At 41.5% G+C, this 72,089-nt stretch overlaps 1 protein-coding gene across 3 annotated transcripts; it reads left to right on the top strand.

The window, feature by feature from the left end:
- The first annotated feature begins 14,498 nt into the window (after window positions 1-14,498).
- On the top strand, window positions 14,499-48,383 carry LOC115205165 (complexin-1). Of its 3 annotated transcripts, none has more exons than XM_029770868.1 (4): window positions 14,499-14,692; window positions 15,830-15,934; window positions 45,360-45,538; window positions 47,697-48,383. In XM_029770868.1, the coding sequence occupies exons 2-4, from the start codon at window positions 15,904-15,906 to the stop codon at window positions 47,892-47,894; spliced, it is 408 nt and encodes a 135-aa protein (XP_029626728.1). In that variant the 5' UTR covers window positions 14,499-14,692; window positions 15,830-15,903; the 3' UTR covers window positions 47,895-48,383. The 3 variants fall into 3 exon arrangements, with proteins under 3 accessions (XP_029626728.1, XP_029626726.1, XP_029626727.1); XM_029770866.1 differs by lacking the exon at window positions 14,499-14,692 and adding an exon at window positions 14,699-14,907 and having other exon boundaries at window positions 47,697-48,382; XM_029770867.1 differs by lacking the exon at window positions 14,499-14,692 and adding an exon at window positions 14,940-15,049.
- The last annotated feature ends 23,706 nt before the right edge of the window (window positions 48,384-72,089 follow it).

The following is a 72,089-nucleotide window of genomic DNA, read 5'->3' as shown; positions in this document are numbered from 1 at the left end:
TTCTATGGGCTAGCATATGGTATAGGAAAGTGATATGGACCTTGTATTGTGTATGGGGGCATTGTCATGCTGAAACAGGAATGGGCCTTCTCCAAACCGTTGCCACAAAGTAGGAAGCACAGAATCGCCTAGAATGTCATTGTATGCTGTAGCATAAAAATTTCCCTTCACTGGAACTAAGAGGCCTAGCCCGAACCATGAAAAACAGATTTAGACCATTATTACTCCTCCACCAAACTTTACAGTTGGCACTATGCATTGGGGCAGGTAGCATTCTTCTGGCATCCGCCAAACCCAGATTTGTCCGTCGGACTGCCAGATGGTGAAGTGTGATTCATCACTCCAGAGAACGCATGTCCACTGCTCCAGAGTCCAATGGCGATGAGCTTTACACCATTTCAGCCACGCTTGGCATTGCGCATGGTGATCTTAGGCTTGTGTGCGGCTGATCGGCCATGGAAACCCATTTCATGAAGCTCCCGACAAACAGTTATTATGCTGATGTTGCTTCCAGAGGCAGTTTGGAGTGTGTTGCAACCTAGGACAGGCAATTTTTCTGCGCTACACGCTTCAGCACTTGCCGGTCCCATTCAGTGAGCTTGTGTGGCCTACCACTTCGCGGCTAAACCGTTGTTGCTCCTAGAAGTTTCCACTTCAAAAAACAGCATTTACAGTTTACCGGGGCAGTTCTAGCAGGGCAGACATTTGATGAACTGACTTGTTGGAAAGGTGGTATCGTATGACGGTGCCACATTGAAAGTCACTGAGCTCTTCAATAAATGTAACAATATTCGTCATCTGAAGAAGATGAATCATAGGACAAAAACGCAGCGGGTAAAGTGTTCATGCTTATTTTAATAATTGAACACTAAAACAAAAATAACAAAGACAATACTGAAACAGTTCCGTAAGGTGCAAAAGACTAAACAGAAATTAACTACCCACAAAAACCCTGTGGGAAAAGGCTACCTAATTATGGTTCCCAATCAGAGACAACGATAGACAACTGTCCCTGATTGAGAACCATACCCGGCCAAAACAAAGAAACACACAAAACATAGAAAAGGGCACATAGAATGCCCACCCTAGTCACACCCTGGCCTATCCAAAATAGAGAACAAAACCCTCTCTATGGTCAGGGCGTGACAGTACCCCCCCTCCCAAAGGTGCGGACTCCGGCCGCAAAACCTGACTCTAAAGGGGAGGGTCCGGGTGGGCCTTCTTTACGGCGGTGGCTCTGGTGCGGGACGTGGACCCCGCTCCACCTTAGGCTTGGCCCACTTAGGTGGCGCCTCTGAAGTGGGGACCCTCGCCGCCGACCCTGGACTGGGGACCCTCACAGCGGGCCCCGGACAGGCGGGCGACTCTGGCAGCTCCGGACAGGCAGGCAACTCTGGCAGCTCCGGACAAGCGGGCGACTCTGGCAGCTCCGGACAGGTGGGCGACTCTGGCAGCTCCGGACCGGCGGGCGACTCTGGCAGCTCCGGACCGGCGGGCGACTCTGGCAGCTCCGGACAGGGGTCAGGCACAGGACTCACCAGGCTGGGGAAACATGCAGGAGGCCTGGCTCTGGGAGCAGGCACAGGACTCACCAGGCTGGGGAGACATGCAGGAGGCCTGGCTTTGGGAGCAGGCACAGGACTCACCAGGCTGGGGAGACATGCAGGAGGCCTGGCTCTGGGAGCAGGCACAGGACTCACCAGGCTAGGGAGACATGCAGGAGGCCTGGCTCTGGGAGCAGGCACAGGACTCACCAGGCTGGGGAGACATGCAGGAGGCCTGGCTCTGGGAGCAGGCACAGGACTCACCAGGCTAGGGAGACATGCAGGAGGCCTGGCTCTGGGAGCAGGCACAGGACTCACCAGGCTGGGGAGACATGCAGGCGGCCTGGCTCTGGGAGCAGGCACAGGACTCACCAGGCTGGGGAGACCTACAGGAGGCCTGGTCCGTGGAGGAGGCACAGGATAGACCGGGCTGTGGGGGAGCACTGGAGATCTGATGCGTAGGCTTGACACCACTCTTCCAGGCTGAATGCCCACTTTCGCCCGGCACGGGCGGAGCGCAGGTTCTGTAACAATATTCGTTGTCTGAAGAAGATGAATCATCGGACCAAAATGCAGCGGGTAAAGTGTTCATGCTTATTTTAATAACTGAACACTAAAACAAAAATAACAAAGAGAATACTGAAACAGTTCCGTAAGGTGCAAAACACTAAACAGAAATTAACTACCCACAAAAACCCTGTGGGAAAAAGCTACCTAAGTATGGTTCCCAATCAGAGACAACGATAGACAGCTGTCCCTGATTGAGAACCATACCCGGCAAAAACAAAGAAATACACAAAACATAGAAAAGGGCACATAGAATGCCCACCCTAGTAACACCCTGGCCTAACCAAAATAGAGAACAAAACCCTCTCTATGGCCAGGGCGAAACAGTAAGGCCATTCTACACTCAATGTTTGTCTATGGAGATTGCATGGCTGAGAGCTCGATTTTAAACACCTGTCAGCAACACATGTGGCTGAAATAGCCGAATCCACTAATTTGAAGGGGTGTCCACATAATTTGTATATACAGTATAGTGCAGCTTATAGAATTCAACCAAGGTTTTATCATGCTGTAAATGTTTTTCTGTTGTAAATGCATCAAGTTGTCAGAAACATCTTCCAAAAATATCTTCTTACAATTTATGATGATACCACAGCACAGAATCTCTTAGTTGGCACATTCAGGGATAATTCTAGTCGCCAAGGGGATTAAAAGGACCTAGAAATAATGTGTAAGACAAAATGTCTCCCTTTAACATTAGAACAATACTGTCATGCAATCACAGGTGTGTTGAACACAGCCCACATGCAGCGAAAATACATTTGCAGTTCATCTGAACAACCTATTTCTCCCAGGGCATTATTTCACATGACTAACCATGCTATTTCCTTTCCCCCGTCATTAAGACCTCTGGTGCATGACCAAATAAAAAATATGATAAAGGAGAAAGTCTCCCGAATGTCTGCGTAATCATATCTGCTGACTCCACTCACAGAGGATCGTAAAATCCTAGAGTAAATCTATGAATGATGGGGAGAAATTGGTTGTGGAAAGGTTAAGGGGAAAGAATGACTCCATGTTTTGCGGTGTGACCCAGAAATTATAAGAGGAGACCCAGGAGGGACAGAGGAGTTGTGAATGGGAGCAGGAGCTAGGTGATGGTGTTTGTGGAGGCAGGGGGATCCTGAGCTATTGCTGTACTATGGTGTGTGTGGGAGCTAACTGATAATCCACAGTTTTCCCCTTGAACAATGTTTAACCACCTAGTTAGCTCAGATCTCAATTATAATGGAGTTAACTGTCACCGAATAAGGTTTCCAAATATCAGGCCAAACTGTAGTGTATTACGACCTAATTATTTGAAATGGTGAAATGATGGCTTCGGGGGTCATTTTATTTCCATAGCAATTTCCTACCGTCCATGCGAGCGCCTATTAACATCTAGTAGGCTTGCGACGAGTTAGGGCGCTGGAAATGGGGTTGAGGATGGGCTTACACCGCAAGCTACGGCTCAGAGGATCGTGGATTCAATTGTTATCATTTTTTTATTTTCTGTTTTAACCCTACCCCAAACTTTAACCCTTACCTTAACTACGCCGAATTAATACCTAAATGGTTAACTTTATCCCAGACCTTAACCATTAACTTAATAAGTGCACAATCCTCTCCTTTGTCTTGATCACGTTGAGGGAGAGGTTGTTATCCTGGCACCACACTACCAGGTCTTTGACCTCCTCCCTATAGGCTGTCTCATCGTTGTCGGTGATCAGGCCTTAGTGATGGTGTTGGAGTCGTGCTTGGCCATGGAGTCATGGGTGAACAGGGAGTACAGGAGGGGACTGAGCATTCACCCCTGAGGGGCCCCTGTGTTGAGGATCAGTGTGACGGATGTGTTGTTACCTACCCTTATCACCTGGGGTGGACCGTCAGGAAGTCCAGGATCCAGTTGCAGAGGGAGGTGTTTAGTCCCAGGGTCCTTAGCTGAGTAATGAGCTTTGAGGGCACAATGGTGTTTAACGCTTTAGTTGTAGTCAGTGAATAGCATTCTCACGTAGGTGGAAAAAAACACACAATAGCACAATTGGTTAGGAGCCCATAAAATGGCAGCCATCTCTTCCGGCGCCATCATTTATCCCCTACCAGCCTGAGGATCTACACTGGGTGGGCCTAATATGGGCGTAAAATAATAGCTTTACCTTGGTCGAAAAGAAGGGCTGGGAGTGCATGAGGTTATTCTCCCCTTTCTTCTCCTCCACGGGAGAGGAGGTGCTGGGGAAGTAGACAGTTTCAGATTCTGACCAAACTGCAGGGGTTCTCAGTGTGCTGTCACTTGAGAGGGAGGAGGAAGGCACCAGGAGAGGGAGGAGGAAGGCACCAGCCCCTGGGATGTCTCCTTCCAGGGTTCTGAACAAGAGGAATGGCACCAGTAGCATCAGCACCTCGGAGCTCTCCGCTCCCAGAAGAGGTTCTGCCAATAAGGAGGCACTTAGCCTACATGTAAATACTGTAAATAGTTCCTCAATAAAATGTCAAATTAATACACTTGATCAAAAACGGGTTATTGAGATGGGTATAAAAAAACATGAAATATATATTTTTTAAAGTGACGTTTTGGTGCAGTATATTGTATGTGAATGTGTTATGTGGTCTGACACATATCACTTAGCACAATGTGCTCCATTAGAAACATGTCAGAAATGATTCAGAAGTGGAATAATCATGGCAGCAAAGGTGTTTAAATAAAAGGTATGTAGTGACTCACTGTGTGTGTGTGTGTGTTGTGTGTTGTGTGTGTGTGTGTGTGTGTGTGTGTGTGTGTGTGTGTGTGTGTGTGTGTGTGTGTGTGTGGAGGAAAACACTCCCCAAGGGTGGCTAAGGAAAGTTCCTGGATAATTGCTCGTGATATTTTGAGTGTGTGGTCATCACTCACCCCACCTCAAGTCTTTCCCACAATACACTTCAGGTCTCAACTGTAACTCAAATCAAATAAAAAAATGGAATCAATCAAATGTTATTTGTCACAGGCTTCGTAGACTAACAGTGACATGCTTAGTTACTGGTCCTTTTCCAACAATGCGGAGATAAAGATAAGATAACAAATAAAAAATAGTGACACAGTGAATAACAAATAAAAAAGAATGAGTGAAAATAGTGTGGCTGTGCACAGGGAGTAGAAAATAACATGGCTACAGTAAATACAGTACATAGACTACCAGTACTGAGTAGATGTGCAGTGGTACGAGATAATTGAGGTAGCTATGTACTGTACATATAGGTAGGGATAAAGTGACTAGGCAACAGGATAGATAATAGACAGTAGAAGCAGCGTATGTGGTAATTGTGAAAGTGTGTGTGTGTGTGCGTATGTGTGTGTGTGTGGGAGTTTGTGTGGCGTCAGTATGCATGTGTGTGCATGTTATGTGTGTGTGGGAGTATGTAGTGTGTGTGTGTGTGTGTGTGTGTGTGTGTGTGTGTGTGTGTGTGTGTGACGTCCTGACCATAGTAAGATGTTATTTTCTATGGTAGAGTAGGTCAGGACGTGACACGGGGTGTTTTTGTGTTTTTCTATGTTTTCTATATCTATGTTTAGTTCTAGTTTTCTATTTCTATGTTGTTGTTTTTTGGGATTATCTCCAATTAGAGGCAGCTGGTCCTCGTTGTCTCTAATTGGAGAACTTACTTAAGTAGGGTTTTTTTTCCCCCCACCTGTGTTTGTGGGTAGTTATTTTCTGTTTAGTTATCTGTTACCTGACAGAACTGTTGGCCGTTGGGTTGTTATTTTGTCTTTATTGTTCTGAGTTCAAATAAATATTTGTTAAGAGCAATTAGCACGCTGCGCTTTGGTCCCCTCTCTACGACAGCCGTTACTGTGTATCAGTGTAAGTATGTGTGGGTAGAGTCCAGTGTGTGTGTGTGTGTGTGTGTGTGTGTGTGTGTGTGTGTGTGTGTGTGTGTGTGTGTGTGTGTGTGTGTGTGTGTGTGTGTGTGTGTGTGTGTGTGTGTGTGTGTGTGTGTGTGTGTGTATAGAGTCAGTGCGTGTGTGTGTGTAGAGTCAGTGCAAGAGTTAGTGCCAAACAGGGTCAATGCAGGCTTAATGACTCCTAATTAGTTGAAGTGTACTTGTTAATTACACATTTTCATATGCTAGCTAGCTGCTGACCGGAAGCTATTTGGATTTAGCATTACAATATGCGTCCTCTGCATCATAAAAAATGAATGGAAATGCAAACCATGTCCTTTAAGGCATATTATGTAAATAACTCATATGCTAATGACGCCAAGACAATGCCGACATATTTCAAGGAGTCATTTGGATGTCATATTATGACCTATTTGTACACGTTCCCTTATTAAATCGAGACCCCCACATCTCCCACGCAGTATGCTGCAAGGTATCATTCATTTAATAGTGCAACCTCAATAATGCAACTCCAATAATACGCAACAGCACCAAAGGGATTGACACGTTAGGGATTACTATTTAGTAACTGCCCACTGTAAAGTATCAGGTTGATATATTACTTGACTCAGGTTGACATTTACTCATTGCACCTTAATTGATTTCCTTATTCTTACCCACAAAACTATTATATTACACTATATTTAGGCAATAAGGCAGGAGAAGGTGTGGTATATGGGTAATATACCACGGCTAAGGGATGTTCTTATACACGTGTGCCTGGACATAGCCCTTAGCCATGGTACATTGGCCATATATCACAAACCCCAGAGGTGCCTTATTACTATTATAAACTGGCTACCAATGTAATTAGAGCAGTAAAAATGTTTTGTCATACCTGTGGTATACGGTCTGATATACCAAGGCTGTCATCCAATCAACATGCAGGGCTGGAGCCACCCAGTTTATAATTATTAGTATTGTTTTTTACTCCTTATGGATCTGGAATGGATGGGTGTAAGCAATACTGTATGGTTACAGTAGGTTACCTGTCGACCATATTTCTTACTCATATTCAGTCATTTCAGATCTGCAAGGTGTGCTCAACGAGGAACCCCAAGGATAGAAGCATAGGGTTTCCATTAGGAGGAAACCCAAATACCAGGATGTAATATGCCCACTATAATGTCCTCCATTGGTTGGAGATTAGGCCTTGATGATAGGATGATGGATACCAACTTCCTGGTTATTTACCCACCACCATCCTTCCAGTCATGGGTCAGCAAACAGCAAGCAAACATCCCTATCCTTTCCAGAGGTAACAGGAGAGCAGGGAGTAGACAGCTGAGTTGAGCCTCATTCCAACAGTACCCTATAGCATCCCTGTGTCCTCCACTAGGTGATCATATTAAACACACAATCTCCAGGGAAATTTCACACATCAAGTGGGATCATAGGCTCCAGAAGGCGGAACGGGCAACATAACACACGTCAACAGCGTCTGTGAATTACCCACCTTAATTTAGAGGCCAACTCACCATTTTAAGGCAAAGGTTAGCTTGGGCAGGGCATCCATTACGATGACCGTGTCTCTAGTCTTTTGTAATACACAGGAAACTGTAGCTGACTAAACTCAACTCCACGATTTATGATGGAGTTGAGTGGCGACTGGACAGACTGGCGCTTTGACTTCACATAAAATTAAGTTTTTATCAAAAACGGTCATGTGTAATTGCAAGCAATCCTTTGGGTGCTGGAATGAAATTAAGTTTTGACAAACGTAATCTTATGTGACGTTGGAGCTCCAGTCCGTCCACACTAGTCATTGCTCAACTGCATTGTAAATCGTGTATTTTAAGGTAGAATGTGAGCACACTCATTCGGTTCACCTAACCAAACTGAAGGATGGTGGTGCCTTAAGGAACCTGAAGTCGTATTACCAGGTCCAAACATTGCAACATTGGGAGTTGTATTTCCCTTAGTACCCTGTTAAACCAATTTTATATACAGTATGTAGATTGTATAAGTTTTACTGGAAGTGCTCTTTGAACAGTTGAGTGTTTCGTTTAAAATGAGAGACTTTCTAGAAACTGAAGATGGGTAACCAGGTAAACAAGATGATGATCGCAAATCCGGACAGGTGAATGGCTAGAAAGCCAAAAAACAGCAACCTACGTTCTTAAGAAGCAAGAATACCTTGGGATTTGGCTTACAATTGGGAATTTCACTGGTCTATATTGTCTACTGGTGCATAATTATCAAGAAAAGTATATGGCTGGTGTTCAAAAAAAGAAGTTGGAGAAATCATGTCAGTCATAGAATTGAGCCAATTTAAATCGCAAAGCAATATTATAATGAATGGCACAATCAATTAATCGGTAATCAATATCTGTTTGTGGTGAGATATTGAAGGGGATGCATGATAGTCTAGGACTGACCTGAGTTGGCCTCTGGATTGGTTGGAAACCTTCAATTATATTTATGAGCAGTTTTTTTCTTTGAGTTGGAATAAATTGACTTTGAATACCTAATAACCTGTTCGAATGTGTCTCCAAAGTGTGAACAATACAAATGCAACTGATAACACCTGTTAATTGTAATGATGAAAATAATTAATTTTCATCTAATATTCATTTTCATCTAATGTGTTAGTGGTTTTGACTGTGGAGCTATAACCTATTTCAGTCAATACAAAGCAATAATGCTGTTTGAGTTAACTCCGGTTTTATCTCCGCTTTTAAAATTGTGATGTTCGGGGAAAACCTCTGTGGGGAATTTCAGGGTAAGTCTAATTACCTGGTTTTGGCAAGCCTGTTCAATCCCAACCTCACTGTTATTGTGATTCTCAAAATGAAGCCAGTGAGAAAGATAAAAAAAGATAGTATTTAATTATCTACATGCACCATAATTTTAGGGAAAGTATCAATCTACTACGGTGTAACGCTGGAGGCCCCTCAAAAATAATCTAGGGTTTTTCTTTATTTTGTACATTGTAGAATAATAGTGAAAAGATTGAAACTATAAAATAACACATATGGAATCATGTAGAAAACACAAAAGTGTTAAACAAATCAAAATGTATTTTAGATTTCAGATTCTTCAAAGTAGCCACCCTTTGCCTTAAAACTTATTTGGGAATGGGGGGCAGTATTGTGTAGCTTGGATGAATAAGGTGCCCAGAGTAAATTGCTGGCTACTCAGGCTCAGAAGCTAGAATATGCATATAATTAGTAGATTTGGATAGAACACACTCTAAAGTTTCCAACACTGTTAAAATAATGTCTGTGAGTATAACATAACTCATATGGCAGGCAAAAACCTGAGAAAAATCCAACCAGGAAGTGGGAAATCTGAGGTTTGTAGTTTTTTTTAAGTGATTGCCTATCCAATATACTGTGTCTATGGGGTCAGATTGCACTTCCTAAGGCTTCCACTAGATGTCAACAGTCTTTAGAACGTTGTTTCAGGCTTCTACTGTGAAAGGGGAGTGAATAAGAGCTGTTTGAACCAGTGGTCTGCGCTGAAAGCCTTGAGTTGTTTACGCGCGCAGCCGTGAGCACGGGCTCCGTTCCCTTTCCTTTCTAAAGACAAAGGAATTGTCCGGTTGGAATATTATTGAAGATTTATGATAAAAAAACATCCTAAAGATTGATTATATACATCGTTTGACATGTTTCTACGAACTATAATGGAACTTTTTCGACTTTTCGTCTGGACTTTGTGAGTACGCCTTGTGCATTTGGATTACTGGACTAAACGCGCAAACAAAAAGGAGGTATTTGGACATAAAGATTAACTTTATCGAACAAAACGAACATTTATTGTCTAACATGGAGACCTGGGAGAACCATCAGATGAAGATCATCAAAGGTAAGTGATTAATTTTAACGCTATTTCTGTCTTTTGTGACACCTCTCCTTCTTTGGAAAATGGCTGTATGGTTTTCTGTGGCTAGGCGCTGACCTAACATAATCGCATGGTGTGCTTTTGCCGTAAAGCCTTTTTGAAATCAGACACTGTGGCTGGATTAACAAGAAGTGTATCTTTAAAATGGTGTATAATACTTGTATGTTTGAGGAATTGTAATTATGAGATTTCTGTTTGAATTTGGCGCCCTGCAATTTCACTGGCTAGAGAGGTTAATGACAGCTTGGCACACTTGGCATTCTCAACCAGCTTCATGAGGAATGCTTTTCCAACAGTCTAGAAGGAGTTCTCACAAACGCTGAGCACCCATCACTCTCCTTGGTCAAATAACCCTTAAAAAGCCTGGAGGTGTGTTTTGGGTCATTGTCTTGTTGAAAAACAAATGATAGTCCCACTAAGCGCAAACCAGATGCTCTGGTAGCCATGCTGGTTAAGTGTGCCTTGAATTCTAAATAAATCACAGACAGTGTCACCAGCAAAGCACCCCCACACCATCACACCTCCTCCTCCATGCTTCACGGCAGGAACAACACATGCGGAGATCATCAGTTCACCTACTCTGTGTCTCACAAAGACAAGGTGGTTGGAACCAAAAATCGCAAATTTGGACAGATTTACACCAGTCTAATGTCCATTGCTATTGTTTCTTGGCCCATGCACATCTCTTGTTCTTATTGGTGTCCTTTACTAGTGGTTTATTTGTAGCAATTCGACGATGAAGGCCCGATTCACGCAGACTCCTTTGAACAGTTTATGTTGAGATATGTCACTTACTTGAAGTCTGTTAAGCATTTATTTTGGACTGTTATCTGAGGTGCAGTTAACTCTAATGAACTTATCATCTGCAGCAGAGATAACTCTGGGTCTTCCTTTCCTGTGGCGGTCCTCATGAGAGCCGGTTTCATCATAGCGCTTGATAGTCTTTGCAACTGCACTTGAAGAAACTTTTAAAGTTCTTGAAATGTTCCGGATTGACTGACCTTCATGTCTTAAAGTAATGATGGACTGTTGTTTCTCTTTGCTTATTTGAGCTGTTCTTGCCATAATATGGACTTTGTCTTTTAGCAAATAAGGCTATCTTCTGTATACCACCCCTACCTTGTCACAACACAACTGATTGGCTCAAACGCATTAAGAAGGAAAGATATTCCACAAATGAACTTTTAACAAGGCACACCTGTTTATTGAAATGCGTTCCAGGTGACTACCTCATGAAGCTGGTTGAGAGAATGCCAAGAGTGTGCAAAACTGTCATCAAGGTAAAGGGTGGCTACTTTGAAGAATCCCAAATATAAAACATATTTGGATTAGTTTAACACTACTTTGGTTACAACATGACTTCATATGTGTTAGTTCATAGTTTTGATGTCTTCACTATTGTTCTACAATGTAGAAAATAGTAAAAATAATGAAAAACCCTTGAAAGAGTAGGTGTGTCCAAACTTTTGACTGGTACTGTATATGCACTTGTTCAAACTTCAATTGCATGTGAAAGGAGGCCTTAAATTCTGTAGATCTGTAGAGGTCCCTAATGATAATTAGCTTGCGAACTATAGTACAAATGATGAATGACATTACAGCTTATTGTGGTAGACTTACATGGTTAGCAATTCCAACCACACAGCCTTTGACCATGATTGGAATCAACAGGGTGGTGGTTTGTTTGACATTAAAAGCCAAAGTTTCAATGGGCTAATGCAATGCACAGAAATTGCACTTAGTACAGTACTGTATAGCAAATCCAAGGCACCCTGATGCTAATAAGTACAACAACGATGGTAACAATGATCAAGATAATACAGTACTAACAAAGCCCATCAATTAATCTGTTATCTGTTTGCATTGTCCATTACTCTGTGAGCCGATGTTTTACACGTGGGCAAGGGCTCACTAAAAGCAACAGATGATGCAGCGGTGCCCGTTCAGCACTCAATGGGTGGAGAAAGGAATATCTCCAAATGTCAGGTTTTGAATTTCATAGGAATCTGACACCCACGTTGATCTGTAATCCCGGCTATTACAGAGCTTTAGTTTCATCACTCAGGTTGCCATGCACACACAAACAGGTGGCTTTGAAACTAGTCTTGGGAGAGTACTGCAGCACCAGGGTACTTTATAGTCATGGCACCTTGTTGATTTGTCTGCGCACAAGCTGGCGGCATGTTGCTGTGTGTTCTCTCCTATGAATTATGTACTTTTAAAGACTATAGAGTGTCCACTGTGTACATACATTACCAGTCAGAAGTTTGGACACACCTACTCATTCAAGGGTTTTTCTTTATTTTTACTATTATCTACACTGTAGAATGCTAGTGGAGACATCAAAACTATGAAATAACACATATGGAATCATGTAGTTACCAAAAAAGTGTTAAACAAATCCAAATATATTTTATATTTGAGATTCTTCAAAGTGGCCACCCTTTGTCTTGATGACAGCTTTGCACACTCTTGGCATTCTCTCAACCAGCTTCATGAGGTAGTCATCTGGAATGCATTTCAATTAACAGGTGTGCCTTGTTAAATGTTAATTTGTGGAATTTCTTTCCTTCTTAGTGCGTTTGAGCCAATCAGTTGTGTTGTGACAAGGTAGGGTTGGTATACAGAAGATAGCCCTATTCGGTAAAAGACAGAGTCCATGTTATGGCAAGAACAGCTCAAATAAGCAAAGAGAAACAACAGTCCATCATTACTTTAAGACATGAAGGTCAGTCAATATGGAACATTTCAAGAACTTTTAAAGTTTCTTCAAGTGCAGTCGCAAAACCCATCAAGCGCTATGATGAAACCGGCTCTCATGAGGACCGCCACAGGAAAGGAAGACCCAGAGTTACCTCTGCTGCAGAGGAAAAGTTCATTAGAGTTAACTGCACCTCATACTGCAGCCCAAATAAATGGTTCACAGAGTTCAAGAAAGAGACATATCTCAAAATCAACTGTTCAGGGGGGACTGCATGAATCAGGCCTTTATCGTCGAATTGCTGCAAAGAAACAACCGCTAAAGGACACCAATAACAACAAGAGACTTGCTTGGGCCAAGAAACACGACCAATGGACATTAGACTGGTGGAAATCTGTCCTTTGGTCTGTTGCGTCCAAATTTGATATTTTTGGTTCCAACTGTCTTGTCTTTGTGAGACACAGAGTATGTGAACAGATGATCTCTGCATGTGTAGTTCCCACCGTAAAGCATGGAGGAGGAGGTGTGATGGTGTGGGGTGCTTTGCTTGTTACACTGTCTGTGATTTATTTAGGATTCAAGGCACACTTAAACAGCATGGCTACCATAGCATTCTGCAGCGATACGCCATCCCATCTTAATTTGTTTTTCAACAGTACAATGAAACAACACACCTCCAGACTGTGTAAGGGCTATTTGACCAATAAGGAGAGTGATGGAGTGCTGCATCAGATGACCTGGTCTCCACAATCACCTGACTTGAACCTAAATGAGATGGTTTGGGATGAGTTGGACCGCAGAGTGAAGGAAAAGCAGCCAACAAGTGCTCAGCATACGTGTGAACTCCTTCAAGAGTTTCCAACTCCTGTTGGAAAAACATTCCAGGTGAAGCTGGTTGAAGGAATTCCAAGAGTGTGCCAAGCTGTCATTAAGGCAAAGGGTGACTTCTTCGAAGAATCGAAAATCTAAAATATATTTTCATTTGTTGAACACTTTTTTGGTTACAACATGATTCCATATGTGTTAGTTCATAGTTTGATGTCTTCACTATTATTCTACAATGTAGAAAATAGTAAAAATAAAGAAAAACCCTTGAATGAGTAGGTGTGTACAAACTTTTGACTGGTACTGTATGTGTCTGCATAGCCGCAACTCAAGACCTGTACCTATGCCTTTTGCTAATTAAACTTTTAAACTGGGAAAGGTTTACTTTCAATGGGGGATGACTCAACCCTACCAATCTCTAATCTAAATGGAAGAAAGGTTATGTCAATGTAAATCTAACAAGACCAAGAAAATATTGCAAGACTCCAGATGAGCGCACATAGAATTCCATTCTCTAATCTGTCAGTCAAAGTTTAACAGGCGTCGAGGATCAGCTGAATTAACTATTAATTCCACCATTTTATCTGCTAATGGTGGCCAATATTCTGCTTTTCATTTTCAATTGCAGTAAAGTACATCACTGTCATGTTGAAAATATCGACACAAACCCATACAGGATGTTGCTACAGTATTAATACTGTACATGGCCAATACAATGTTGGAGGAAAGCCTTTCTAAGGTTTGAACTAGACCAACTGGTTGCCAGTGATGGGTTAATGTAATCTGAAACCGGTGCAATCTGGTTAAGTCTAATGTGTCAATGAGGTGATAACAGATGTACTCAAGAAATACCTGACAATGGATAAGTAGGTCTACACGTTATTCTTTGCTTCACAAACAGCACTGAAGAAAAATGCTATGTCTATGTGTAGCCTAACGCAAGGCTACCCTAGATGGATGTCACCGTAGATAAAAAAAAACATCTATGGATGTCACCTTCAAAACGATTCATTCAACCACACAAGTACAGAAAAACATATGCATGGCGAAATAGAATTTAGGTCAGAAATGGTATAAAGGCAGCAAGGCAGGTATATAGGTGGTCATAAAAGCTTAAACTTGGTAGCCTTTTCATGGTCGTGGGCTGAGGCTGGGTTGTCGGCTATATTCCGGTAAACTACTCAAGAAGACACTATTAGACCGAAAGGGGAAGGGTGCACAAAGACTCACTGGACCGCGTCAATAATAATCGCTCTCTTTCGGTCAGAACGTGGGACGTTTCAGAAGGGAGCTCTCCGTGTGATTGATTCAGTGAGTTTCTTCATCAGCGGCAGGCAAGGCAGCTGCAGTTCCCCTCATAAACACACTCATATAGCTAGTGTGCAAGAAGGAGCAAGGACGTCCCTTTTCGCAAGCAAACCGGAGATGCCAAGCGTGTGCACTTAATATAATAGTCTGCCATTGCAAGATAACTTCATTTCCTTGAGTCTTATTGTCGTTTTTGAAAGATTCCAATCGCCGGACAGGTAATTATGAGCACAGACGAAAACCCTGCTGCCGGGTTTACTATGTTGTAGGACGATAACGGGGCTCTCCACTAGAAATGGTGCTGAAACCTGCCTTTGATGAACAGGGAAGTGGTTCTGTATCACCGCGATCATTTCCATGGTGCGTTCACAAATGCAACGCCTTTATTAATCGGTTATATGTTGAAATTCATGGATAATCTAAATGCATATGCTATTCTTGCAATAGGCTACATACAATAAAAAGGCATGGTTATTGTGCATGAAAGAACACCGTAGGTTACAGGAACCGTACGAACATTGATGGTTGGTTGACAAAACATTTGGAATCGTAAAAAGATACATTCTGTCGGCTATTGGAAGATGGAAGTTTTCATATATAGTACCAGTGGCAGGTATATAGTTTCATAACCGAAGAATTATGAGGAGGATTATTGTGTATTTTGGTCATCATCCTTCACCTCTGTGCTACTCCAGAGACATTTGGAGACCTCAAAAAAATAGTTTTGGTTTTAAGTGTCGGTGAAACATTTTTTACTTTGAGTAGCCTACCAATAAGAACACACGTTGCTTCATAATTTGCATTATCCCTAAACAGAAATGATCACATTTTATGTTTTAGGCAAAAAAGATACATACTAATTGTGTACAGGACAAGTGTGACCATATTGTCATTTGTGCTCGTGACAAACGGTACATGCATGATTGTGCGTGCCTCTGTATTTATGTTCGAGGTCTGGTAGCCTATATTTTACTGGTCCTTGGTGTCCTTCATATTCAATTACTGATATCAATGGATTCTTATGGAAATATTGCTGAATCTTGTTTTTAACAGTTTCCTCAGTTTAACGTGTTTCGGTCAAGACAAGTTACAAGTTTCAGTGGGAAACTTAACACTGACCGCTTTTCTTTTTTACTTTAGATCTGGCAACAAAGGACTATTTATCCTGCTGGAGATCGCGAGGATAAAGAAGGCAGGAATTTAAAGCCATTATCATGGATTTTGTTATGAAGCAAGCTTTGGGAGGTAAGTGTACCTTACGCTACTATGGGGTCCGTTAAAACGACTGAAACAACTTTGTTGATATTGGTTAATGGAATTTTGGGGATAAACAGCTAGCACGCTATACTGTTACCTTTATCACCTGTATAATCTGGCAATGTGCACTTGGAATAATAGCTATGCCAGTTGATAATTGAAGGCGAGATATGTTTTTGGTGAAATTTGAGCATGGTAATTTATATATTTAGAATATTTGGATGTTTTATTGATAGATTATGTAAAATGGATCACAACATTTTGAATAAACACTGTTTTGGTTATGCGCAATTGCGCACTGCCACTCCAACAGTTAGTCCATTTTTTGCGCGCTCTTGCATTTCAGTATCTGAAGACGACGCATTGCACATGTTATAAAGCCCGAAACCTTAAAGAGCTATTTACTCTACCACGAAGGTGAGCTGGAGCATAATGGTAGAACAAGTTGTCTTTCCTATAAACGAATACAGTGGTGTCCTACCTGTAGCCTTCCAGTGAGCACCATAACAAAACACCAGTTTGGCGGTGTAACTGATTGTTGCCGATCATAATTAATGTGCAGTACAGTACATCTTGACTTTTTGCTCCACTGCTCCTCATCTTGACACGCTGACTACACATTTTCCAGCTGCAAAAGCCTAACCAACGCAAATTCAATCTTCAACAATTTCATTAGTGCACATTAAATATGCATGATTTTCTTTTGATAATTGTTTGATTAACATATAGAGTAATGCATTTTTCCATGAATGTAACAAATTGATCCCACTGTATCATCAATATGCTAATCAATCTAGTGGATGGTGAAGTAAGTGTCTTGTACGGAGAGGTGCTAAACCTAGAGATAGACTGTAATAGAGTAATCCCCTCACACACACACACCCTTGTCACTTGCCGCCCCCAAAAACGTGACTTACCATTTGCATCCCCATTACTCGTGTCATCAGTGGCTTTTTACAGCCGTGTGTTCTGAGTCACGATGATAGATATGCGGGAGAACCAACCCTGGCTGAGTCGGGACAGCAGGGGGCTCAAAGGAAGGATGGGATTCGTTTCATTTAACAGATAACACTAAAAACAAATGGTTCTTTATAGGCCCAAATAAGGGTTATTTGGCTTGTAACCATAGCGGGTCCCTTTTTGGTGCTCACAAGATTCTAAATGGAAACTGTGTGGTGCTATAAAGAACCATTTTCTAAGGTTCTATAAACAACCATTAAAGGGGCAGTGCAGTCAAAACCGTAATTTTCCTGTTTAAAAAAAAAAGAAGATATTTCCATACTATGAGGTCGAAATAACACCGAAATTGCTAAAATGATGATAATGCCCTTTTAGTTTAAGAGCTTTTTGAAGAAAAAAAAAAACGCCTGGAATTTCAGCCTGTTCAGGTGGAATGGAGTTTTTGGCCCACAGCATGACATCACAATCGGATTTTTCCTGACCAATGACCAGTCATCTTTTATTTGTATACGTTTCCTCTTACTTTGAAGGGGTAAGTGGGGTAGGCTCTAGATTCTAGATGATCCTAGCCAATAAAGGCTAAATATATTTACATTTGTATCAACACACCCAAATGATCAGACTGAGCATTTCAATGGCAAAAAGAGGCTCAGGGAAATAAATTATTAAAATGATGAAAAATATATTTTTATGAAATAAACACACTCAGTGATGATTTAAAAATAAAAATACTGCATGGGGGCTTCCGCTATGGTTCCAACCCTTTTTGGGGCTATATAGAACCCTTTTTATGGTTCTTTTAGAACCTTTATGGAGAATAGTTCTATAAAGAGCCTTTCTCAATCTCAAAGGTTCTACTCCCTATATACTGAGTGTACAAAACATTAGGAACACCTGCTCTTTCCACGACATAGACTGACCAGGAGAATCCAGGTCAAAGCTATAATCCCTTATTGATGTCACCTCAATTGATGTCACCACATCAATCAGTGTAGATGAAGGGGAGGAGACAGGTTAAAACATATATATTTTTAGTGACAATTGAGATATGGATTGTGTATACATAAAGCCATGTTATTTTTAATCATTCTTTTTATTTGTTATTCCCTGTGCCAAAATGTAAATGTTGTGTATATAAAACGACCCATAAGTAAGCATTTCATTGTTAGTCTACACCTGTTTTCTACGAAGAATGTGACAAATAACATTTGATTTGATCTTTATAGATTCTTTTGAAGAACCATACAGGTTTGTTTTATTCTGTAAGCCATATTATATTGTTAAATTTCCTTAAGCGTTATCATTGTGCTAATTGACAAGTTGAATCAAGTGAGCTACCTCTGGAATAGCTGGGGGTCCCTGAGGAGAGAATTGAGAACCACCGATTTAGTCAACCATTCTTTCACAAAACACAGTCACTGAACATAGTCATATATAACATGTAATGGCATATCACAACAGATTAGATAAACTGGAAGGACACTCTCACTCACGGTTGCACGAAAAGATGTGAGCAAACCACACCACAAAATATTTGAATGAGAAGCTGCTAAAAGAGCAATGAACCCTTTTGTGAACTGCAAAGAACCATTGAAGAGCTGAAAGGGTTCTTTGAGTCATTATGGTTCCACATAGAACCATCACCCTTCCCAAAGAAGCCTTGTTGGGGCCCCTGGTCCGGTACACAGCTACATCCATAAAGTAAAGTAGAATCCACTGTATGCAAAGGGATTTCACACTTGAGGAAATTGAGCAGTGGTGCCCTTTGGTTGATGAAGTTAGTCTTGTTTCCCCCTCATAATAGCCTTGTATTGTGTCTACCTGATTATTCTGAAGACACATGTTCATGTTTTTAAATGTATGTAAATAGTAAAATATTTTGTCTTCAATGTCTTTTTTATTATTTGTCGGACCCCAGTAAGACTATCTGTCGCCATGGGGAACCTAATAAATCAAATAAAAAATAAATCAAATAAATAGTGATGAGATTTTCAGCCTTTGTTCAAAATACAGGCGTTTACATCATCAGGCCTCCCAAGTAGACATTGATCAGTATTACTGTAGATAATACAGCTGGGACTGAGCTGATATGATGGCGAGGTGAGCCCTGGGGTGGGCAAAATATTTAGTGGCACAAGGTCACCTAGAAGGGGAGGGAGGACGCAAAGGGCCCCAATCCTGGAGTAGTCAGTGGGACGTGAGAGCGACCTCCTGCCCTTCACTGTCTGTAGTGTCAGCTGGAATCCACTAGGGAGTGTGGAGTGTACTCACACAACAGGGACACTTGAAAATATGCTAAATGTATTAAACACACACAGAGCTAGATTTCCACACGCATGCCATTTGTACGCTCTTAGAAACTCAACCACACACACACACACACACGCACACACACACACACACACACACACACACACACACACACACACACACACACACACACACACACACACACACACACACACACACACACACACACACACACACACACACACACACACACACACACACACACACACACACACACACCCCACCCAAAATATATATGTGGACCCACATGCGGTAAACCTCTTCCTCTCCAACATCAACCACAACATCAACCACACCCCAAGCAGCCCCTTTCCCCCTACCCTTACCCACCTTCTCCCTCTCCTCCCTTCCGTCTCTGGGTCTCTGGGTGCAGCCACGTGGAAATAGCCCAGTCCTGTCCCTCTCTTCTAATGAGGCTGACATGTGGCATGTCCTTGTGAGCGCCACGCATGGGCTCCACTGACTGCCATCCTTCACTAGAAGGCTAAGGGACACAGCGCAAGGCAGCTATGGTAGCCTAGCACCCATAGTATTGTCTGGCTAGAAAAGCAGGAAGGCGATCTAAACGCAAATTACTTATTGTATAGGCATCTGCCCTTTTGGGATCCACTGCTATCTAGGCTCAGTCTAAGGGATAGAGCGAGACATAGTCCCTATAAATCTATAGCTACAATAGTGTAGTATAGAATGTACTGGGTGGAAGAAAAACACAGCAATCTCTAAATGATTGATGCATTGGCATCTGCCCTCATCAATCCTGTGAGGCCTGTCCTTGGCATGTTCCGTTAAGCTCACTGTGTGTGTCCTTTGCTCATGAAATAATAATGACAGATTCCTTCCACCTGAGGGCTTTTCTCAGCTGTAGTGGGAGAGTGGGAGATTGACCAATGACCGCTGGAGGTAAATCCCCAAGAGGGGTGCACTGCGGACTGCTGTCAATCAAAGCTCCTAATCTGGATTCCTGGTGTGAAAAACTGGTTGTTTGGATTAGTTAGTGAATGAACCTTGAATTATACATCTAAGTAAATAAAATGAGGAAGTCATGCATTAATTAGATAATGGAGAAACACAATAGCTGTGGCATTATTATAATTGCAGTCAGTACAATCATCACCACCATTATCATTATTACAATAATCCCAACCCACGCTCAGCCGACCATGAAGTCAAATAAGGGTTTCTTACCATAACGACAGTACAATAGCAAAACTGCTTCCTTAGCTTCCGCGCGGCTAATTATCTTTCCCAAATGGGTTATTTTTCTTTTATCAGGGAGTGGGAATCAAAACAGTCTACCTGCGACTCCGGGGAGTCGATTGTGTGTGTGTGCTGCATAAGCGCTGCCGCTTATTGATTTATGTGCTGACCTAGAAACGGCTAATAGTGTGTGCTTAGCCGGCGCAATTTTTTACTATTTAATGAGACTGTTTGTCTGTAACCGGGAGGTGAGCAACAGTATCACAGGGGGGGTGGCAGAATCAATACAGCATCCATGACGAGCTAGCAAGGAGTGGATCCGCCTGCTGTGGGTTCAATGGAGAGATAAGATGGAGAGGTTGGGTTACTGGGAGATAATGGACTTAGGTAACGCTTTTATTGGGCACTAACAAGCAGGTGCCTCAGCAAATGGTGACATCATCCTTTAATAGTGAATGTGTCCCTTTTTAATGTGCATCCGCTTCTGTCAACAGGAGGCTTTCTGATGTAGCGCGTCTGCTCTCTATGAGGAGTGATACAGTGGAGGCTGCTGAGGGAACGACGGCTCATAATAATGGCTGGAACGGAGTGAATGGAATGGCATCAAACACATGGAAACCACGCATTTGAAGTATTTGATACCATTTCACCGATTCCGCTCCAGCCATTACCACGAGCCCGTTCTCCCCAATTAAGGTGCCACTAACCTCCTGTGGCAGCAGAATCAGGAAGAAATAGCTGCGGAAATGAAAGAGAGATACTGTGTGAAAAGGAAATGGATAAATGGTTTAATTTGCTCTGAATTTAATTTCTTTATGGCTCACAGAGTTTTACCTCCTCTCACTCACTCACTCACTCACTCACTCACTCACTCACTCACTCACTCACTCACTCACTCACACCATGTACACAACAGGCTGAGGCAGATGTGTTGGGTTCTTTAGGGGTCAGCAGCTGTACATTCTCCTCCTGGACAGCCCACTTGGCAGTGCCGGCCCTTTTTGGCTCTTGGCTCCTAATAGTAGCAATTACGATTGGGATTGTGCTGTGGTCCCCTCGTTCCATCCTGGGGCCCTGGTGCAGAGAGAAAACAACTGCCACAGCAGACCCGTATGGGTGCACGCACACACACACACACACACACACACACACACACACACACACACACACACACACACACACACACACACACACACACACACACACACACACACACACACTTAGAAAAAAGGGTTGCAAAATGGTTTTTCAGTTGTCCCCATAGGAAAACTATTTTGGGTTCCAGGTAGAACCCTTGTGGGTTCCATGGAGAACCCTCTGTGGGAAGGGTTCTACCTGGAACCCAAAAGCGTTCTTCTAAGGGTTCTCCTACGGGGACAGCGGAAGAATCCTTTTAGGTTCTAGATAGCAGAGTGTAGAGACAGAGACACAGAGAAACACACACACCCACACGCGCGCACACACACAACAAACCAAGAGAGGCACTATAACAATGCCATTTTTCACATGCACAGAAAAAGTTAAACATACACAAACCAATACCAGACACACATACACACATTACTCTGGTTCATATGCACGTCACAGATGGGCTTACTCTCCTCTGGTGTGTCTGAGTGTGCCGCGAGGGAGTGACTCATTTGTTTGGCCTGGATGTTTGCACCTATATTACACAGTAGCGCTTTGTCTACCATCTTTTTGCGTTTACGGCAATTTAACACAAAAAGCTCACACTTCAGTTTTGAATCTGTTTCAGTGAGAGAAACATCCAAACCTTTTTCACACAGTTACAACAGTTACAACAGGGTTAGGTATGGATTCACTGTTATCAACTGTTAGTCCTGATTTCATACAGTTACATATTTGGGGTTTTGGGAACCAGTTTACCAGTTCTTTCGAAGCTATAGTGTTTTTGTCTCATTTGAATCTGCTTGACATTTCATTAAGTTCACTTTATCATCATCAACAATTGCCTAACATTGCCCGTAAAAAAAATTCAATTTTGACGATGCTTTCATTGCTTTGAAATGCAAAGTTCAGAATCAACGAAGGGGAATGAATATAATTGTACCATTGGTTTACAGCAGTGCACTATTGTTGAAAATAACAGAACTGTCTTTTTTTTGTTACTAATCTTATCATTATTTATTTATTGGAATCAATTCATCTTCATTTTATCTCTGACAAAAATGTTCTTTATGGTCACATAGTATTTAAGTTCTGTTTATCCTCTTGGCGATTTAAATCATTTGACCTAATTGAGCAAAATTTCTTCCACAAAAATAGACACCCACAATGTTGGGCCTCGCTTCCGTTCCGAATATTGAAAGTTCACAGTTAAGCGAAAAGTGAAAAGTTCATTCAAGAGACTTCAAAAGCTAGTATCTGGTATGATTATATAAAGGAACCACTGCCGTCAAAAATAGGCCTGTGACGTTGGCTGTTAGATAACCTCACATTTTCAGTTCGGGTCTCCATACAGTATGCTACCCTGCACCACCCATTGAGACTATTGCGTTACTGGCAGGCAGTGTGCTAAGGTCTTCTGGCCAGAGCATCGATTATCCTTGCTGTGTCTCCTTGACCAGCTTCCAAAATGGCCACCTCTTTCGTATGTCATCTTGGCAGAAATCCCTATCTCCCCATAGCAGGCTTAAGCCTTCGAAATTGAAAATGTGAGACGTGGTTCCCTTAAGGTTATAGGACATTCAGGTCTCTCCATGCATTCACTTTCCCCTTACCTTCCTCCCTGCTCCTTTCCTGTACTTAACTCAAACATATAGGCTAATCAGTTATGTCAATCCAGACTCACTTGAAGGTCTATTAAACAGCCTGGCCCTGTTTGGTGTGCTAGGCCATTTATTATGTACACTTCTGGTGTCTGGTTCCCATTCCGTGTGTGTGTGTGTGCGTGTGCGTGTGTGCGTGCGTGCGTGCGTGTATATGAGAGAGAGTGAGAGAAGGAGGGACAGAAAAAGAGAGTGGGTTAGGGGGTGAATATGTGCAAGATGTAAGGTCAAGCAGAATGCTTTTGTGAATCCTTTGTGAATCCTTAGTCATAACAGTCCACCCACAGCTTGCAATGGATGACCAAGTGAAATTGGCAACTGCAATTGTGGTGTTACAGTCTAGCATGTGTTTGCTATAACCAAATAAAATTGCTGAAATCAAGATTTGCAATGGAGAGTTGGCCTCGCGGAACGATTTTCATCAGGATTTCCCTCAAATAATTTATTCAGTGGGGAACCCAAGGTTCAGATGAAGGTCAATGAGTCTATTAGCCAATTAATCGACTAATTACCAAAGCCTGTACAATTCAATCCACCAATTGCTCTGCTCAGGAGTCTTTATACAGTGCATTCTACATGTATCTCCATATGGTGCCCTGTGGGCGTTCTACTTCCAGCAATGTGCCTGGCTGGTCATTTGTGTGCTGAGCAGCTCTTTGGCCCCATAGCATTGAAGGCTTGGGGAGAGGGACATGTGGACTGGGCTCGGTTCCGCCGGTGGAGGCCAGAGTGGCCATAGCAATGCCCTGGTCTCTGCTGATAATGTCGGAGGCTGCGTCACGCGCCATCTGTCCAAGGGAGATTCCTCTCCTTCCTTGCTCCTGAAAAAGCAGAGGGAAAATGACCGGATAGCATTTTCATTGTGGATGGCTCAGTTGGCCATCAACTGTAGTGAATGGGAGGGTCTGTTTCGAATGACCTAGGAGTTAGTTGTATAGGGAGTGGGGATCATTGAGGAAATTGGATTTTGTTTTGGGGGATATGCTGACTTTAGCATTCATCCCTCCAGGGCTCAGTCACAGGTATGATTCATCCGTCTCGTTGTAGAAATCTGAGCAGATTAGGTGCTGTCTCTCGAGTCAAAACTCGCCCGTTTTCATAACCAGCTCCTCCCCGTCGCTTGAGAGACGTGCTGTTGGATTGGGCGTGATGGATGCATCCCGCAACCTGTTTATGTGCCAGCCAGTTCCTATCATGCATGGTAAACAATTTGGAGGCCCTACTGTGTTTCTTTAACGGAATGTGATGAAAATATGAAAATGAGCCCTTCTGCCTTCCACGCCTCAGACTCACTTGATCAAATATGCCCTTCAACGAATCTGCTCTCTGAGAATCATATGCTCTCAAAGAGGGGGAGAGAGCCCATTACTTACTCTTGGTGGTATTTATCAAAATGCCAGTCCACCTATGATCACCATCGACCGTGTGTGTGTGAACGACAGATTCATTCACAGGCGTTTGTTTGAAGTTGAGCTCAAATTCGAAAGGGATTACCTTTTGAATATTGAGACTGTGTTTTTATAGCATTTCAGAGCTGGAGCTATTAGTTGGATAGGATAAGAAATTGCTTGTGGCAACGTTGATGATAGCATTCCAAGAGAGTGGAATTGCTACGCTCCAAGGATGGAGGTGGCCGTCTTTCTATAGACTGCATTCTAATGTTTTTTTTTCCAGGGATGGATGTGGCTGTTGTTGTGTGGCCTGAATTGTGCGATAGCACAAAGCATGTTTATCCTAGGCGTCCAATTTAGAAATAGACTTCTTTATTGTTGTGTACAGCTTACTACTATTTGGCCATCACTACTATCTGTCCACCAGTATTCCGAGATTAATAGCGGTGCTACATCTTTGAGTTGAATGTCTTCCAGCTGCATTTGTGGCTTTTAACAAGTACCTTTATTACGGTGTACTCTCCAGAAATGTGGCCGAGTAAGAAAAGACTTGCCGTGGGCGAGTGTAGGGACCTCTGCTGACCTGCTGAAGCTTGATGGATTCTCTAAAGCTCTCTGGCTGAAAGCATTGCAGGGCATTGATATGTTGGATTCACATCTCCATCTCAACCAAAAATACAAGTTAATGAAATAAAAGAATAGGATTAAGCCAGTGGCACATATCTAGTATTCACACCCCTTGACTTCTTTCATATTTTGTTGTGCTACAGCCTCAATGTAAAATTGATTAAATGTAGTTTTTGTATCAGTGGCCTACACAGAATACCCCATAATGTCAAAGTGGAATTATATTTTTAGATATTTTTACAAATTAATTGAAAATTAAAACCTAAAATGTCTTGAGTCAATAAGTATTCAACCCATTTGTTATGGCACGCCTAAATAAGTTCAGGAGTAAAAATGTGCTTAACAAGTCATAATAAGTTGCATGGACTCACTCTGTGTGCAATAATAGTGTTAAACATGAATGACTACCTCATCTCTGTACCTTACACATAGAATTATCAGTAAGGTCCCTCGGTCGAGCAGTGAATTTCAAACACAGAGACCAAGGAGGTTTTCCAATGCCTTGCAAAGAAGTTTAGCTATTGGTCACTGCAAAGATACAGGTGTCCTTCCTAACTCAGTTACCGGAGAGGAAGGAAACCGCTCATGGATTTCAATATGAGGTCAATGGTGACTTTATAACAGTTAATGGCTGTGATAGGAGAAAACTGAGGATGGATCAACAACATTGTAGTTACTCCACAATACTGACCTAATTGACAGAGTGAAAAGAATGAAGCCTGTACAGAATACAAATATTCCAAAACATGCATCCTGTTTGCAACAAGGCACTAAAGTAATACTGCAATTAACTTCTTGTCCTGAATACAAAGTGTTATATTTTGGGAAAATCCAATATGACACATTACTGAGTACCACTTCATATTTTCAAGCATAGTGGTGGCTGCATCATGTTATGGGTATGCTTATATTCATTAAGGACTGGGGAGTTTTTTCAGGATAAAAAATAAATGGAATAGAGCTAATCACAGGAAAAAATCCTAGAGGAACACCTAGTTCAATCTTCTTTTCACCACACACTGGGAGATGAATTCACCTTTTAGCAGGACAATAACCTAAAACACAAGGCCAAATCTACACTGGAGACGCTTATCAAGAAGACCGTGCATGTTCCTGAGTTTTGACTTAAATCTATGGCAAGACCTGAAAATGGTTGTCTAGCAATGAGCAAACCAATTTGAGAGCTTGGAGAATTTTTAAAATAATAATGGGCAAATATTGCACAATCCAGGTGTGGAAAGCTCTTAGAGACTTTCCCAGAAAGACTCACAGCTGTAATCGCTGCCAAAGGTGCTTCTATGAAGTATTGATTCAGGGATGTGAATACTTACAGTATGCAACTTAGATATTTCTGTATTTCATTTATAATACATTTGCAAACATTTCTAAAAACATGTTTTTACTTTGCCATTATGGGGTATTGTGTGTAGATGGGTGAGAAAAAACTACTATTTTGCCCATTTAGATTTCAGGCTGTAACTCAACAAAATGTGGAATAAGTCAATTGGTGTGAATACTTTCTGAAGGCACTGTAACTATCCAAGCAGTAGAGATTTTGATATGTACATTTTGATATTTGTTTGCGTTGTTAACCAAACACAATTCAATATTACTTTTGTAAGACAATGTAATGTAATATGTACATTATTTATGTAATGTATTTATTCAACCTTAAAACGAGTAACACATCGATGGCCACATTTTGAGGTTACTGTAACAATAAATGCCTTCTTATGTAATCGTAGAAAGCGTGCATGTTCAGGTTTGCAGGACTGTAGAAATCTTACCAATTGCTGTAATAATCTGCACGGGATCTCAAACGGCATTGATGACTTGCACCATGAACTTTAATATATTCTCAACTGCAGTCCAGGTCATTTGGTTCTGCTATAAGATGAAGCACAGTGATAACACATTAAGTTGTTGCATTGATAAACAAAATATCTGACGTTGTATTCCCTTTTGAACGTTGTTATGCTTTTAGATGGTTGAAAGCGTAGTGATGATTCAACAAATCTTTGGCTGTCTTTTTGAGTGGGTGAAAATTGGTTGGAATCTCATTGATCAGCGTATCTACCAAATATTACCCAATTCTCCACGTTGAAATGACGTGGTGTACCCAGTAAGTTGTGATGCCGATCGGTTCATTTTCAAGGCTCAAAGGGTATTTGCTGCTGTTGTTGTGGCTTTCACTTCTGAAAATAGTTCAGCAAATCCCTCTCTAATGCAAATGAAGGGAAAGGGCTGTACGGTGTCATCTTTTGATGTACTGGCTTGAGGCCAAAGAAAATTAGATGCTTTTGAAGACAATGTTCTCAGCTTAACACTCACTGTATAGCATGTGAAAAACAAATAGGTTGACTAGGAAACCCTGCAGGATGATAAGGTGTAAACACTCTCTGGAAGAGTCTGTGCCATTACAAAGGGAGATACTCCTCAAAACCATACAGATGTGGGATCGTAATTTGATCACTCTTTTGTTGCTGAGAATTTTCCTGCATCGCAGGAAATGCAAACTTGTATTGTATTTTAGTTTTAAAAGCTTCTATTGTTTGTAATTTCCACTTTGAAATTTCAGACTTGATTTACCCTAATGAAAAAAATGTAGCAACCCTTATAAAAGTGTCCATTAATTATAATCCACATAATAATTCACATTTCCTGTTGCTGCAAGACTATTTTCCTGCTGTAGCAAACTGGCACAAATTAAGATCCTAAATCTATAAAATATTCACCATCGGACACAAAGGAACAATAATTAGTTAGCGGATGTGAATTGGAAGGCAAATGCTACCCTTGCTTCAATTTGGGAATGGTTAATTGTGTCAGTGACTTGGGATGCAAAGTCGATGGAATTGGCCACTTACATCCTGGCAATGAGTCACAGAAACCTGTCCAAAATTAGATCTGTTTTAGCACAGACTGGAGATAAAAATAACAAATCAGATCACTTCATCAATTGGATTGAAATTGCAGCCGCAAGTTGTTGACAGGTTATAAGTGGACCTACTTGTGACTGACAAGAATCGGTAGAGGATGAATGAACTGGGACGCTCACATGAAAGGAAAGGAGAGAGCACAAGTTGAATGAGATTGTTTTGCCACATCAAGCCAAATCAAAGACGGCGTTCTTGTCCGATTGATCACAGGCCTTTGTCAAATGTATCTGTGGGACATGATAGAAGGGATGGCAGACAGCGGTGCACACAGAGATGCTCTGTGCTGACGTACAGAGAGACACCCTCTTAGAAAAAAAGGTGCTATCTAGAACCTAAAAAGGGTTATCTTGCTGTTCCCATAGGACAACCCTTTGAAGAACCCGATATGGTTCCAGGTAGAACCCTTTTGAGTTCCATGTAGAACCCTTTACACAGAGGGTTCTACATGGAACCCAAAAGAGTTCTACCTGGAACCAAAAAGCGTTCTCCTGCGGGGACAGCCAAAGAACCCTTTTGGAACCCTTTTTTCGAAGAGTGCAGATGGCTTGATCCATTCTAGATGTGAAGGGAGACCAGCCCTTGGCATAAAGGTAGTCTCAAAGACTCTAACACAGGGCAATGCACAACCTGTGCCTCAGCACTCTCACCTGACAGACAATAATGTTTATTGTTAGCGTGACCTGGCTGAATGTCACGCTCATACATTGAATCCCTGGTGGGATGAACTTGTCAAATCAATATCAGATTTAGGGCCTTATGTCTTTGAGAATGGAACGTCTTTTGTATGGGGACACAGGGATCATCTGGAGAGGGAATTTACAGGAGAGGGAATCAATGCCAGGCTTTGTCCCAGAGGACAACAGCACTGTGGTATCTCTCCAATCCATACCCAGTACAAAGAGCATTGGCCCTAAAGGCCAAATGAGCTGAATAAAAGGCCTTTGTGGTTTTTGGATAAGATAAGGTATTGATGAATTTGGGTTAGGGTTCTGGTCTTCTGGATGTGCAGCCTGCAGCCCTTATGCACAGACTGAAAGATGAAAAGACAAAGCAGGACTAACTTTATTGGCTACAGTTTATGCCTTTTATACTGTGAAAGTGGTCGAGCAATGGCCAGAGGAAAAATGATGTATCCCAGGTCAACATTATAGTGTAGCAGTGAACTCATGATTGCTAGCACATAAATGTAGAGCCAAGTCCAATTTCAATATAGATTTTCAATACTCGGCCTATTACCATGACTACATAGACTAAGAAGCAATAGACGTGATTTATTTGAAGTGCTACAGTACATAGATTCCATTTTCAAGAACAGTAATTCTAGTTTGAAGGGATTCTTACTGAAGCCAAGGCGTGAAATATAGGGTCAGCTAGAATCACAAGGTTCCATTGAGGTTATCCATTAACCACTAATGCAGACATAACAATGTAATGACTCCAAATAGGGCCCCAAATGATGAATGTCTGTTCGAGAAAGATTAATGGCTCTCACAAAATGTCTGAAGCTATCTCGCTCACCCCTTAGCTCCTTCATTATTTTAACATTAGCGCCTGGTGTGTGAGTTTAGCACTATCTTACTACACAAGCTACCTAGCTGAAAGGTGTTGGAAATGAATTATTAATTAACAGTAGAGTTGGCTCAAGGCGAGTGTGTCAAAATATCAACGTCTAGTACAACTATGAGCCGTTTTCAATCAAGCCAGCATTGGATGTCCCATTAATAAAATGTTGTGTAATTTGTGTAATTTGTCTTGTTTTCACACTCAGTCCATCATACTGTTGAGGTAATGACTTTCCTTATTCATCCGAGTCAGGGTCAATATATTTGTTCTCCAAATGATAAACGATGCAATTATAGTCACAGCAAAACAAGATGAATCCTTCAAAAGCAGCCATGAATTTCAAAATGAAGGATACAAAATAATACAGGACATTTTTTGTTGTTGAAAAATGCTAATACAACAGGAAAATGTACATGATTAAGTAGAGTCATTAGATGCAATGAGAATAACACAAGATAAATCATTAATAGAACAATACACATTTTATAAGAAGAGAACTATGACAAGCTAGCTACATTCTGTAGTGTCTACATTCTGTAGACATTAATGAATAGAAGCGAAAGACAGGTTTCGGGGTGAGAACAGGACTCATTTGGAAAACAGTAGTGATGGCATGCTAATCTTAAAGCTGCTAATTACTTACGGCTTCAATTGGGTTGCAAACAGAGAGGATGTGACGCGAGGAAGGTTTATTCAGTGATGAGGGGACAAAAACAGCACCTGGAGTGTTACAGTATGTGTTGAAGGAAGTGGAAAGAGATGAAACTATAGCCTTCTTAAGTCGAATAGAATCGTAGCATATCACTCAAATGCAGCAGATTCCAGATAAATCAATGGCCCAATAACATTTGCATCCTTAATCATGGATTGAACCAGTGCATTTTTAGCAGAGGGTAAAAGAAACAACATGAATGTACAGTCATGTAGGCTAATAGATTAACTCATCTGTGATTTGTCTGGGTACACAGCACCAGCCGGTTGGTGGAGGAGTCTTGTCTCTACAGCCTGGGGTCAGATAGCCCTTCTGGTGTTCATCTTGGCATTTTATCACCAGCGAGCTGAGCGTCTAAGAAGCTTTGACACCAGAAAAAAAACCACAACATTCCAGTTCACACTCCTCTCCTTTAGACCAGGCACAAAAAACCTCCAAGGGTCAACACGAACTGCCATTCCCGCCAAAAGGATAAAAGGGTAATTTTCCAAGCAAGCAACTCCTGTCAGATACATTACAGTAATGATTCATATAATGGACCGCGGGCAATGTTGGGCTATGAATTCTCAGGACGGCGGGTGGCGCGTCTCTCCTGTATCATGACTCACTGAGTCACAGACGCCGCTGCCACCGCCGCCTTCGAGGAGGCACGATGAGGCTATCAAACTCATCCGAATTCCTGAGCGATCGCTGGCACGAACATGCACGGTCTTGGAGAGCGGAGGGAAGCGCTAGGGAGTTGACCAGGGTGGTGAGTCTTGATGATGAGTACACTGCGTGTGAGTGACTGCAACACCTGATGCTCACTCTAGCCCTGAGGCCAGTCCTCGAGGGGGACTGAGCGATCCCTTCTAATGGTCAAGAAGGGGACCAGGAGATATTTGTCATCTTTTCTAGTATTGTCATATCCTCCCACTTTCTCATGTTGAGGATTTCTGAGAGTACATTTAGGGAACACTTTATTTTAAGGGTCCATAATAAACCATTTGAAAGGCATTTACAGTGCCTTCAGAAAGTATTCAGACCCCTTGACTTTTTGCACATTTTGTTAGGTTACAGCCTTATTCTAAAATGTATTAAATAGTTTCCCCCCCTCATCAATCTACACACAATACTCCATAATGACAAAGCAAAAAAACGTTTATTTTATATATTTTTTGCTAATTTATTAAAAATAGAAAACAGAAATATCACATTTACATAAGTATTCAGACCCTTTACTAAGTACTTTGTTGAAGAACCTTTGGTTACAATTACAGCCTCGAGTATTCTTGTGTATGACACTACAAGCATAGCACACCTGTATTTTGGGAGTTTCTCCCATTCTTCTCTGCAGATCCTCTCAAGCTCTGTCAGGTTGGATGGGGAGCGTTGCTGCACTGATATTTTCAGGTCTCTCCAGAGATGTTCGATCGGGTTCAAGTCCGGGATCTGGCTGGGCCACTCAAGGACATTCAGAGACTTGTCCAGAGGCCACTCAGGCGTTGTCTTGGCTGTGTGCTCATTGTCGTTGTCCTGTTGGAAGGTGAACCTTCATCCCAGTCTGAGGTCCTGAGTGCTCTGGAGCAGGTTTTATATCAAGGATCTCTCTGTACATTGCTCCGTTCATCTTGTCCTCGATCCTGACTAGTCTTCCAGTACCTGCCACTGAAAAACCTCCCTACAGCATGATGCTGCCACCACCATGCTCCACTGTATGAAGTCTTTAGGTGCCTTTTGGCAAACTCCAAGTGGGCTGTCATGTGACTTTTACTGAGGAGTGGCTTCTCTCTGGCCACTCTACCATAAAGGCCCGATTGGTGAAGTGCTGCAGAGATTGTTGTCCTTCTGGACAGTTCTCCCATCTCCACAGAGGAACACTTTTTTTGGCAAAAATGTCTAAAAATCTGTTTTCACTTTATCATTATGGGGTATTGTATGTAGATTGCTGAGGATTTATTTTATTTAATCCATTTTAGAGTAAGGCTGTTACGTAACAAAATGTGAAAAATGTCAAGGGGTCTGAATACTTCCCGAAGGCACTGTATAAAGGCATTTAAAAACCGTTTGCTCACCATTTCTTATTCATTACTCCCACATTTGTGTGGGAGCTAGTTAGTAAGCTAGTTATTCACACATGTATATATAGTTCCCTTAACATCCTGTGTTGTGTGCTTGTTCTTTTACCAGGTACTGCTGGAATGTCTACCAATGGCATGCCCATCTTTTTGTGAGAAATTACACTGGTCACTCAAAACATTTATGAAGTGAAAATTGCACTCACTTTAGATGAGGAACTGCAAAAATAATATACTAATGATTAGTAAATGGTTTATTAATATGGGAGTAATGATTAATAATGGTGAACACAATTTATAAATCCCTTATAGAGACCTTTGTTACCAAAAGTTTGTGTCAAAAACAGAGGACTTTGTTTTTATTATCACAAGGTGAGGTATACACTACCGGTCAAAAGTTTTAGAACACCTACTCATTCCAGGGTTTTTCTTTATTTTTACTATTGGTAGAATAATATGGAATCATATAGTAACCAAAAAAGTGTTTTATTTGAGATTTGAGATTTTTTAAATAGCCGCCTTGATGACAGCTTTGCACACTCTTGGCATTCTCTCAACCAGCTTCATGAGGTAGTCACCAGGAATGCATTTCAATTAACAGGTGTGCCTTCTTAAAAGTTAATTTGTGGAATTTCTATCCTTCTTAATGCGTTTGAGCCAATCAGTTGTATTGTGACAAGGTAGGGTTGGTATAGAGAAGATAGCCTTATTTGGTAAAAGACCAAGTCCAAATTATGGCAAGAACAGCTCAAATAAGCAAAGACAAATGACAGTCCATCATTATTTTAAGACATGAAGGTCAGTCAATACGGAACATTTCAAGAACGCAAAAACATCAAGCGCTATGATGAAACTGGCTCTCATGAGGACCGCCACAGGAATGGACCCAGAGTTACTTCTGCTGCAGAGGATAAGTTCATTAGAGTTACCAGCCTCAGAAATTGCAGCCCCAATAAATTCTTCACAGAGTTCATGTAAGAGACACATCTCAAATCAACTCCTTCAAGACTGATGGAAAAGCATTCCAGGTGAACCTGGTTGAGAGAATGCCAAGAGTGTGCAAACCTGTCATCAAGGCAATGTCACGTCCTGACCATAGAAAGATGTTATTTTCTATGGTAGAGTAGGCCAGGTTTTTTTTCTAGTTTAGTTTTTCTATGTTATGTTCTAGTTTTGCATTTCTATGTTGGGGTTTTGTTTGGGATGATCTCCAATTAGTGGCAGCTGGTCCTCGTTGTCTCTAATTGGAGATCATACTTAAGTAGTTTTTTTTTCCACCTGGGTTTGTGGGAGATTGTTTTTTGAGTGGTGTATGTTTCAACTCTGCATCACGGTTTGTTGTTTTGTTGTTTAGTTTATGTTAATGTTTCGCATAGTTTCACAGTGTAAATAAAATGGGGAACGACACACACGCTGCACTTTGGTCCGCTTCTCCTTACGACAACCTTGACAGGCAAAGGGTGACTATTTGGTTATTTCATGTTTCCATATGTGTTATTTCATAGTTTTGATGTCTTCACTATTTTTCTACAATGTAGAAAATAGCAAAAATAAAGGAAAACCCTTGAATGAGTATGTGTTCTATAACTTTTCACCAGTACAAAACAGGAACAGAAACTGAAACTGAAATTCTGTGTTCGTTAATGCCGATTAAATAATGGATGCAACCATGATAGAAAAATTAGTAACCTGCATCAGTGCCCTCTTCTCTGTAGAAAGTATTCCACTACTGTAAATCATCTCTCGTTCACTTTTCATTTTAGTGCATATTATGTCGGAGAGTTACCATGCATTTTGGTGCAAACTAGGACTTCAAATGAATGCCTTGAGTGCCCATCTGAATGGCAGCCATTCATTTGGCATGGATTATCTCTCTCTGTAATATGCCGTATAACCACTAGCTTTCTTCAGCATGGTCCATGTTCTGACTAATTTCCCACACTCTAATCTAACTACAAGCTTCAATAATGCAACCATCTCTTTGTACTGTGGCTATTTATACCTGCAACATTCAAACTGCCCCAGCCTTGACTGTCTCCCATAAGAAACCATTAATAGCCAAAGGGCTTGGGGAGCTGGAATAATTAATTTCTTCTTAATTTAACCTTTATTTAGCTAGGCAAGTCAGTTAAGATCAAATTCTTATTTACAATGACAGCCTACACTGGCCAAACCCAGACGACGCTGGGCCAATTGTGCGCCGCCTTATGGGACTCCCAATTGTGGGACTCCCAATTGTGATACAGCCTGGATTCGAACCAGAGTGTTTGTAGTGATGCCTCTAGCACTGAGATGCAGTACCTTAGACCGCTGCGCCACTCGGGAGCCAATCACATAGATTGATATGCTGATTGATGATTCTTATGCTGCACCTGGTGTTAGTCGGAAGGCAAAGGTCACTCTGCTTCCTCTCTCCGGTCTCCTCCTCGGCCAATCCCCTTTACCAGCTCGTGCTTGATATTTAGAGCACGAGGTCCTCCCAGCTACGGAAAACTGTTACAGAAGCCGACGGTGACCTCAATTCTCAACTCACTTGTTCGCTTCCAGCGAGACACATAATAAAACTCTGAACTCAGAGCAGCAGTCTGTCTGGTCACTGCTGTGCATGCATAGGAAATGCCTGATGGCACTCAAACATCAGCCCTTGTTTTAAAGTATGGCAGAGCACAGGTTATACTGACACTGACTTGAGATAAATGCATGATGTTTGGTATTCATTATTTTCTGTATTTGTTTTTCAGGCCCTTTGGAGAAATAAAACACTAGCCTCCTCTGCAGTTTTGACTGAATAACACTTATCAGGCATTTTTATCACGCATTCAGAAATATTTCACATGAAATCAGCAGCATGTGACAAAGTTTTCAATAGTTCAATGGGCCATCAACCCTTGTGAAAGAGGAGATGTTTTATAATACAGTGTTTCATCATTACAATAGGGGTTTGTTGGCTTTGAAGGGGAAAATGAGAAGAACAGGAAGGATGGCAATTCTTTTTAAGGGCTAAGCTAAATTAATCAATTCAGTTATATTACTAACTGTCATTGTGCTTTCAGAATACATGAACTTGTCACAAATGTCACCTCTGGAAATGTTCCATCATCCATGAAATGAATCGCAAATGGCTTTATGGGTTTGATCTCCATAACAATAAGACGCTGCTCGATGAATGTCCTCGAAAAGGCATTTCCCTTTTCAAGTCATTATTTGTAATTCTCGTCAGCAAGAATTAGTGGTTAAGAAAAAGCATGCAGGAAGACACAGGAGGTGAATTTAGGGTTAGTTTTATCAGTATACCCAAGTGGACATTAAACATAGCTGATATGTTCTATATGACTGACGGTAAATGTAAAGGACGTCACGCTGCTTGCGTAGCGACTACAGCTTCCTCTCAATTCGGGCCCATACCTGGCACGAACTCTGGACTTCTGCCTTGCTAGTGCACATGACTGCCCTCCTGAAGCATCTTACCAGATGGCGCCACGCGAAAAGCTTACTATTTGCTAGTGCAAGTGTGACACTTCAGGCTGAAGAGTTAGTTTCGCACATCCCCATGTGCTACATAAACACCCAAGAGTCTAAGAAAAGAGCACATAAAATGAAGAAAACCAATATAATCAAAGTGTGTGGATTCTAGTGGCACATGCTCCGAATGCATAGATGCAACAACCTTCCGAGTTCAGTGCTCACACACAGGCGACATGCTGTGAAAGGGATTGGCATGAATTGGATTTTCATATATCCCACGCATAGCCAAAGCTATGCAAATTCAGCCCATGGATGACGGTGAGGTTAAAGTGATCTCATGTTTGAATAATGGTGTTAGTTATCTTAGAAATCAGAGTGTTTCTCAGGAGTCGCGTAGAGGATGAGGAGACGTAATTATGCACAGAAGGGAGCTTTGGATTCTCTGGACTAATTCACGGAACGAGTCTTCCAAAGTCACGGAAGCACAAGGATAAGAGGCGAGGGTTGAATCATACCATCTGACATTTGCATGAAGCCAGGAAGTGAAACGGGAGCTGAAGGCAAAGCCACTAGGAAGGGACTGGGGAAAGGGGGAAGGGACTGGAACCTTAAGAGTTACAATTAAATGTGCATGAATTAGAGTGAAAATACTGTAAATACCAAAGTCTTAGAGAGCCATCCTCATGAAGCAGAGAACTTAGGGTAAGGCCCAAGGTGATGGCAGCTTTGGAGGCCAGACCTAATTTTCAAATGTGTAATATACCCACAATAATACAGTCATTTATCACAGGCTTTTATCCAAAGTGATTTACAGTAAACACATATTCAAAAGACGTATTTTGCTTATGCAGGAATCAAACACACAACCCTGGTGATGTTGTAAGCAACATGATCCAACAAACAGAGATATTTAAAAGCACATCTTTACATTTCCTTACAAGGTACATGTGCTTTACATATTGCATGGGTAATGGGTTTGAGATTCAGATGTTTTACAGGGTAATACTATTTGTTGTGTTGGTCACCGAGATGCTTGTAGGCCTACAATGGTCTCGCATCTCCACCTTTACACACAGTAGCTTCTCATTAAGTGAAGTTCAACCTAACGTGAAATAGAGACCCAAATAGATATCAATTACCTCACTCAGAATTTCCTTATGCTTTAAAAATGTGACCCCCTTTCCTGCAGTCAACTGACCAAATCGTCCTCTAGTGGCCTCATGGGTGGAACGTTATTCATATTTTTCAAAATGTCATAATTAATAAATAAATAAAAAACACAGAAAATCCGATGTTTATATTTCAGTCTTCTGTGATGCAAACTCAAACTCAAACTCGAATACGTTTCAACTCTATATCTCACATGGTTCTTCTTTTTAAGCACAAACCATGTGTGTGAGGTGTATACTTTTTTTTCAAAGTAGATTTGTTTAAGATGACCAAGAATCACGCTGTGTGACCCTGATTTAGCCCACTGCAGTAAAAGGTTAACACTAACCTAGTTCCTAACAACCAGTTTCTAGATGCAAGCTAGTGATCCCAACTGAGAGGACAATTTATGCTAATCGACAGGCTCTAGATTCTAGAAATTCTTTGATTTGACCTCTTACCTGACACCATTGTGGATTTACGGTTGGATTGTGGATTACAGTACCTACTGTATATCTTGCTCGCATTTCAGCTTCCCATGTGAATTTCTTTCAAACGGAGAAGAATGGTTTTAACGTAGCGCCGGAACCATCCACCTAAGTAGTTTAGCGATGGCTTTGAAAATATTGAGAGAGGAAAGCTACCTCAGAGGCTATTGCAATTGTAGCTTGCATCAGTTGTCGATGGAATTAAATGGTTGTACAAATAGATTTAATGCAGAGCTGAGCTGGACTGGGAGCAACGCCACTGTCTCCACTCACATAGAACAAAAAAATGTTACAAGAAAATGCAAGGGAGGGCTACAGACCTCAGCTCTGGGTTGCCAAGTATAAAGAATAACAACTCAAATAGGTATAATAGAAACCTATTCTGAGTATGAAACAGAAAACCTTCATGCCAGTTAATCAAAGTTATGCGATAATTAAGAGGATGACACAAATGTACATGTAGAGTTGGTAATCACATAACATGTAGAGTTGTGAAATGTGTTTCACAGGTGCCTATTGGGAGGTGTCTATTTGTGAGGTGTGAGGTAATAGCGTATGTGCTGGTGAGGTGCAAGTTCTGCCAATGACTGTTATGAGGTTATAGTCCTAGACGCAGCGGTGAATCTATATGTCTATGTATATCTTTAAAAGGCATTTTCTATCACCCTATTTTCATCTTGTAATTTCATTTGTATGGATTTGATTACCTGTCATTTTAATTTGAAAGCCTTATATTCCAATCTAATCATGTTTCAGATGCAGTTATATGGGAGTTTTGAGAAGTATGAGTTGTGTAAAATATTACTGTGGAGACATCAACCTAATTGCTTTTAACAAGCACACCTGGCAAAACAAGGTAATAGGACCATACAACAACACTTTGTCAAGCAATTTATAAGTAGGTCCTAAATAATTTGTAAGTTAGCTGCATGACCTGGGAATCAGCTAATGCATAAATTGTTGGGTGTGGGCGTCCATAACTAGCTACATCCAGATGAACCCATCTGAATAGGTGTTCTAATTGACATCTTGATTCCGAATTGGGGGAAAATGGAGTTGCACACAATATGCTAATGGTGAGCTTGATCTAATGACAGTTACCCTTATTTTACCTCCTCCATTGTAGGGGGATCAGTCCTCAAAACAACGTTGGCAACTTATTCAGAACTTTTCTATTCATCCTTCTACATAAGTTCAGGTTGAGATAGTTTTCAAAAAGACAGAGGCAAGCGGAGGATGCTGAGAGTGGTGACGAACAGCTCAGTATCAAAAGCACAGAAATGAGCTGAGGGGGCAGAGCCTAGGGAATTAAAGGTGCAAAAAGTAGCGGCACAACAATTCAACCTTGGGGGATGCCGTTTTGCTGGGGTGCAAGGGCTACGATTAATACCATTTGCTAGATTCAGCCCAGATATGGCGAATGGCAGTTAAGTGCTGTGTTTGCTTTCTCTGGGTCAGGAGGAGCACATAGAGTAGTCCTGAGTAGTCAACGACAGCATACAGCTGGGCCCTTTAACAACCCTGCTGCAATGGACTAATGAGCTAGATTTCTCTTTAGAATAAATGCACAGGAGAAAACTATGTTAATACACACTGGTAATAGATAGTAATACATTTTGTTACTGTACACTCCGCTCTGCACTATACTGCTGTTCTCCATAGAGGGCTACTTTATGCCCCGTTTGAGTTTAGAAACCTTTTGGCTAAAGGGTACAGTCGTGCCCTTCAGCTGCACAGTTCCAGTCTGTCACACTGTGTCTCATTCAGCTTGACTGAACCATCTCATCTTTCTGCATCTCCTAAGAACTGAAGGGTCTCGTTAAGCAGAAAGCTTGTAAAAGTCACAGCCTTTAGCGTTTCCCCAGCATTTACTCAGCATGGCAGTGGTTTTTATCTCATATCCTGTGAAGTGGGTCCTCAGTATCCTCAGTGTCAGTGGGTTTGTGTTCTCCGCTTCGCTGCCGTCCGTGACTTTTTACCCAGTGACATGAGCGTAATCACTTATGAAGGTCTGCAATGGCCTTCTATGATCTCTGGCAGACAACCAAGTGAACCACCCTAGGCTGCCCATGGTTGTTACAGCACACTCCACTAAAGACAGTGCTTATCTGAGGAAGCAGAGAAAATCAATCAGCCCTAAACTCTATTTAAAGGCAGATAGTGATTCGCCTACTCCTCCTATGATTGTGGCGAAAAGAGAACACAGCTGTTCAAATGACATCGTGCAGACATCATCATTGTGAAGCTTATGATTCTGCCTCTGTGCTCCCTTGACAACACTACATATAGTCCCTTATAGTGGGTGAATTCCTCCTTAATGCAAATGTAGATCTTGGTTGTGGTAAACAATGGGCCGTGGGTCACCTGCGTCCTCTGTAGATAAATGGGGCGCCGGGTTGTTCGTGCGAACCGCATGGTGATACATGCGTTGGGTCTTGCTAGCTCATTTCCATGCTGAGAGTCTGTGGCGGAGAATGGGTGATACAACGCAGCAATGAGGAACCTTCTGTCTTTGTTCTCCATCTTCCCCGGGAGATTTACCTTAGATATGGTGGCTGTGGGTCCACTGTACCTCCCCCCTTCCTATTCCAACCCATCCCGCTCGCCATCACATAAAAACCCCAAGTCTCATTACCGACCGGTCTGCAGGCCAAATCCCTCAGCCGTTGGGGCCCTTTTATATGGTCGGTTTTCCCACTTTCACCCACCACCGATAGATATATAATTCCAGAAAAGACCATCAGTTATACCTTGCACGCTGTTATGGTTTTGGGAGCTGCATCACGGGTGGGAAATGTGGGATGTGTTGGGAGGCTAGATTGCTAGATTGCTTTAGAAAATCTAAAATGGAAAATTGATCTACCTCTCTCAGTGGTCGGTGTGTTTTTTAAATGTATTTAACCAACCAAGCTATTTCTTGGCAACAAACTGGTCGTGCTTTAGGTTGGTGTCTGCTATGTGTCTAGCTCTTCAAAGGAAGTTGCTCTTACAATATCCTACCACTTGACCCTGCTTCAGAGGTAGTTTTGAAGGAACCGCACAGTATTACTCCACCCAAAATAGGATGTTCTGTTGAAGAGCCTTACTGTCACAATGTAACTATGAACCACATTCTGGAAGTCGCAAGACTCTCTGCATGATTCCAATTTTTCTGATACATTGCTAAATCACCTAGCACCACCTATGAACACTTTGAATGTGCGTATCACCTTTTTTTTGTCTTGACTCCACACCCCATCCCACCATGCTATTGTCCTATCACAATTAAAAGAGGCTCAATCTTTCAGAGCCAGTTCAAGGTGGTGTCTGTCCTGGGAGTAGAAGTTAACGATGCAGGGGAGGGCTGGCCTGTAGCCCTGGGACAGGTGTGATGGATGACAGATGGAGGAGAAGGAACACAGTCCTTGAGCTAGTGTCTCTGCTCCCCGCTAACGCCACGTGTTTGGGTTCCGCAGGGGCTACTTTCGCCCCCCCCCTCACAGTCCTTCAACAGGGCACAGCGACCTTCTTACACACACACACACACACACACACACACACACACACACACACACACACACACACACACACACACACACACACACACAGAGAGAGTCACACACATACTGTCAACAGTAGTACATTTTGTTCTCTGCTGGTAACACCCCCATGGAGCCACCTCCAAACACCCACACACACACAGAAGGACAAGACACCTACTGTGAACGCACGCACACGCACACGCACACGCACATGCACACACACACACACACACACACACACACACACACACACACACACAGAAGGACAAGACACCTACTGTGAACGCACACGCACACACACACGCACACACACAGGCACACACACGCACATACACAGGCACACACACACACATAGAGCGTCACACACATACTGTCAACAGTGGTACATTTTGTTCTCTGCCGGTAACACCCCCATGGAGCCACCTCCAAACACCCACACACACACACAGAAGGACAAGACACCTACTGTGTACACACACGCACACACACGCACGCACACACACAGGCACACACACACCCTGTCAAGTGTACCATTTGCTCCCCTCTTCCTCTCACTCTCACTCTCCACCAAGTCCACTGCATGCCTATACGTAACATGGCATATTTTAAGCCAACATGTGACCTTGCCCTTCCTCAACTTCTAATTATCTTTATCCCTTTCAATTTCAACTCTTTGTGCTACGATGCACACTCACCCTCTTCTCCTCTGACATTGGCCCTCAGACCTAAACTGAGCTGAGGAGACCCTTTCAAGCTCTGTTGAGTTAGCGCCTGTTAGCGCCTGTTAGCTAGCTTCTACACAGAGAATCCTCTCAGTGAATGCGGCCGAAAGGCCTCAGCAACCAGACCATTTCCGTTAGCGCTTAGGCTGCACAGCTGGTAGGGGATGTCACCACTAAGACTAAAGGGATGGTGGCTGTCTCATGCTGCTCCGCTGCAACTTTGTCACAAACAGATGAGCTAATTAGCCTCGGGTGCGGAGATTAAGCGTACGGTGTGATGGGAGAAGAGGAACAGAGCATGCAGCATTGCTAGGAGAAAATGTAGTTAATTAAATACAGATAATGAAGCACACAGGATTTCACAAAGGAGAAGTGCTCACGTGCAGATCATCAATAATATAGAGGCAAGCAGGGCTGAGAAATCATGTTTTGTCGCAGACCAGGGTTTCCATGTAATGTTTCTGGTTTATTACCATAGCCATTGGCCAGGAAAGGGCCATCTTGTGTGAAATAAATTCGAATTACAGCATTGCACACACAGATATGAGAATACCATGACAAAATAATGTATTTAGAGTGAAATTTGACTGAGAACTTGTTGCTGTGTGAAACATTGCTGTGTGAAACATTGCATATTTACTTGGAGGCAGACAGGCAGGCAGCTCAGTCAGTAGAAAATACTGTGTGCGCGAGTTGGAAACATCTCCCCAGGCTACTGGCAACCATGGAGAGAGTTCACTCAAATGACTGGTTCCACACACACTAGAGGGAAATTACTGACAGCGGCTCCTACTGTACCTTGTAGAGACGTTCAAGAAATTGTTTAGACTTTTGCTTATTCTGACCTTGAGTGAAAATATTAGTTAGTGTAAAATAATTTGTCCCCTTTAATGCTCCAATTTTTTGTTGTTGTCCTTTGTAGAATCATCTTTATAGAAGTCACTGCAATGAGTCTGCTCTTCAGTAGAGCTTATCACAGCCTTGCCTGTCACGAGTTCTCCCAAAGTAACCATTTTGTACAGCTGCGAATTAATGACATTATAAGGGTTTTGTAGAAAGGTACAGTAAATAGTTATATTGTCTTTTTCAGCTTTGTATTCAGCTAGCTTCCACATGGCCTACATTTTAAAGACACAATATCTCACATGATGATGTGCAAGTAGATATACTGGAGTCTTATATCTCCTTTTCTAACTTTAAGCATCAGCTGTCTGAGCATCTTACCGATCACTGTACCTGTACACAGCCAATCTGTAAATAGCACACCCAACTACCTCATCCTCATATTATTACTTACCCTCTTGCTCTTTTGCCCCCCAGTATCTCTACTTGCACATCTATCACTCCAGTATTAATGCTAACTTGTAATTATTTTCGCCTCTATGGCCTATTTATTGCCTTACCTCCCTACTCTTCTACATTTGCACACACTGTACAAATATTTTTTGATTTTCTTTTGTGTTATTGACTGAACGTTTGTTCATATGTAACTCTGTGTTGTTGTTTTTGTCACACTGCTTTGCTTTATCTTGGCCAGGTCGCAGTTGTAAATGAGAACTTGTTCTCAACTGGCCTACCTGGTTAAATAAAGGTGAAATAAAAAATTCATAAAATAAAAAATGTAACATCACATCTCACTCATAATACCATTAATATAGTGGAAGATAGACCGTCATTGTAACTGGAAATGTCTCAAGATTACAATATTAAAGGTGGGGGAGGGGGATTGTGCAATTTTAAACAGATTACAAATCTACTGTACGTTGTCTCCAATACTAAGGAGTGAAACTTCATTCCATTTCCCCCTATTTCACCCCTGGGTGTTACAATTTGGTGAACATTGGTGTTCAATGGCGCATTATAAGACATCCACTGTTAAGACTGTTAAGACTGAGCCTTTGTGAGATGTCACCATATCCTAGCCCTAGCCGTTTGTTTGCTATGCTAACTCGCTAATGTAACACCAAATAGAAATGTGTTTATTAATTAGCGTCCTCTTCTCAATACGAGGTATTGCAGCTTTGCCTAACTCTCGCTTGCTAGTGTCAGAATGCAAAGTGGAGAGTAGCCAGCGACCCCCAAGGTCATGGCGGGCAATCGCTCATCAATTTCGGGTGGAGACCAGATGGCCATGTGTTCGGCTTCCTCCTCTGGAGAGCTGGATGCAGCCTGGCTTGTTGGAACTTTGCACAGATTGAGGCAAATGCTGAAAGAGTAAGCCTTTTGGACGGGGAAAGGCTCGTAAAGGATGGGCTGTGGTGGAGCCATCGCCACCGCATCTTTATCCGCCATCAGGTTGGCCCAGTCCTCATTAAAATCAATATCCAGTGAGTCGAGCCTGAGCAGTGTGGTGTGTCAGGGAGTCTGAGTATCCATGGGCAGCTGGGAGAGAGAGAGAGAGAGCACTGGCTTGCCTCCAGCTGTTGGGCGGAGAAGAGGTGAAGCTTCCGGACTGAATACACAATGTCTCATTCATCGACGCGCTCCGTGTCGGACCTCATTGTGAGGGGAATGCATACTGGAGCAGCCCTCAGCAGTCTGACACTATACAGGGCTTAATCTCTCTCTAAATGTAGGATGGGGGCTTTTACAAGTTGAAAAGTTATGGAGACATTCTCTAATCTATTATTCATGGGAGTGTTTAGCTGAAGTATGATGTTGTCTTGATTTTAGGTAAATACACAAGCATCCTTCTCAGAGACATTGAAAAGGGACCAAAGTAGATTTAGTTTTGCAGGCTAAGCACACTGCTTGATTAGGATGTGTATTTTATTTTTTTTAAGTTGGGAAAACATGTGCACGTCCTAGATGTGATCTATATGACTTTGCCTGCCACCACTAACGAATACTTCAGCCAAGTCTCTGCATAGAGTAAACCATTAGATGTTAATGAACTCCCCTCCTCTCCATTTATAATAACCATCTGCCTATGTCCCATCATTTCTGAACGAGTTATTGTCATCACATTCTCTTTTCCTCCCCAATATGTCGTCCATCTGCTTGGTCAATGCAGAGCTTGTATAAGCAATTCATCTCTGAGGGAAGGCCTATTCAATTGGTTTTTGGCAACTCTGTTCAGCCTCTTTTCACTGAATAAAAGTGAGCCAATGAATCACCCAAGAGCTATTTCTCCATAATAGAATTCAGTTGTCTATCGTATCTAAGAAGCCATGCCAGGGGTCGAGATCAATGGGATGATGTTTTTCTATTACTGTATCTTCTTATAATCAGCCACCTCCAAATCCTACCATAGAACTCCAAACCATAAAAAATCCCTTTGCTCTCAGGTCTTGACCCACTGTCCAGTTGGAACATTTGTGCGTGGCTCAGCCTCTGACAGAGATAGTCATGGCCAAAGAAACCAACACAAAGCCCATCAAAAGGAAGAGGAGATCATTTTTTATTGGGTTCACATTCAGGCTGGTCACTTCTTGTTTCCTCTGTTGTTCAGTACTGGTCTGTGGGTTCCGTCATAACAGACTCATGACTGACATTTCTTCCCCCCTTTCATTCACCTCTAAAGGAGCCACCAAAGACATGGGGAAAATGTTGGGTGGGGAAGAGGCTGAGAAGGACCCTGATGCGGAGAAGAAGGAGGAGGAGAGACAAGAGGCACTTCGACAACAGGAGGAGGAGAGGAAGGCAAAATATGCAAAAATGGAATCGGAGAGAGAAAACGTCCGACAGGGCATCAGGGATAAGGTAAAAATGTCATCATGTTGAACAGTGAATCTGATGCAAATAGCTTCAACCCCGTTGCACGGTTCATACTCACATGTGATTGCCTCCCGATGCAAAACTCATGCATGCATTATCATAATGTAAAGCCGCTGTGTGTGTGTTTATGTGTGTCTGACTGTCTGTGCATAACCAAACAATGCACTATGCTTGTCAAATTCCTATTTGATCATTACTTCTCGCTGTCATCCAATGTTGCGAATATGGCAGCTTGGTTCAGTAGTGGTGTCTTTTGAACCTGGTAGGATCAAGCTTGACTTGATATAACCTCAAAGAAACGTACTTTAGTGTTGGAAAATCGTGAGGGCCCTCGTTTTGTTCCAGCAGAAAAATACAAAAATTACAGTGCAGCTTCAGCAAACGTTGGAAACCGAAGACTGTAGAAGACTTCACTGAAACTGACACCGTTTTTTTGTGTGACCCTGAATAAGAGAGAGCAGGAAAAAGAGTCCAACACAAGGGAGCTAAAGCAGTGAAATGGCATCGGGCTTTAAAACCAGAATGTTAACAGACTTCATTTTCTGAGGAATGTACCTTAACTTCCAACATAAAAGATGTGATCAGTCTTTAAACCAGACTTAAAGGTTTCCTCGATGTATGGAATCTGTAAATATCACTAAGCATGGCGTAATGCGTGGAATCAACACCCGCTGTGAGATTAACCAACTTCCTATTTGATGCCGATCAATTGCTATGCAAAGAGATCATGTCACGTAAAGAGAGAGGTGCTAAAGACGCAGCGTCTTATTGGCGGCACTGGCACCCAGCGGGCCTAATTTACACCAGGATTAAGACTGCATCTTCATGTTCCGCTCCACAACGTGACTGAAATGCACCGACATCTCTGTTGATCTCCAATATGCACAACCACTATTGGCATCAGCAAAAAAGCTATGGCTCCTCCAGTATCTTCTGGCAAGCTTACGCTGCCTCTATTGTGTATTGTGTAAAGCAGTGAGGAATTGTCTCTGAAAATCAAGTGAGCGAGCTTATTTCATTATTCAAGTCTCAAAGATGAGCGGACGCTTTTTCTAGGAGGCCTAACATGAAAGAATCATGAAAACGGAGCTAATTCATATTGGAAGATAAAATATGATCAGTCTGATGCATTTTAATGAATGTCTTACACACTTTTGATTTGTGTAATCATGACAAAAGGAGGCAAAACATGATCATTAGCATTAGCATTTCTGTACGCCTTAGACAGCACTGAGAGCACTCCCCGCCTTCCCCCTTTCTTTGAGTCCCCGTTCACAAACCATATCCTCTCTGTGGCTAAAAACGACGAGATCCATCCTCCTTTAAGATATTTACTGGCTAAGAATCACATGAATTTATGCTTGGGAGAGTTGCAAAGGGCTCACAGGAGAGTCCAAACTCATCTTCCGCATCCGTGCCCTAGGATGTTCCATCAGTCAGGCAGTCTATATGTACTCCCCTCCTCAGCGTCCGGCAGTAACTCACCAGGAGCTCTCCCAGCCAGAGGTCTACTATAGAGGCCAAATGCTTGCTCGCTTAGTGGGAGGCTAACCTGGCTGATCTCAGAGAAAGCACTCCTGTTTAGATCATACTGTGCAGTATAATAGGCTCTCTTGTTGTATATCACGGTGATTGATTGGTTAATGGGTTGATTGATTGTTATTTACTGTCCTGCAAGTGGAAATTATTTCCACTTTCCATAATGTGTTTTACACTGCTTGATCAAAGACAAGAGAATGTTGAGATATTTTCTAATGATAATGGGTACATACAACTATTACGATATGTTGTCTTTTATTCTTTATTCTCGAATTCTTTAAAAGGGGCTTTCTATTTAAGGTCTTTCTATTAATATGCAAATGTTTGAAGGAGGCAAGGTTGAGTGCCAGACGTCTCAATGCCAAGTAGGTCTACATTATGTGTAATCCAGGGTAGGCTGAGTGGACTTTCCCTGTAATTCTCTATCATAAAATCTCCCATCTTTGTATTATTATGAGTATTATGTTGTCACAGTGAGGTGCACAAAACTTTATTGAGACTGAAGAGGGACCCACATAACGATAGAAATGACTAAAGTGCATGTGGGATGTGAAGTTTACATTTGTTGCCTAAGCGGCCGGCCTTTGTTTGTTTGCTGTTCCAGTACGGCATCAAGAAGAAGGAGGAGAAGGAAGCCGAGGCCCAGGCTGCTTTGGATCAGGCAGCAGAGGGGAGTCTTACCCGCCCCAAGAAGGCCGTCCCAGCCGGCTGTGGTGATGAGGAGGAGGAAGAGGAAAGTATCATGGACACGGTCATGAAATTCCTCCCTGGTCCATTTATGGATATGTTCAATAAAAAGTAACAGCGTTGGAGGTATTAGATTGTTAACCTTCCAACAATGCATAACCAAGACCAACCAACCCTTCTTCACCCATACATCCCCGTTTCTAAGAGCCCTGGATTTGATCAGCGCGACATAATATTTGTCCTTAACTTAAATGATCTGATCCATCCATGTGTTACATTGTCTTGTTTGGAAGGAAGACCACTGATTGGTGATACCATGACATGATGTACGAACCTATGTAACATCTGCATAGATCCAATACCTTAACTTAAAGACAAATTTGATGCCGGGTTTTCAAGGTGTCCAGGCCTTAGAATGTGATCTGATAAACTATAATCCACAATTTTTGTTTGTAAATAATAGCCTCTGGATTAAAATGAATATATGTGAGTACCAGAAAATATATAAAGAGTATAAGCCATAATTTAAACATTTAAGACATTCTCCAAATCAGATAAACATTTGATTACATTTAGCTGTTTTGTTCTTGATGATATTGATATATCTATCTATATATATATATATATATATATATATATATATATATAGTTTTTATTGGTTCTTCATTGATCATTTTAATACTGTTCTCTGTCCCAAAACATTCATAGGTTTTAATGTTGAAAATTATACTGGTAATTGTAACAATGTTGTGAACCATAAAGAAAATGGATCATTCATTCAACAACAAATGTTTTTCAAGCATGCCGTTGCTAGATTTTGTGGAGTACAGTACGTTTACAAATTCCATTACATTTGGTATGATTAAGTGAAATACATTAATATTTAAGGCAATAACTCTGGTTTTCAATTTTGTTTCGATGACACTACCATGTACGGTAGGCTATACATAGACATCCTAACTGTTCTTCCTTGAGATGATAGATGTCCTCGATAAAAATGCTCAACAAAAAAAAACAATGATATACCTGTGCTTAATATAAACCCATAGTTGTATGTCTTGTTGCTAACTCTATCTGCTTGGCTCATAAACAGTAGGACTTGTGAGAATCAAATCCAGCAAATGCAATTGGACGTAGAGGGCTTATATGTTTACTATTCTAATTTCCATATCTGTAAATAGATTGACTAGATGTACTTATAGTTTTCTCAACCACAACTATGTTGTGTACACACTTTATGTGAACAGACAGTGACAATGGTGCAATATATTGTTCGAAATGGAGTTGTCCTGTGTCCGTTGGTAAACTAAAGGGAGTGCAATCCCGAATCAGCAAAAACAGACAATCTTCACTGTTATGTGTTGAGCTTAATACATGTTGTGTGTTTGTGCATAGACACAACGTTGTCTGACTAGTAACGGCGAAGCGTATGACTTCAGTCCGAAGTGTTTAATTTTGCCAAGCGGGGAAAGAGGTGGAGGATTAGTTTAATGTAGGGTGTTTTATCGCATTGATCATTTCAACCAGTGCGGGTCATTGTCTCTCAGTGGGATTTGGTTTGTGGTTCTTCCATACCGTGAATTTGTGTTCTAAACTTTACAGAGATTGCAGGACAAAACCGTTTTTTGCTAATAACTTGAGAGGCATGCATACACCATAGGAAACAGTTGTCCTCCGATAAGTTCTTCTATATGTTGTCCATTTTTTCCCCAGAGGTCAATATGTACATTTCCCCAGAAGTTTCTGTCGTTCAGTTGTATCACAGAACTCTAAATGTTTAAAGTTCTTTCATCTCTTTCCTTCAATTTCTTAATTTAAAATGAATTAAGCTGTAGTGTACATTCCAAATATTTCAGACATTCCATAGGGCCTGCGCAGGCTTCATAGGGTCTTGGACATCAAATATGACAATTTTGTCGTTAGTATGAAGAGAATGGCTTTGATGCTCTTCTGTAGCTGTGGGGATTTCTTTTTTTGTGTTGAGGTAGATACAACACATGACCAAGTAAATGTCAATAGCTATCTAGCCTGCCATGTAAAGAAAAAAAAGTCCAACATGTAATCAAAGAGAAAGACAAAATGCACTATAGCAGCTAGCTAACTTATAGAGTGCTGGCTAACAGATAGATTGTTAAGCCTTTATTTTGGCAGTGAACAAGCTAGCTAGCTAGCATTTGTCAATGATGCACAATCTGAGAAACCGTTTGCTTTCAGTGCCATTGTAATTTGCTTACAAACCAATGGATGTTGAGTGTACTAGACAAGTATCAAACAGTTTACCGATAGCATTTGTGAAACTGCCACTGTTTATATCAGCCCAGTGTTGATGCTAGTTAGATTCAAGATTAGCCTTTAGAAACCTGCCAAGTGTGATTCTGGGGCCTGTAGTAGCTGTGGAATAGAGAAGAAAAATCTGCATGATGTAAAACCTAGCTACATAGTATGGTCTCCAACCTTCATGCCAATTGCCTACAAAGTTTGTAGCTAGACATATGAAAGACACAACATTAAGGTCATTTATAGAGCACATTTATTGAACTTCCTGTGATTTTTATGTACTTGTGAACTGCCTTCAGCCTCTAATTTATCAACGTGGTAAAACGTAGCTGATTAACGACCAATACTTGTTGATGTTATACAATTATACCACTTCTCTTTATTAGTCATTGGCACGTGCATGCATCAACAGCCTTCAATTAATCATTGTCATGTTTTTCTTCTATTATTAAAAACCAAAGAATAGTCTTGATAGTGATAGACTGTCTCACCAAGTTCATATTTTCAATTTCTTTATGTCATGTTTTGTTAATCGAAATTCTCAGGTATTCTAGCTTTTCTTTTGTATGTTTTTACCCATTACATTTCATGTTCATGTAATGACCACAACATATTATGAAAATGTAGTATTTCATTATTAGCGACCAAGCACATAGCATCTTTCATTTACAAGGATAATGGATAGATAGCATCTGGTTTGCCCCTTGTCCATAAATACAAAGCTACTGTAACTGCCCATCCCAAGAAGGTATTCCAGCAATTTACAGTCTGAAATTCTGTCAAACTTCCAGATTTCCTTCTTGGAACATATTGTAGAACATTATTCAATTCCGAAAGTGCTCACGTTTTAACGACAAAATGGCATCACTGCCTTATGGTCATCATTACCGAATTACTTCACATTGCACAAAAAAAAATTGCCACTTATTGACCACTGCCTGAAGAAACAAGTCACGTCTGATAAAAATGTGTTAGTGATTCTATGGTTGTGTTTACACAGGCAGCCCAATACTATGTGTTTTCTTCACTGATTGATCTTTTGACCAATCAGATCAACTCTGAAAGAAAATCTGATGTGATGAGATCAGATGTGATTGGTTAAAAGACCAATTTGTGTAAAAAATGTGTGTAGACGCATCCTAATATACACCATGTCAGATTACTGTTGATCCACTCATTCTCGCTTTTCAAGTTAAACCATTCTTTCACTTCAACCCTCAATTAACCATCGATATGATAAAAACTGCCTGACAAAAATGCCACTTAAAATATTCCTTTGTTGTGACTTGAATGTAACTGTCTGATGTTTCTATCTTCGCATAGTCTTTGACTGTTTTAACTGTGTTGAGAAGATGCTTATTCTGGTGCAGCTTTATGTCTGTATCATTCCTGTTTACGTCCACTGGTGGTTGTTCTTCGAGAAATCTGTATCTTTTGTATTTTTTGTATTGTAAAATCTTCTCACCCCTCTCTCTCTCTCTCTCTCTATCTGTTGACAATTGTATGCATGCTTATGGTGTGCGATGTAGGCAAGGTTGTTAAGATAATTGTTTGTGTCTTCTGTGTTGAAAGGCTCCACCTGACAGCCTCGCTGCATGCCATTTCAGGCTGATCTTTTAGTCTCTGTAACATTCCTGCCAAAATGGAATCACCGCGCACTCTGAGAATAAAGTGATTTCATATAATTGTTCATTGTCTTGCGTTTCTAATGTTTCACTGTATATCATAATTCTCATAAATAATTCAAAAGCAGTGCAGTTATATTATAGGGGAATGAGACATACAATATTTTTTAGGACTGCAGAAGAAGGAAAAACTCCAAACCTCAATATGAAATTATTATCGTCTTATTTGAGTAAAGCAACTACATTACGTTTGCAGACAACAATGTATCACTTGTAAGAGTTTTTGTCCATTGCTGATGTTCGTTTTCATCTCAACATGGCTGTTATGCATCTTCACGTTTTCCAAGAAATTTGACATCTATTCAATAAAAGCGAAAGGGCTGTGAACAGAATGTACTGTGTCGTTCAAATGGTGATTGGATCCTGTTTCCAAAAGATTTACCTGGTAATTATGTCGCAGGGAGAGTGGAATAGGGAAGTCAATGCCATGCAAATGGTGCTCCTCTTACAACAAAGTCTGTTTGAAATAAGAGGGTCTCTGATATGACAAGAAACCTTGTACAGATGTAGGATAATAATTTGAGTCAGTTTGCTACAGCAGGAACGTAATCTTGCAGTAACAGGAAATGTGAATTATTATGTGGATTAAAATAATTAATCGTTATTTTTGTAGGTGTTGATACATTTTTTCATTAGGGTAAATCAAGTAAAAAAAATCAAAGTGGAAGCCTTTTAAAACTCAAATACAATACAAGTTCACATTTCCTGCTTTGCAGAGTGATCAGATTAAGATTCTACATCTGTACATCAAACGAATCCACTAGAAAGATGATGGAAGTATGCCCAGCAAAGGTTATATAAATAAATTATTTTGGGGATTATTTTAAATGCCAAAGCAGAGGACTTGATGATGGGATATTTTCTAGCATTTTACCTGACAGGAAGGAAAATTACTCTTACGCAAGCAGCATTTGGTTTGATTCTTAATGAACCCCATGTAGATGATGTCTGCACCCCCGTGTACATTTAATTAGCAGAATATAAATATCCCCATACAAATCTGCCAGTTTAAACCAGAGATATCAGATTTTTCGCATTGGATGCGTCTCAATCCACCACATCCGCCAATGTCGCACTTCTGCATCCGCTAGAGCGGTGTTGGTCAGACCATGAGACATCCCGAAAATCGGTCTTCTTACAAAATCGCCTGTAGCGTCCGAATGGTTTGGCCTATAAAGTACGAACCCCTCTATGGAAAAATTATTCAGATTCAGAAAAATGTCCTCAAAGAGGCAATTCATCTTGCAGCAGTCATAAAACATGTAACATCTAAAAATGTACAATTAATAGCAAAGGATATTTACAAACAAATGGGCAGGGTAAGTGCAATTTCATAGTGGAAATGCTAAGTGCAGTTAGTCCAACATTTGTTAAGTTTCAAAATTGCATTCGGAATAAAATGTATTTTTTTACCTTAGGTAATCTGTACCTGCATCCAGAGGGAAGGAGCTGGAATTCAGGGTGGAGTGGATTGGAAGAGTCAACCACTATTACTCTCATGAACACAATGGTGTTCTCTGTTTTTCTCGACGACCCCCACAAGCGATCTGCCAACTTCTGTCTGTAGCGTCCGAACAGTTTGGGATACATGCTAAAATGATCCATCTTTTGCTCTAGGATGCCCACAGGCCTCACAACTTGTCTGAAAGTCGAGACATTTATGGAAGTATACATGGAGACTGTTTAGTGCCAAAGATAAAGGGGTTAAATACATGTAAAAAAACAAATGTTTCCTGATCTTTCTGATATCTCTCAGATATAGGACAGATACTTCAGAACAAACTTCCTTTCAATTTTTTGGGGGGCACTATCTGCTATACCATGTAGTGAATCTATTATTCAATGCATTTGTATGGGCCAATAGCAATAAGGCAAATACCATTTTTCATCAAATAATTTTTTTAAAATTCAAAATCGAATGGCAAAATGACCTTTGTTATGACCTTAAAACAATTCGATATAGCTTAGTAGAACTCCCCCCGGCTTAGACAGGGCTTAGACTGCAATGGGTTAATGAACATTTAAAGGTTGCAAGCATAGCTTTCTGTTTGTACAGAGTTCTATGTATAGAGAGCATGTATAGAGAGCAGCAGGGCGTTTGTGTACGTACATTTACTTAGCAATTCTATTTTGTTGTTTATCATCTCACTCAAAAAGCTCTCCAATTGAGCAGGTGCCATTCCATCCATATCTTCCAATGTAATTGTCTTTTGCTTCAATGTCCAACCCTCTTATGTTTTAGAATGAATTAATTAATTCGACCGTTTTACAGTGACATAAAAAGATGAACCCCGAACTCTGTCCTACACAACCATAACTCTACCCTGTGGAGGTTTAGCATTGCAATTATTGCATTTCAAATCGGATTCTTTCCGTGGACGTTTCACAAGTTGTTAACTTATCAGATTTAATTGAACACAGTTTTTGCTTATAAAAAAGTAGCTGATGATATACCAACTACCCGCCCTTTGGTTCATGGTGGGAAAACAGAACCCTCTGCAGTAGCTGCGTCAACAGATGTTTCATGGCTCTATGCTCTGCCAGCTATCAAGAGGAGATTTCCCTCGTCTCGAAAGGTTGCTAACGTGCAACATGGCTCCTCATTTGGATCAAAACTGTAAACAACAACAGAGACGCACGGCTGGCCTTGACAAAACCATCAATAAAGTATCATTAATATTCAGTAAACTCCTCACAACAATGGTTTTGTACTGATTTGAGGACTTCCATGGAGACAATCCACACTGTGAAGTCGATAAATAAAGACTGGTTTTTCACATCATTATTAAGCAAACTGTGCTGTTTAGCACACAGCAGAGTCTCTGTCCACTCCTTCGCATTATTAGCCCGAGGTCTCACTGCAGGACATGGGGAAATAAATCAATTCCATTAGCATTCATACTCAGGGGTGGCCTTTTCATACCCAGCTGCCTCCCCACTCTCCAAACACCACTCAGAGCAATGGGGGAGCCGGACCTCTATTGGTGTCCTGCAGACATGCAAAATCAATGTCAATTAATTGTTCTCCACTGGGCACCACAGAAGCCAGCCCACAGAATGGCTGTGCGCCTAGGCTCCTAGGCTTCTGCTCCATGGAAAAGGATTTCACTCCTGATCACTTAGGCTTGCCCGGGAATTCTCCCCACTCCAAAGGCACGGGTTTCCCCACAGACTCAAAAACAAGTCGATAGCAAAGGGAAATTCCAGTAATGATCTAATTTGCGGAATAACTACATTCAGTTTAGTGTTCCATGGTCAAGGAGATTCCCTACGGTGTACTGCAGTGGTCACCAACCGGTCTACCAATCCTAGTCGATCACCAAACAGTTTTGTAGAAAATCCTTTCTATTTGTGTTGCGCTGTTGGCAGTAGGTGCACTTGATTCAGAAGCCCTGCGCACCAGGTAGGCAAAGTGTTCCCATTTTGAACCATTTCTTTAGTCTGAAAAGACAAACTCTGCCTACCTGGTGGACCAGTAGATCTGTGGCTAAATCAATCGGATAGCTCAAATCCCCTTGCCTTTAGCTTCCATGACCTCGGCGACAGCAAAGTTTGATACTAGCCTATGTGAGATTTCATAACTTTTAAAACCATGACCAGGGAGAGACTGTCAAAGAATACAGCAAAGAGCTGCTTTGAGTTCATGTTAAAAATGTTATTCATCACTGTCAACACTGGTTTTATTCAAAATTATTACAAAACATAAAATGCACTTCTCCCTACTTCCACTCGAGCCGCTGCTGCAATGCATAAGTAGCCAAGTGTCTTGATAGGCCTGCATTTTCTATTATTATTAAATGCTTGTCGTGTCTCTTTTCATTTAGAGGAATATTTCAATTTCTCTGGTCATAGTAGCAACATGAATTTGTGTATGATGCAGATATGGTGCTACTCGAGTTTCGCCATCATAAGACCCATAAGTCTCACAGGAGGAAAGGAAGGAGGGAGCAGTCTGCTGAGACTAATGCCGTGTTCAAAACAACTGGGAACTGGAAAATCTTAAACTTCAGTGCATTAAAGACAACCAGGAATGAAAAAAAAAGCTTTGAACGGCCATCCAACTCAGAATTTCAAGTCGGAAACTCGGGTATATTTCTAGAGCTCCGACTTTCCGACCTGAAGATCACTGACGTCATGATTTGACCTCATTTTCCCCCCCCAGAGTTCCCAGTTGTCTTGAAAGCACCATGACCATCAGATGCAGGTAACGTCTGTCCAGTAAAATAAAAAGCAAATGATTGCAATTTATGTTCAGCTATGCCTCACAAGTGCTACACCAACTGATCTACATTTTAGTCATTTAGCAGACGCTCTTATCCAGAGTGACTTACAGTAGTGAATGCAGGGTTGTGGGAATTGAACCCACAACCCTGGCATTGCAAACACCATGCTCTACCAACTGAGCCACAGGGAAGACTCTATTTTGTTTTGAAATATAATATGGTCTGAGAAGAACAATATTGTCAGGCCAGGTAGATCGCCAATATGCTGTAATAATGGTTTAGGGCTACTGCACAAATCTCATTCCCACAGAACTGTTTATTAGGTACATTGTTTAAGACATGTTTAAATACAAACCTGAGTGGTAGATCTCGGCTTGCTTTTTGACTGCGAAAGTGATCTTGACTCAGAAAAGGTTGGTGACCATTGGTGTACTGTATAGCAGTTGGTGTATGTTTTAGTGTGGTTTTGTTCATGAAGACCATATTAGATGCTCTTTTTGAGTCAGAGAGGAAAACAAAGAAATGGTGGTCGTCCTTGCAAATATCAACATTTTTGTTCTCTTATCAAACTATTCCAAATGGGCACACCAGATAAGCTTAGTGTGCATCTGCACAGATTCTCCTCTGTTTTGCATATTGATTGCATGTAAATGGTGGATCGAGGGGAGCACGATTCATTTCAAACCCATCAGACATCCATTTAACTGTCGTCAGACGTCCAGGGGACTCTTTCCCCCCCACAACTCTGAACCATGGGATCTAGATAGGTATCGGTGTGGCCAGCGGAGACCCAGATTGACAACTCAATTGACAGGAGATTGGAGCAGCAGCGACGGTTCAGATGAAGCTATAATGGGCCCAGTTAATGAATAAAGTAGCCCAGAGACCTTCGCCGTAATAGGGACAGGTGTGGGAACCCTTCTCCATCCACCAGTGACAGGAGTCTGTGGAATTATGCAGCATTTAGTTTCATATTGGACCCCTGGAGGACTTTCTCCATTTCATAGTGTTAAAAGGAACAACAACTGGCTGGGAAAGATTAAAAAAAAGTAATGTTTGAGAGATCTTCTGACCTCAATTAGTGAGTGTGTCCCCTCAGAGTTTTAGGCTCTGGCATAAGATGATGGCAGGACTATGTCACCTCCTCTGACGTGCCTGGCTCGATTTAGATTTAGAGCCATGCATAAAAAAACATCCACAATAAATAAACTATGTACGCTAGATGATAAATACTGCATGTTTCTCCATACATACGATTACCAACATATTATTCTTCTGATCTCTGCATCAATATATAGTATATATCGTTCTTTCTAAATATTGTGTCAGAAGACATACTCTCTGTCACATGCATTGAATGTTACCTGTATGGCTATTCAGCTGATATAGTTGAAAGTTCAGCCTTTTTGTCAATCTACTTGGTTGTATTTTACAATGCATAACCTGTACGCTTCAGCTTTCTTATCTTTTTCACAACTTCAATTTATCACTAGTAGATGAAATTTAGTTTTTTTTATTTACATTTAACCATCCTTATTTTACCAGGTAATTTGACTGAGAACACATTCTCATTTACAGAAACAACCTGGGGAATAGTTACAGGGGAGAGGGGGATGAAAGAGCCAATTGTAAGCTGGGGTGATGATTAGGTGGGCACAATGGGAATTTAGCCAAGACACCAGGGTTAACACCCCTACTCTTATGATAACTGCCATGGGATCTTTAGTGACCACAGAGATCCAGGACACCCATTTAACATCTTCCATCTGAAAGACAGCACCCTACACAGGACAATGTCCCCAATCACTTCCCTGAGGCATTGGGATATTTTTGGGGGGACCAGCACCCTCCAACACCACTTCCAGCAGCATCTGGTCTCCCATCCAGGGACCAACCCTGCTTAGCTTCAGTGGTAAGCCAGCAGTGGGATACAGTTGGTGCACTATAGAAGTATGCCATTTGAAATGTTTTTTTTATTTAATCTTTATTTAACTTGGCAAGTCAGTTATCAACAAATTCTTATTTACAATGACGGCCTACCCCAGCCAAACCCGGGCGACACTGGGGCAATTGTGCACCGCCCTATGGGACTCCCAATCACGGCCGGATGTGATACAGCCTGGATTCGAACCAGGGACTGTAGTGATGACTCTTGCATTGAGATGCAGTGCCTTGGATGCAGTGCCTTAGACAGCAGCGCCACTCGGGAGCCCTAAATGTGGATTTATCACCGAGCTATCCAGAGTGTACTTCTGCAACAAGCTTTATTACCTTTAAACACAGACCAACTAAATATTGCGGTACGTTCTCCCAGAGTAAATCTCTCCTCTTTACCTCTCAGAAAGCGGTGCTCGGGATTAAGCTCCACTGAGCTGCAAAATTGAACTGCCAGCCATCTATGGAGATATGATAACTGAGGGTAATGTTCTGAACCTGACATCTTAACTGCCACTAGAAAGCGGAATCGGAGTAGAGCGTTAAGTAATGGCGATAAAAGCTTGGAGCATGTAGGAAAAAAAGAAGCACAAGTGCGGTCGGCAGTTGAAGTAAGGAGCATCTCGTCCACAAAGGAAAGCCGTTGATATCGTATTGTCCAAGTGATTGATGAAACATCTGGGCCACTCAGTCCACGTTCTCCACTACCCTCCATCCACTTACTCTTCCACCCACCCAGGCCTAAACCAAAGCATTTTCATCCGATCAGAATACCAATTAGGCCTACCTATTGTTTGTAGCCTAATTGCCTAACATTGAATGCAAGACACTCATTTGTTCCACAGCCAAGAGACGAGACTGGATTTATGCAAAGTGAACTGTGCACCATTCAAAGTAAATGAGTAGCTATGAAATTGAAATTCAGGCTTTTGTTTCAGAAGTTTCCAATGTCAGCCCGAGTTCGTAATGTCGCATCTATAGTTTCTAGTCGCAAGACAGGACTACTGAAAAGAACATTGCCTTCCAATTGATTGACTGTTAAAGCCTTACAATAAGGAATGCTGATATCTTCAATCTCTTCCATGCTGTTTGTTTTTTAAGCATATAATGAGTAGATCTTATTAATAGTTTAGCTAATTCTGTATATATTTTTAAGATGCGTTCACTTGAACAGCTCCTTATACTTTTATAGAATCAACACATTATTTTAGGAAATAATCTAAAGATCATAAATAGCATACATGTATTGTTATGTAGATTAGAGAGTCAAAGAGACCCAATATTACCTTGTTCAGGGTTGGGGAGTAACGGATTACATGTGATTAGTTACATGTAATGGATTACAAAAACGGCAACCGTAATCCGTTACGTTACCTGCAAAAAATATTGTAATCAAATTACAGATACTTTTGAAAAACTAGATGATTACTTCGAGGATTACTTTTAAATTCAGAAAGGAGGTTTGCGGAATTTTTTGTTGTTGACACTTCTCAGTTTTCTCAAAGACATTCAAATCAACATTGAAAAAAGGCACACGTTTAAGATTGTTCCACCTGAGCGAGACCACTATGATGACACACCAAATGGGTTTGATGGATCGCGGGAAAAGAGCAGGAATAGGCATTTGTAGGCTACTGTCCAAGCTATGTCTTCCAATGGTACGACTGCTGTCAGCGTTCAAAGATTATCCAATTTGAATATACGCTTGGGGTTTAGGATGACAGCAGTGGTGTAGTCAACGGCGATACGGATATCACTTATTATTGTTATCCATTGTGACGACCCTGGGTTTATAAGCGCGGAAATCCACTCTGCCGTTTGGAGCATGCTTTTGCGGCACAGTCGATAGCGCGCCGGACTCGGGGGTTCGAGGCCTGCTCCCTGCTGTTTCATAACATTGGTGTCGAAAGTGATCGGACCTTGCATCCACGACAGCGCGTGTGCTTGGCCGGTGAGCGCGTTCCTGTAAGACATAGAGTCGCAAGCTAGCGCGTGGACGCGCTCTTTGGAGGGAGTAGTGTGACGACCCTGGGTTTATAAGCGCGGAAATCGACTCCGCGCGAAATCGAAGGTCGAGGGTTCGAGACCTGCTCCCTGCCTGTTTCATTACACTATTGATGTGAATCACACTGTTGCTCTTTCATTTAACTATTTGCGCCTTGCGGATTGTGGTTGTTGTAGATGGCTGTTCACAAATCTAAATATGTAATAATGATGGAATTCAATAAGTTTAAGCTGCCTATCAATCATTGTTTTTGAAACAGGTGGACAGCCAGTGAAAAATGTGCTCTTGCAACAGCTGCACAGAGCCGATCCCAGCCTATGCAATAAAAGTTGGGCTTTTATTGCTTAATCTAATTCATGCTGATAAAATAAATAAATCCATAGGCCTAATGGACACATGTTCAAACGCGGACACTTCTGATAGACTTAAAGGGACAATCTGTAGTTGATACATCCATTTTTGGATTTTTAAATGATATACTTATATATTAAATTATATATTATATAAAAAACATATATATATATATATCCATTGATTCTTGAAGAATATAACTTATAAATGCCTCATGAGCTTAGTTCAACTGTCACACTCTATTAGAACCCAAAACATGAGCTTGTTTTTCTCCTATGTTTGTAAACATTGTAAATATAAACAAACACTGTATAAACTCATAACATGGTTAAAACAATTATTTTGATATCATGGATGGTCAGTCCTTGCATCCATAGCTCTGTATATTAATCTGAGAGTGGTTACATTTCTCCAGGCCCATCCCTCAGCTTTTTACCAAAACAGAGGCAGGCGGCTGTTTTGTTATTGTTTCATCTGTGGATAATCAAGATTTCAAAGTGTCACCAACAAAAAGTTTAACAATAAACCTATAGAAAATGCAGTATATGGCATTCATTTTTTACATGTAAATAACACTTTTCAGTAGTGCTCAAAGCATGCCATTCCATGAGCGCACCATTTATTTTTTAACTCAAACCATTGAGCCCAGTCAGTCCTTCATGACAACAAAATCATAAAAAACAGAGTAGGGCTGGCTAATAAGTCCTTAGTTTTGGGGTCATGCTAAGGTAAAACAATTTGGCTAATCTATACTTCTATATTTCCAAGTCCTATTCTTGAAGATCAAGGGGTATAACATTTGTTGAAATGACTGGAATTCTGATAGACTTTGGTTTTTAATGTAAAGAAATCCTTTAATCATATTATTATATGTAGTAGAAAGCGGTGGGTTAAAATTACATAACCAACCCATAAAGTAAAATGTAGCATCCATATATGGCCAGCTATGTAAACTTTTACAATGATTTATCCTGCAATAGATGTTGTTCAATTGGTAACATACATTTTGTCTTCTTCTAATGCCTCTTAAGGGGAAAGTCATCTAAAAGTAACTGAATGTAATCAGATTGCTTTACTGAGTTTGGGTAATCCAAAAGTTACTGATTACAATTTTGAACAGGTAACTAGTAACTGTAGCGGATTACATTCAGAAAGTAACCTACTCAACCCTGACCTTGGTAATACATTGCCCGAAACACAAGCAATTTTCTCAAAAGAACACCACAACAATACAATTTCTCACCATCCAAATTGGTAAAAAAAAACAAGCAACAAAGCAAGAAAAAGAGCACGAGAATAGCAAATAAAACAGCTCAGTTGACAAGCTTGGGGTAAAGAGGGCATGGGGGACGGGCATGCTCCACTTGTTAAAGTGACACCAAATCAGTGGAAATAAGCCGCATGAATTGAGGAGATATAATTAGGAAGGAAAAAAGTAAGAAACTGAGACAAGATAGCACTTTACAGTCCCACAAAACCCTGGGAGCAAAGAACACATACTAGTCCTTCGAATAATTTAGCATAAACCACAGAACGCATATAAAAAGGAGAGGGTAGCTTAATGTAACTTAGTGTATTTGTCCTTCTGAACTCAAGTCTAATTCTTATAAAATGTAATAGTCACTTATTTTGTAATTCCATTCTCAAGATGACACTCAAAATGAGGACACGTGATTCATAAAATGTGACAGTTTTCTGCATTCAATTCAAGTAAATAAAATAAAATCTGTTGAACTTATACAAAGCATTCGGAAAGTGTTCAGACCCCTTGACTTTTTCCACATTTTGTTATGTTACAGCCTTATTCTAAAATGGATTAAATAGCTTTGTTTCCTCATCAATCTACACACAACACCCCATAAAAAAGAGGTTTTTATACATTTTTGCAAATTCAATTAAAAAAAAACCCGTAAATTTCACATTTACGTAAGTATTCCAATCAAATCAAATTTTATTTGTCACAACTGCCGAATACAACAGGTGTAGACCTTATAGTCTGGGAAGCCATTTCAGGAGCCACTGTTCAGGAGTCTTATGGCTTGGGGGTAGAAGCTGTTTAGAAGCCTCTTGGACCTAGACTTGGCGCTCCGGTACCGCTTGCCGTGCGGTAGCATCTAAGACAACAGTCTATGACGATTTTTAGGGCCTTCCTCTGACACCGCCTGGAATAGAGGTCCTGGATGGCAGGAAGCTTGGCCCCGGTGATGTACTGGGCCGTACACACTACCCTCTGTAGTGCCTTGTGGTCGGAGGCCGAGCAGTTGCCATTCCAGGCAGTGATGCAACCCATCAGGATGCTCTCGAGGGTGCAGCTGTAAAATCTTTTGAGGATCTGAGGACCCATGCTAAACTTTTCAGTCTCCTGAGGGGGAATAGGTTTTGTCATGCCCTCTTCACGACTGTCTTGGTGTGCTTGGACCAGGAGGGGACTGAGCATGCACCCCTGAAGTGCCCCCGTGTTGAGGATCAGCATGGCGGATGTGTTGTTACCTACCCTTACCACCTGGGGGCGGCCCGTCAGGAAGTCTAGGATCCAGTTGCAGAGGGAGCTGTTTAGTCCTAGGGTCCTTAGATTAGTGATGAGTTTTGTAGTCAATGAATAGCATTCTCACATAGGTGTTCCTTTTGTCCAGGTGGGAAAGGGCAGTGTGGAGTGCAATAGAGACTGCATCATCTGTGGATCTGTTGGTGTGGTATGCAAATTGGAGTGGGTCTAGGGTTTCTGGGATAATGGTGTTGATGTGAGCCTTGACCAGCCTTTCAAAGCATTTCATGGCTACAGACGTGAGTGCTATGGGTCGGTAGACCCTTTACTCAGTACTTTGTTGAAGCACTTTTGGCAGCGATTACAAACTTGAGTCTTCTTGGGTATGATGCTACAAGCTTGGCACACCTGTATTTGGGGAGTTTCTCCCATTCTTCTTTACAGTTCCTCACAAGCTCTGTCAGGTTGCATTGAGAGCGTCGCTGAACAGTTATCTTCAGGTCTCTCCAGAGATGTTCGATCAGGTTCAAGTCCGGGATCTGGCTGGACCACTCAAGGACAGTCAGAGACTTGTCACTCCTGCGTTGTCTTGGCTGTGTGCTTAGGGTTGTTGTCCTTTTGGAAGGTGAACCTTCGTCCCAGTCTGAAGTCCTGAGCACTCTGGAGCAGGTTTTCATCAAGGATTCTCTGTACTTTGCGCCGTTCATCTTTGCCTCTATCCTGACTAGTCTCCCAGTACTTGCATCCGAAAAACACCCCCACAGCATGATGCTGCCACCACCATGCTTCACCGTAGGGATGGTGACAGGTTTTTTCCAGACATGACGATTGGCATTCAGGCCAAGGAGTTGAATCTTGGCTATATCAGACCAGAGAATCTTGTTTCTCGTGGTCTGTGAGTCCTTTAGGTGCTTTTTGGCAAACTCCAAGCGGGCTGTCATGTTTGGCCAATCTACCTTAAAGGCCTGATTGGTGGAGTGCTGCATAGATGGTTGTCCTTCTGGAAGGTTCTCCCATCTCCACAGAGGAACTCTGGAGCTCGGTCAGAGTGACCATTGCGTTCTTGGTCACATCCCTGACCAAGGCCTTTCTCCCCTGATTGCTCAGTTTGGCCGGGCAGACAGCTCTAGGAAGAGTCTTGGTGGTTTCAAACTTCTTCCATTTAAGAATGTGTTCTTGGGGACCTTCAATGCTGCAGATATTTTTGGTACCCTTTCCCAGATCTGTGCCTTGGCACAATCCTGTCTCAGAGATCTACAGACAATTCCTTAAACCTCATGGCTTTGTTTTTGCTGACATGCACTGTCAACTGTGGGACCTTATATAGACAGGTGTGTCCAATCAGTTGAATTTACCACAGGTGGACTGCAATCAAGTTGTAGAAACATCTCAAGGATGATTAATGGAAACAGGATACACCTGAGCTCAATTTCGAGTCTCATAGCAAAAGGTCTGAATACTCATGAAATAAGGTATTTCTGTTTTTTAGCTTTAATACATTTGTAAGAATTTCTACAAACCTGTTTTTGCTTTGCCATTATGGGGTATTGTGTGTAGATTGATGAGGAAAAAATGTATTTAATCAATTTTGGAATAAGGCTGTAACGCAACAAAATGTTGAAAAAGTCAAGTGGCCTGAATACTTTTCAAATGCACTGTATACTGTACGGGTTGTTTCATAATGTCTTAGGTAACCATGCAACATCTAGTTTTACAGTAGACCTACAAATCAAATCAAACGTCCTTGGTCACATACCCATGGTTAGCAGATGTTATTGCGAGTGTAGCGAAATGCTTATGCTTCTAGATCCGACAGTGTAGCAGTATCTAACAGGAAATATCTAACAATTCCTCAACAAAACCTAATATCTAACAAATTCCACAGAAAACATAATACACACAATCTAGTAAAGGAATGGGATGAGAATAAATAAGTATACAATATATGGATGAGCAGTGACAGAGTGGCGAAGATGCAACAGATAATAAAGAATAGATAGTGAAGGATGCAGTATACAGTATTTACATATGAGATGAGTAATGCCAGATATGTAAACATTCTTAAAGTGGCATTATTAAAGTGACATTTATAAAGTGGCCGATGATATCCAGTCTGTAGGTAGGCAGCCACCTCTTTGTGCTAGCGATGGCTGTTTAAAACTTCTTAGGGCTAGGCCCCTTTTTTCTCCACTTCCTGTCTGAATGACATGCCCAAAGTAAACTGCCTGTAGCTCAGGCCCTGAAGCCAGGATGTGCATATAATTGGTACCATTGGAAAGAAAACACTTTGAAGTTTGTATAAATGTTAAAATAATGTAGGAGAATATAACACAATAGATATGGTAGGAGAAAATCCAAAGAAAAACCAATCGGAATGTTTTTTTGTTTTTTTGGAGAGACCATCCACTTAGAAATGCAAGAGTAAGGTCATATTGAAAATTAGCTCTCTGGATGCAATTCCTATGGCTTCCACAGTGTGTCAGCAGTCTATGTTCAAGGTTTCAGGCTTGTAACTTCAAAAACAAATCAGAAATATCAGTTTTAGCACAGGGACACAGTCTTGGAAATTCGTGTTTGCGTGCGCCATTAAGACATTCCGCACCTGCTAAAATCGGTTTCCTATTGAACATATTTCTTTCCGTAAGAAATATTATAGTTTGATTACATTTTAGGGTATCTGAGGAGTAAATAGAAATGTATTTTGACTTGTACAAAAAAAAATGCATGAAATGAAACGTATGAAATGTATTCATTCACTACTGTAAGTCGCTCTGGATAAGAGCGTCTGCTAAATGCCTAAAATGTAAATGTAAAATGTAAATGTTGTCGAAACAAAGTTTAGGGGTAGATTTTCGGATTCCTTTCTCTGCAAGTTGAACGAGTGGATTACTCATATCGATGGCGCCAACTAAACAGACTTTTTGGGATATAAAGAAGGATTTTATCTAACAAAACGACACTGCATGTTATACCTGGGACCCTTTGGATGACAAATCAGAGAAAGATTTAAAAAAATGAAGTGAATATTTAATTGTTGTCTGTGAATGTATGAAACCTGTGCCGGTGGAAAAATATTTTAAAGTGGGGCGCCGTCCTCAAACAATCGCATGGCATGTTTTCGCTGTAATTGCTACTCTAAATCGGACAATGCAGTTAGTTAACAAGAATTTAAGCTTTCAGCCGATATAAGACACTTATATATACAAAAATGTTTAATATTTATGATTATTTATTTGAATTGCGTGCCCTCCAGTTTCACCGGAAGTTGTACCCCTAGCAGGACTGATTACATACAGTGCTAGGGTTGTTTCAGTTTGTTTAAGTGCCATTTAGCCTACAGTATGCAACATGCCAATTGTGTAAATTAAGACACGATACAGAATGCAGGCTGAGTTTAACTTGGTTGCCTTCCAAAGCAGGGAATTACTGGCCCTTACCATATACAATTGTGCATGCAGTTCCCCTGTACAATGTCCCTGAATACGTGAAAGTCTGCCCAACACTCAACACGTTCCAGCTATAGTAGCAGTGTACACAAAAAACACTGCGACACTACTCCCATAATATACCCCCTTTCACAGAGGCCAGAGACTAATGCATTATGATAGGTCTCATGAGCTCTATACCCACAAATAATCAACATAGGCCTATAGGAAATGTACTGCTTTCAGTCTCGTTATTCTAACATGCTACTCTGCTACTGTGTGACATCGGGGCTAAGTAGTTTCCATTCTGGTATTATTTCATAGTTTACTATGGTCTCAGCAGTCTTCACCTGTCGCCTCCAGAGAAAGAGAGCATTGTACACCCTGGAAAAGAAACCGATGAGATAAGCACTCTGTATTTACCACAGTGCTGCCAAACTCCACATTTCCTGTTCTTTTTGATCGTCAGCACAAAATAATATCAAACCCCAACAATAGCTAAGGGGATTCAGTCTTATTATTTCAGGTAATGCGGTGAGCAAATACCTTTTTGAGAGAATGGTACACAAAGGATGCCTCTGGGGCTGGGTTCATCATGCTGCTTTGATTGATTCTTGTTTCACATACATACTGTTCAATTTATTTGCAGATTCATAGTTTGATAATTAAGCTGAACGCTCAGAGGTACAAAATACAAGACTGTAATTTACTTACATACTTGTCTCAACACAGGTACGTATCAAGCTTAATTGGTAAACTAATCTGAAGTTATGATACTCTCACCATCTTGGTATATTTGCATGATAACCCATATAAACCTTTATAAATATTAAACTCATCCATAATTATCTTCATTATAATCGAGTGTTAAACACTCGTATGTAATTAACACTGCAGGGTGTGTGAATCCCAGTGTATCTTAAACTACAGTATCTACAGTACTGTTCATGTTAACACTGATGAATAAATCAAGCTATTAATCAGACTGATTAAATGTGAAATACCATTTTAGAGGGGGCTCACTCAGCACAGTGGCAACTGTAAACAAGGCTGTAAATCAGTTTCAAAATGAATGCCTTGTTTGTCTATCTTAAGCCGCAATTCTGTCAATGCGCTGTGAGTTCACTTGGAATGTTTGCAAAGTATTTTCAGGACAGGTGTCGATTTGCAATTACAATATTTGCAAGAGCAACCGCTTGTAGGGCGTCAGTTCTAACACAGTTAATGTCCGATACAGTGTTAAGTAACATTCTTGTGAACCAGCGGTTTTCCCGCCTTGAATTGGCGCCTCAGGATTGGAGCTAATCCTGTTTCTGTGTGAGTCTGAGATCACCTGATGCATAGCAAACTAAAAATACTTTTACATTGCATTTGAATACACTCAGTTTCCAGTGCATTTAGTCTTTAAAACCTTACAGTAGACAGTGTGATCAACAGAGCCATGGAGGAGGACAGCCTACAATGCTTTAGTCGCCCAGGGGGACAGTGGAGTGAGCAGATCTTTAAACATTTATGTGGAAGGCACACATGCAAGCCTCCTGATACCCATCTCTCTCTCTCTCTCTCTCCCCTCCAAAACAGGGCTAAAGGATGAACGTGCTGTCAGAACAAGCCACTATCACCCTCAATAAATCATACCACAATTTCCAGACCTTGGGTCTATAAGGCTCTATCTGCACAAAGGTTCTATCTGTTCACATCCCAGATCTCAGAACTGTTTTGTACTGTCACGTCTACTCCCGCTCCTCCCCTCCGGCATTCGTTGTCGCCAGTTTACTAATCACAGGTCCTGGCAACCATCATTATGCGCTCCTGGCATCAATCATTATGCACACCTGCTCCTCATGATTAGGCTCACCTGGACTCCATTTCCTCTCTCATTACCTCCCCTATATCTGGCAGTCCCTTAGGTCTGGCACTCCCTTAGGTCCTAATGTTGTTCCATGTCTGTACGCCACACTTGTGTCTTGCAGTGTTCTCTGATACCTTCCCGTCTCCCAGCATCATCGTTACAGAGTACTGCCTCAACAAATGGAAACAGCAGGAAATCAGGACATCTCCCAGATGGTCGACAAACGGGGATACCTACTTCGTAAGCACCACGACCAGCTGGCGCAACTGGGGACGGCTATGGAAGAGGTTCTTCAATGTCTCGAACATGCCTGAGAGGCGTTGCCTTCCACTAGCGGAGGATACTCTGCCACCAGTCGAGCCAGCGCATCAGCAGTCCGCCCAGGTCAGCGATGCCCGTTTGTCCCTTCTGGATAAATATGACGGAACCCCATCTGAATGCTGTGGCTTCCTACTCCAGTGCTCCTTCTATTTTGCGCATCAGATGCCACCGAGAGGTCAAAGGTTGCCACTGTTATTTCTCTGCTAACTGGATGGGCGTTGGAGTGGGCTACGGCCGTCTGGGAGAGAGGAGAGGAGAAGCTGGCTCCGTGGATCCCGGGCCAGACCGAACGCTCCTGCGGTGGATGAGTGGTTCAGGTGCGAAGAAGTGTGGCGCGATGCTCACGTGAGACTCCAGCACGCCGTCCACCGCCAGAAGAAGCAGGCAGACCGCAATCCGCAGTGAGTCTCCTGTGTTCCATCCTGGTGATCGTGTCTGGCTCTCTACCAGGAATCTCCCACTCCGCCTGCTGAGCCCCCGGTTTGTGGGACCATTGTGGGACCAAGTTCTCCGGAGGGTCAATGAGGTGATGTATAGATTACAGCTCCCCAGTGACTATCGCATCTCACCTTTTGTTCATGTCTCCCTTCTCAGGCAAGTGGTTCCTGGTCCCCTGGCTGAGGCTGTCCCCCACGACACCCTTCTACCACCCCCTGGATGTCGAGGGAGGTCCCGCCTATGCCGTCAGATCCCTACTGGACTCCCGACGTCGTGGGTGTGGCTCCAGTACCTGGTGGACTAGGAGGGGTACGGTCCGGAGGAGCGGACCGTACCCCTCACAGTCCACCGGAACCCAACATCTGTGACTTCCATCTTTTCCGCCTGGACCGGCCCATTCCTTGTCCTCTGGGATGTCACTCTGGCCGGCGTCATCCTGCGGCTGGAGACGACGCTGGCCAGTACCCCCCCCCACCCTGCTCGGGGGTACAGTCACGTCTGTTTTTTTTATTGCAAGCATTTTGAACAACCATTGTCAAACATTTAATTAATGTAAGACAAAGTAAGATTCCAAAATCGACGATGGACATAGATCAAGGAAGTACGCAAGGGTTTTTGAGAGATGGGCCCTGATAGCAGAGGGGTCATGCCGCATAGAGCAAAGTGAAACTATAATATATCAAAAACAGGTGTGGAGGGTCACCTGCTTGTGAGAATCACCAAGTGAACTGCCTGGATTTCACTGGTGTACTTTGCAAAGTCAATATGCACAATGATCTGCTTTTTCCGCAGATTCCCTTTTAATTCTCTCAGTTTGGGTTATTGGTGTTGATTTTGTTGTACATGTGTTTCCCCAACTTCTCTTTCAATCCTTTGGAGAAGTCCTCCAGTAGAATCTGCTGTCTCACTCACCTTTCCTTTTACTCTCAAATGTACATTTATTAGACTTCCCCATGTTTCCCTCTTTGTTTTTCTATTTTCTCTTCAGATTTGTTTTTCCACTCAAACCACCATGTCTGCTCACCAGCATGAAAGTCGGATGTTCAAGCTCTTTTGCTTGGCAAAGGGAGCACTCTGTGTAAAGCGTCTGTGTGTAGCTGGTGAGATGAGTCAGGCACAGGACAGCAGATATGAGTAATGAAAGCAATTTTACTCAATACCACAATACACGTTAAAATACAAGGCCACAAATACGGACCGCAATACAATAAACTATCACTCACAAACAAACATGGGGGAACAGAGGGTTAAATAATGAACAAGTAATTGGGGAATTGAAACCAGGTGTGTAAGACAAAACAAATGGAAAATTAAAAGTGGATCGGCGATGGCTAGAAGGCCGGGGACGTCGAACGCAGCCCGAACAAGGAGAGGGACCGACTTCGGCGGAGGTCGTGACACTCTGGGTACATGCACTCTTTATTCAGGTTCTCACGGCACAAAGACTCAGTAAGGTTCTCAATGTTGTTGCAGCTGCTCACTTTGTGATACTGTAGTTTGTCCTCCATGAACTGGAGGTTGTCGTAGGATTCATAGTAGGAAATTTGAAGATCTGAATATTTCCTCTTAAACTTCTGATTAAGGTTCTGAATTGTGCCATTCAAGAAGGGCTTCTGCTTTTTCTTGTTCCTCCTTAGGGTGTCCTTTTTCCCTGTTTCTCTACCGTTCATAAAATCTAGTGTTTTTCTCTTCTGGCTGTGAGAATTATGTTACACTGCTATTGTATTGAAGACTTTTTGGCCTGATTTTAATTTGCCCATATTGCTTTTGCTGAAAATCCTAAATCTGTTTGCTGCTTTGACCAGGTCATACTTTCTCAGGATGTTGCCTCTGAGCAAACAAGCCACTTGTTTGTCCTTTGCACTGCACATGTTTTGATCATTTTGCTTTAACTCTGCAGTGATGGCATTAAACAATAAAATCCTTCTCAAGTTCTCCGGAGTTCCCTTTATTTGCTTTTTCTCCCAACAAGTATTCGACTTCTCATTCCTCATACAGACGATGAAGAAGGGGTATCAGGGTGTGCATTAGGGGCAGGTAAGTTAGGGGCAGGTACAAATAAATACTACTTAGTTGTCAACTTGTGCACACCTTGGAGCATTTTCTAGATTAAAATAATTTAAAACATGATTAAATAAGCCTAAAGTTACAACTAAAAACGAGTAACATAATGGGTTTTTCTCATTTCCACCACGTTCTGTCATTTCCACCACAGTTAAGTTTGATGGAAATGACGCTTCTTCAGTTTTTGGAGAAAAATTACAGGTTGTTTAGCATGCTTTCGCTAGTATTACAACTAGCATATAGTTTACACTAAATACATAACATTTTACAAAATTCTACCACAAATGAAAGATTATAGTCTGTTTGGAAATGACTGATAATGCAAATATTCTCTACACAAGCAATATTTTTCTTCAACTTCTGGACATCACATCTGGAACAGCTGTCCTCTGTAGCCATATTTGAGAACTTTATTAATGAGGAATTTGTCCTTGGTGGTGGAAATGACACCACTACCGAAAGACAGGTATATTTGTGTAAAAAATTATATTAAGGGTATACTCACAAATATTGATGTAGATTTTATTTAATTGACTTTCTCTAGTAGATAACATATAATGTGCAATTACTGTTTTCTCATAGAAAAACAGTACAACCTCAAAAGTCTGTGTCAGGGACAAAGGCAAAACAGTGAAATTGAAATGCATCTGAAAAGTAGCTGAAATATTTGCTAGAGGTGTTAAAAACGTCTGGGGGGTTTGTAGTGTAAATGTAACATATAAATAATATGAAATAAAATCCAAAAGATGTACCTTGAGGACATAGAAGTGCCCGTAGTTGCAGAATCACCTCCAAAATGATGCTGATTCATGATTTCGACTGGCTGAGAAAAGCTGCCTGTCTGTCTCATCCCGACTCCTGACAAGTTCATTACAATGGGACAGCTGGAGATCCAATTTGAATATTTAAACAATGTTGCAAATGTCGGAGATACAGACAGCAATGTTTATACAAATCTCTACTGTTGAGAAGTAAATATGAGTCTAAAAGAAATGTGAGATAATGTCTAGATGCTTTTTATAGAGGAGATCAAGTATATAAATTGCCTGGCTGTGCTGATGAGACAGTGGATTGCGCAGTCAGATGGAACAGAGTAAATAGGCATTTTAACGTAATAGATTTAACCGGTGGTAACTTGTAGAATGGACATCGTCTGGAATGCGGTTTTAACCAATCATCATTCAGGATTAGACCCACCCGTTGTATAAATCCCAATAATCTTGACACATAAATATTACACTGTAATAGG

This window comes from Salmo trutta, chromosome 13, assembly GCF_901001165.1.
Source record: "Salmo trutta chromosome 13, fSalTru1.1, whole genome shotgun sequence".
NCBI classification, from domain to species: domain Eukaryota; kingdom Metazoa; phylum Chordata; class Actinopteri; order Salmoniformes; family Salmonidae; genus Salmo; species Salmo trutta.
This window is presented reverse-complemented; position numbering and strand designations above follow the sequence as displayed.

What these genes read in the sequence shown, in the direction of transcription:
- LOC115205165 (XM_029770868.1), top strand. Translation starts at nt 15,904, where the DNA reads ATGGATTTTGTTATGAAGCAAGCTTTGGGAG. An exon ending in TATGAAGCAAGCTTTGGGAG is followed by an intron (nt 15,935 to 45,359) that starts GTAAGTGTACCT and finishes TCACCTCTAAAG; the next exon opens with GAGCCACCAAAGACATGGGG. An exon ending in GACAGGGCATCAGGGATAAG is followed by an intron (nt 45,539 to 47,696) that starts GTAAAAATGTCA and finishes TTGCTGTTCCAG; the next exon opens with TACGGCATCAAGAAGAAGGA.